Genomic DNA, 72089 nt, shown 5'->3' with positions numbered 1-72089 from the left:
CCTCTGATCTAAGATTAAGTGGTTTATACAATCAGGCCTTAGAAAAGTGGCAATTGAACGGGTGACAGACAGGTAGTGGCTTCCTATTGCTCTGCGTAGAAGACTCGTCGTTGACGTGTAGGCGTAGCTACAGAGGTGATGCGAGTCGTCTTGGCATTTCTCATCGGAGTCCTAATGGAGGAAGCGACCAACCTTGCAGTCGAAGGCTGCACCGTGTTAACTATCCGATTGTTGCAACGCTTAGCTCACTCGTAATCGTAACTCCTGCTAAACGTCGTCTCACGTAAGACTGTTCCTGAGGTAAACAAACAGAATGACAGACGGCACCAGCAGCACACGAGCAAATTGCAATTGCGCATCTGATGTAAAATTAAAAATTAGTTATCAACGTTTTGTGATCTTCTACAACTGAAGACCTATAAGAAGGGTTCAGACCGATAGTGGGTCAAAGCCATTTATTAGAAACGGAGAAAGCAAGGGTTAAAGTTACGTGAATACCATAATTTAATGAGATTGACATATCATTTAGTTTTAATGTACATACTTTATCTTACTTTAGCTGCAAAAGGGTATCTGTCGGATACAGGGGGGAGAGCCATTAATCTTTCCCATTGAAGGCTTTAAGGAACCAACCTGGACAAATACTCAATGTCCCATCCCTACCTTCCCGCGGTGCAGCTGTTAGTAAGCATAATTTTACAAGCTGAATTAAAGGGAGGGGCTACTCATCAATTAGCACTGGTCAGCTTGATGAGTTAATGACTGAATTTGGTATAATTTTCCTCTATTCAATACCTAATTCCCTCTTTACCCTTTCCTATCCAGTCCTCTGACTGAACTCCTACTTTCTTCGACCCTAATGGCATTAGAGCATTCGAGGCCTAGGGGTTCATTTCCCTTTCCTTCCTCCTCTTTCTACTTTTCTGTTCCTAGTGCTGACCTGCTATGGCACTAAAATCGTCCTCCAGTGGCTTAAGGAGGGAAAGTTGGTGATCAACAAGATCTCCCAGCTAGGTCCAATGGACCAGTCGACCAACAGCAGGTGTGGTCCTCCAGACATTCTGGGAGTTGTGTGTGAATGAAGTAGCCACCAAAACGTTAAAATATGGTGTTCACTTAAATCGGCTACAACTTGCCATTTAACCACTCCAATATGAAATGAGTACCATTAAGGTAAAATTATCCGAAGGTAAAATAGTCCCCCAGTCGGATCTCCGGGCGGGGACTACTTTAATGGTACAGAATCAATTAAACATCTTACAATGGAATGCTGGCGGTATAACAACCTCAAAATCTGTGCTTCAGTGGCTGGTCATGATAATATCTTTGAAAAATATTGGAGTGCAAGAGGTCAAATGACTTTATTGTCAAACGCCTGGCATTAGAAAACAACAACAACAACTTTATCTTACTTGCTTTATGTTTCAGTGGACAGCTCGAATGTACTTAATTTCAAATGTATGTGACTGGTAAACGGTTGAAGATAGAACCTACAGTAACGTTTATATGAAAGGAAAACTCAACAAGTTTCGATATGCACATCACCATATCTCTACGTGAGCTCCAGCTGTCACTGTGACGATATCGAGGCGATGAACGATTTCTTGCCAAGCACGTTGGAGCATGTCTTCTGGAATGCTCTCAATAGCCTCTATGATGCGCTCCCGAAGATCACGAAGGTCTCTGACTGGGATAGCATACACTTTATCTTTGACGTAGCCCCAGAGAAAGAAATCGAGTGGTGTTAAATCAAGATCAGCGCCGAGAAGGTTTAGCATCATATTGGCGAATTCCACTCGTTTGGCTTTATCATCCGGCTCCAGACGTTGCATTAACTGCACTTTGTATGCGTACAGTTTGAGATGTTTGTGTATAGTTCGTTGCAATGTTAATTTTGGCACTTGAAGTTCCCGCGAAGCTCTTCTTAATGACTTCCGCAGGCTTCGCTCGTGCGCGGCTTGAACATTTGCAACCATTTCGTCGGATGGTCTACGACCACCACCATGCTTCTTCAACACCGATCCTGTAGCTAAAATGTATCATGCCACTTCTTAATGCTTTTACCAGTTGGAGCATCATGGTTAAACACTCGCCGATATTCTCTTTGATCTCTAACAATTGATTTAAACTCCGCATATCTGAACACAGTTTGCGCTTTCATCTGCGGTGTCGCCATTTGACAATCGATACAATCTACGAAAAGAAACGGTGTCTGCGCACCATATACCGACAGGATTCGAAACTTGTTGAGTTTTCTTTTCATATAAACGTTACCGTAAAGTTCTATCTTCAACCGTTCACCAGTCACATACAATTGAAATTAGGTACATTCGAGCGGTCCACCCTGTATCATGGTATTCACTTAATTTTAACATTTGTTTTCTCCGTTTTTAATATATGGCGCTTGGCCCACTATGGCTCTGAACCCTTCATATTTCCTAAGGTGCTAAGTGCCGATTTTTCAAATGTAATTTTATTCAATCGAAGGGAGAAAAGAGTCTTAGAAAAAAAGTTTTGTCGCACATACAGGGTGATTCACGAGGATTGACCGTCACTTACGGAGCTTATTTTCGAAAACATTCTGAGCAAAAAATGTCATATAAACATGTGTTCTAATCTCAATATTTCCAGAGTTATATTAATTTGAAGTTATTAGTAAAATACCTTTTTCTTTAGTTTTAAGGGTTCTTGCAAACGATTATGAAGGCTTCGCCTTGTTAAATTTAAATGCAGGGAGTATAAAGACAGAAATGAAAAGAAATATCAAGATTTTATTTAAAATCCCAAGTATCCTTACCATCTTAACAATGTCCATAATAACAATTACGAATATCATAAACGTTTCTTTCAATTGTAGGGGTTCGATGAAAATCTTAAATTTTTTTAATGTTGCACCCCTGAACACATATATAACAGATTGGCCATGCCCATGTTAAAAACGGTAGCATATGGAAGAGAACAACCACTAGGATCGCCACTTCGATTGGTAACGATTGCTAGATGAAAGTACAGTTGCTCCATGCAATATGAGAGTTATAACGTGACTTCTTCTGCAGTCGCTAGATGGCAGCACAGTGAAATTGATAAAAGTTGTTGCCTTTAAAGCCTATAAGACTGATCAACCTGTTAATGTGCTGTGAGGTTGCACAATGTGTCTTTTCTGAGTTTATTGAACACCGTCATTAGTATTGTTGTTACAGCCAGTGCCAACGTTTTTGGCGCGTGTCCTTGAGTAAAACGCCAGCCAGTGAGCACTTGTTGCCAGAGCAGCTGAGGATGGTACCACCCAACACGTGACGTCAGTAGTCTGCCAATCACAGTTGTCAGTTTTATTGCATCAAAGACAAGACACTAGCACTTTGCGGGGTGTGTTTTTGAGTACACTGTCCAGTCAGTGACATCTGTTGCCATTTCGGCTGAGAGTGGTACCACCTCCTAAACAGATGTGACGTCAGCAATCTGTCAATCACAGTTGTCAGTTTTCTAGCCCAAAGACTGTGGCAGAGATAAGATACTCGCTCTCAATGTTCCCATTACTTATTTCACGCGCCAGAAACGGTGGCTTTGGTTATAAACAACGCATCACGAAGTTAAACGCTGAGGGTTACTTATAGCCAAACAATTAAACATTTTATTTGTGAATAGTTTTTCCAACCATTTGTTTACATCAGGAATAACCTTCAGTGAGACAACGTTTATAAGTGTTAAAGATAGGGGGCAAGGTCACTGACGGAAGATCCGGAAATGAAGAAGTTTCTCAATACCAAGTTATTGTTAAACCAGATTTCAAGGTTTCGCCTTGCTGAGATTCATCCTTTAAGTATCTGCGCATTTCTTGGAGTTCGTCTTATCTCAGCCCTTGAAAAGGAACATTTCATTTTTTATGATGGAAGTCACTCAAGGAGAAAAGTGCGTTTGTTGTGTCATTTATGAGTCAATAGTAAACTGAAATGAATACTGAGTACATTACTGACACCAAGAATCCATAAACACCTAGATACTTGTACAATAACCAAAGCTTATTTATTTATTTATTATTAATCTATGCCTTAAATTATTTTTAAAAGATTACACATCCACTTAAATGCCAGGTAACAAAACATTGGCTCCTGTTATTTGCAATGAAATTACCTAGTTGAATTTTTTCGTGACTGTTACACTTTTACTACGTGATACTACTTTTGACTAATAAAACGGTAATGAACGATGTGTTTCAACCAATTATGGCTGGTTATCTTATAATTTTTATCACCTCTCTAGCATTTATTTTTATCATCTCTCTAGCATTTGTTTTATCACCTCCCTAGCATTTGTTTCTTTGTTTGCTAACATTGTACTTTCAATAACTATACCTTTTAAATGATTCATGCTTGTTTCATCATCCTTAATAAAAGGGTTTCTATCATTTATCTTGTTTATATTATTTAGGTTATGTTATAGCTTCTGTTGTATGAGGCTATGGATAGTCACGTATATATTGTTTAATATATATTGATAATTGAAGTGGAATCCAACTGTTTTAATAAAAATGAAACTAAATCAACAAAGTCTTCTTGATTAGCAATCGTCCATTGAGTTCAATGAAGATTGTATAGTTGGCACTACTGGTAACAAGAGAATATCTCATCATAACACACTACTGCCATCTAGCGGAATATTTGTAATGATGAAATGGTGCAATAATACGTAAGACATTTAGTAAGTCAATATTTTATTGTATTAGAGTACTTTATTTCTTCTAATCTTCATATACTTTCTTTTAATCGTGAAATAGTCAATTAAATCCCACTCGAGTTTTGGTTTTCTGTAAATAAATCAAAACCTTTAGTATGATTACTGTAGATAATAATTTTCTTTAGTAGCTTAACTTAACTTCAGACTCATGTTTCTTACCACAAGAAAATTTGTTTCTCTTTAATAATAGATTACATAACGAAGCAAAGACCAGTGGAAGGATTACTTTATGAAACTGAAAGAGATCTAAATGTGACTTGATTTGTGATTGATGGTGATAATGAGGGTAGTGTTGAAGCTTCGAGATCATTTGTTTCAAAGGAGAGAGGCAACTATGAGGGAAAGAAACTAATAACAAACTGTTGAAATCATTCCAAGAATATTACTTAGTTGTTCCGTATTTTTATTGCACCACAAACACACCGTGAAGGGTATTGTACGTAACGATCAAAGATTAGATTAGCAGGAATGAAGCTGCAATTTTCTTTACTGTGTTCTTCCCCCTTCATCTTCCTTGTTTTATTTTCCTTCGTTACTTTCCGGTGATGCTCTTCAGCTTCACATACGACACAGGTCCGAAACAATGAATGCTTTCACTACCTCAATATTCTGTCTAATAACATTTCTTATATTGTTCAAAGGAATTCATTTTTATTTCTTCCAGGAATAACTCAATTTTCTTCTTGTTTTGGTTCAGCTCGAAATAAAGATCTACTACAATTTATTATCCATTTATTAAATTTCTGAACCTTTGTTAATACTGATTCATAATGTCACATCTCTCTTTTATGTTTTTATTATATTTTATTTATATTGTTAATGAGATGCATTTTCTTACTTTGTAACTGCCGCTCATATAAACCATCATCAATAATTATGAGTTAAAGTGTTCATTTACTACAGGGCCTATTTTTGTGAAGAAGGTGTTCTGATGGACATCTAGCGATTGTATTTCCCTATGTCATAATGAATGAATTAATTAATTGAATAATTTCAAGGGAAAATTTTTTTCGGGGCCAAATATCGATCCCGGGGCCTCGGTTGAACGTACAAGCGGTCCCGGGATCGATACCCGGCCCCGGAACAATTTTTCCCTTGAAATTATTCAAATCTGCTTTACAGGGAGCTTTACCTGAAAGACTAGATTTGCAGAATTAATTAATTAATCAATGATTCATCTATCGGTGAATAAATAAATAAATAAATAAATAAACAAATAAATAAATAAATAAACACGTTACAATGAACATATCAGAGCCATAACCAAACTTCACAACAATTCAACCTTTGCAGAACATATCACAAACTCCAATCACAACTACAGCAACACAGACATTGACATGAAAATACTACACATCCAGCCAAAAAAACAGAAACTTGACACTCTAGAACAATATGAAATTTACAAACACAAAAACACACCCTCAGCACATCCTGAACACTCATCTCAATTTAAAAACACACACCCTTTTCGATACAATCATGAACACACCCCAGCACAACAGAAAGCCAGGAGATAGCGCGGAACCTTCACTAGGCTTTGGACAATGAAGGATATCACTTCTAAGCTAGTTACCTAGGCAATTTACTAAAACGTTAACACAGTAAAGAAGTTGTAAAATTAATCAGTGATAAATGGATAAATAAATAAATAAATAAATAAATAAATAAATAAATAAATAAATAAATAAATAAATAAATAAATAAATAAATAAATAAATAAATAAGCAAATAAGTAAGTAAACAAACAAACAAATAAACAAATGAATAAATGAATGAATAAATAAATAAATAAATAAATAAATAAATAAATAAGCAAATAAGTAAGTAAGTACACAAACAAACAAATAAACAAATGAATAAATGAATGAATAAATAAATAAATAAATAAATAAATAAATAAATAAATAAATAAGCAAATAAGTAAGTAAACAAACAAACAAATAAACAAATGAATAAATGAATGAATAAATAAATAAATAAGTAAGCAAATAAGTAAGTAAGTACACAAACAAACAAATAAACAAATGAATAAATGAATGAATGAATGAATGAATAAATAAATACATAAATAAATAAATAAATAAATAAATAAATAAATAAATAAATAAATAAATAAGCAAATAAGTAAGTAAACAAACAAACAAATAAACAAATGAATAAATGAATGAATAAATAAATAAATAAATAAATAAGCAAATAAGTAAGTACACAAACAAACAAATAAACAAATGAATAAATGAATAAATAAATAAATAAATAAATAAATAAATAAATAAATAAATAAGCAAATAAGTAAGTAAACAAACAAACAAATAAACAAATGAATAAATGAATGAATAAATAAATAAATAAGTAAGCAAATAAGTAAGTAAGTACACAAACAAACAAATAAACAAATGAATAAATGAATGAATGAATGAATGAATAAATAAATACATAAATAAATAAATAAATAAATAATAAGTGAACAAGTAAATATGTAAATAAGTAAACGAACGAACAAACTAGCGAGCGAACGAAAAAACGGGCAAACGAACAAACAAATAAACATATAAATAAGTAATTACATGAATGAATGAATGAATGAATGAATGAATAAATATAAATATATATATATTTATATATAAATGCATAAATAAAAATACATAAAAATTATAAATTAGTATAACTGAATAAATGAATGAATGAATGAATGAATGAATAAATGAACGAATGAATAAATAAATATATATAAATAAATACATAAATAAATAAGTAAATAAATAAATAAAGAGATAAATTAATAAATAACGACTGAATTATAAATAACTGAATAAATATAAATATATATATTTATATATAAATGCATAAATAAAAATACATAAAAATTATAAATTAGTAACTGAATAAATGAATTAATGAATGAATAAATAAATGAACGAATGAATAAATAAATGAATAAATAAATATATAAATAAATACATAAATAAATAAGTAAATAAGTAAATAAATAAATAAAGAGATAAATTAATAATAACGACTCAATTATAAATAACTGAATAAATAAAATAAACAACTTGGCAAGTCTGACAAAGTTTACAATATCTATTATAGTTATTTACGTTACGTGACCGTTATGTAGAACTTAACATGCGAGCATGGAATTTAACCAAACGAGCGACATCGAGTTTGGTTGCCCATGAGAGCAGTATTGTACAGTAGTGGCAAAGAACCGGACTGACCCTTGTAGCTGATTTCAGAGCCTTGTTCAGTCCAGAGCACGATAGACTGGTAACTAAGACTTTCGTGGTTCGAATCCTGCCTGGGAAGGAAACTTTTTTTTTTTTTTGTTCCCTATTCAAATTTATTCCCAATATTTTTCGATTGCTGGTAAAATTCATGTTCTGGGAATAATAAGTTAATTAAGTAGTAAAATATCGCTGCATCGAAAAGTATTGGGAATAAATTTGAATAAGGAACGAAAAAGAGATTCTTTCCCAGGCAGGATTCGAACCACGAAAGTCTTAGTTACCAGTCTACCGTGCTCTAGATTGAACAAGGCTCTGAAATCAGCTACAAGGGTCGGTCCGGTTTTTTGTCACTACTGTACAACGTTTTATGGAATTCTGAATCGTATATCTTAAGAGAATAAATTAATTTGTATTCTGCTGTTGTTGGGACAGAAATTATTGAGAATTTGTACACAAAATAACAATTGAGAAACGTCTTAATCAATTATTATGATAGGAAAAACTTCATAATCGGTTACTATGGTAGGAAAATAAAACAAAAATCACGAGATCGATATTACGAGTATAAGTAGTCCATTAAGTGTAAGTCGTACTTTACTTACATAGATGCACCTCTGTTAAAGAATCTATACGTTTCAATATGCACAAAATAAATTTACATACACGATAATGAATTATGCAATGTCACTAACGAATATTTATAAAAGTCGCTAAAAAGCAGAGTTAAAGCTGCTCTTGGTTTTACCGATATCAATGAATATTGTATGTTTATATTGTATTCTAAATATATCATAATGCAAACTCACTAAATCATTATTTCAACAATAGTATACAGATAATATCTCTAAGAAATATCTAAGTCTCCAGACTCCTCCATACTCACCACCTTCATGGTCTAGTGGGCAGAGCGTCCGGCTACAGTTTACGAGATCCGACTTCTATTCCCGGTGAGAGCACAAGGTTTTCCCTGAAAGGAAATTATTCATCTGTTCATCCATTATCTGTAATTTACATTAAGTTTAGATTTAAGATCTCTCCTGTTGCTACATAACCATACGTAGCCATCCTATCGTATCATCGGGGTAATGTAACTCCGCCTTCCAGGCACCCTATTTTCAAAAGTGGGTTACACGTAAGCCAATGTCAGGAGAGAAGGCAAAAAAAAGTGGAAAGGCGACTCGGTGACAATAGGGGAAAAAGTTTCTTGCTCTAATTGGTCGATTACGTCAAGGCGTTCACTGGGCGTTTATACCAATGAGTTGACTGGTCCATTAGACCAATGCCGATGCGTTAATTGGTCTAGGTTTTAAATGACTATAGGAACAGTCAAATTCAACAGACTCAGAATTTTATTCAGTATGGCGCCACATTCTAGGATCTCTTTCGGTTATGTGTGTATGTTTTTAGAGTTTACAAGCATTTGTTATTTTTAATTATTTAAATTTTTATGTTTCTAATTAAAATTAGTTATTGTTATTATTATTATTATTATTATTATTATTATTATTATTATTATTATCATTATTATTATTATTACTAAATGACTTTACATATTTGTTTTTACTATATTTTGTTCTTTTATATTCTTTATATCGTTACAAATTACAATAAATAATTGCTGAGTGTTTCTGTATTTTGCCTTTATTAGGTCTCATTTTTTAAGACAAATTCATTGATACTTGACTCTTCGTAAATGTGTGCATCTACTGTGTTTCATAATGTCTGACAGGCGACGTAAACATTGCCAGCAGAAGAAGGAAGGATAATTGTTATTCAACCAATGGCAGAGGTCACATTCCACGCTTATCTTCAAGTTCGACGGAGGTAAACCACCTAACTTGAAGATAAACGTAGAACCTCTGCCATTGGTTTATTAGCAATTATGCTTCTCCCTTCCTCTGCCGGCAATGTTTATATCGCCTGTCAGGCATAATTCTTGAACACGAGCAATGCTGTAATTCAATGTGTGTATTTTTATTTGAATACTTTATTACTATTTATTATTATTATTATTATTATTATTATTATTATTATTATTATTATTATTATTATTATATTACAGTCGAACAAATAGTTACAGTGATTTTTATATAGTCAATATTATAGTCTATAGCTATTTCAATTAATATTTTTTTATTCATTCATTCATTCATTGTTTTCTGCCCAAGACCAGATCTTTCACTGCAAACCCAGCATTATCCAATCTTTCATATTTTCTGCCTTCCTCTTAGTCTCCGCATATGATCCATATATCTTAATGTCGTCTATCATCTGATATCTTCTTCTGCCCCGAAGTCTTCTCCCGTTCACCATTCCTTCCAGTGCATCCTTCAGTAGGCAGTTTCATCTCAGTCAATTCCTTTTTCTCTTCCTGATCAGTTTCAGCATCATTCTTTCTTCACCCACTCTTTCCAACACAGCTTCATTTCTTATTCTGTCTGTTCATTTCACACGCTCCATTCTTCTCCATTACCACATTTCTAATGCTTCTATACTTCGTTCCATAATGTCTTACAGGCGACGTAAGCATTGCCAGACGAGAAGAGAAGTATATTTGAAGAGTCCACTGCAAGAATGATGGATGTCATTTGGAATACATTTTGCAGGAGAAGCAATTGAAAGTTGCGCTCAAAGCTTAACTGTGATTTTCCGATCATTACTGGACAATGACTATCAGTGTTAATGCCATATATCTCTCTATGTACATTCTATATGTCTTAAGCTATGCATTGACAGTCTTGGTTCATTTTCGACAGGGAAGTGACATCCATCATTTTTGCAGTGGACTCTTCAATTGCTAGTCAACCAATGGCAGATATCACATTCCACGCTTATCTTGAAGCTGGACGGGGGTAGAACGCTTCAGACCGCCCAACTTCAAGATAAGCGTGGAATGAGATCTCTGCCATTGGTGAATAGTAATTATTCTTCTTTCTCTCTCTGCAGGCAATGTTTACATCGCCTGTCAGACATTATGGAACGAAGTACAGGCGTTTCTGTTCACTCTGTCGTAATTCCCATGTTTCTGCCTCATAGCCTATAATGTCACACTCCACACAAACCACTTCACTAGTCTTTTCCTTCGTTATTTTTCCAGAGGTCCACAGGAGATGCTCTTTTTGTATTAAAAGCTTCCTGTGCCACTGCTATCCTCCTTTTGACTTCCTGGCAGCAGCTCATGTTACTACTTAAAGTACACCCCAATCAGTATTTGAAACTGTTCACTTGTTCCACTGCCTCATTTCGAATTCGCATGTTTACCTTCTTTAGTATCATAGCATTCTATAGTGGCCATGAGCTTGTAAATAGTTAAGTGGGACGTCAAAAACAATGGGAGCTTACGTCGTTACGAATAAGAGGAGGAGAAGAAGAACAAGAAGAAGAAGAAGAAGAAGAAGTAGATGATCTGCAGTCCAAGTTACAAAAGAAAACAAAACTACAGTTTTTGACAGAGATAAGGGAGAAAAAATTATATCTGTTTCTGTATACTGAATGTCTGCTATTGCATAGAACTGATATCCATTACTCATCCAGTGCAAAGAAATAGAAAGCAGTTGTTTTGATGTTAGGCTCCACGTTTCCTTCTTGCATGTCGTATATCTCATAGCAGTGCTTTCATTGTATCGGGACTCATTTAAAACCTTCCATTATATTCACATAATTAGAGATATAGATGTTTTGTTAGTTCTTGACCGGAAAATATCACTTTTTCTTTTATTAAAATCAATAGATTTATCTAAGTCACTATACTGCCAAATGTCGTCATAGTTACTTAATTATCTCGTAATTGTGGCCAGACACTCATACAATTTATTTAATAAATACGTATTTATTTTATGCCTCACTTGTTACTATTTCAAACTTTAGACCTACACACTTAAGGGGAAGGATCTACAGGGAATCTCTTTTCTCATATTATTTTAAGTAGACCCTCTGTTTCCCTAACACAGTTTCGTATCAATGTATGAAGCCTTTTAAATGGAATATTTTCACTTTTGCCCTTCATGGTACAGTCATATACAGACTATTTAGACTATTGAAACTTATGTAGGGCCTGTACATAATAATGTAGGTTGTAATGTAAAATTAGATATTTTATTTATGTTTTATTATTATTGTGCTAAAGTCTATTGTGTATTCTTATTGTATTGTGTATTGTTTATATTTTATTGTGTATTGTTTATATTGTATATACCACTGCCACCGGGTGCATGCCCACTTGCAGTATAAATAAATACATACATACATACAAATGCAATAAATTCAGTATCATAATAATACATTATTCAACGAGCCTATAATGCTAGTAATTAAGAATCGAGTATGGATATTTATGAAACGAGCGCAAGCGAGTTTCATAATTTTCATACGAGCTTCTTAATTACCATTATAGGCGAGTTTCATACGACTTTTTATGCTCGACCATATTTCTAACTTGAAATTACCGGTATTCAGATGTATACATTTTATTTGTATCTGACAAGATCGGAAGTGACCTTGTTCTAGGTCGTGAATTGTGAGATGTGCGCAGACGCGAAAGTATTGATTTTTTCCGAGGAACAATAATGTCATTGACCTTGATGTAGTCCCGTTGAACTTGATAATATTATAATATTATAACCTTGATTATTGAATTCGACATTGAAAAACGAGATGACAAATTGAATTTATTTGAATATTATTTACAATTAACGCTAATTATTATAGTAACAGAACATAACCTTCTGCGACAGTATTGGATTTCCAGCCTCCGTGACTTTTCGCTAATTCTCTTTCGATTGCATATCCGAGAATAATCGATACTTGCGGTTTTATAACGGTACAAAGCTAACTTGTCATTGGCTGAAGACCTGTACTTTAATGAATAGGTGTACTTTAATGACATGCATTAAACGACTGCTACCGGGTGTAGGCTATAATTAGTACATTTCGGCATGGTCGAGCATAAAGAAAATTATATATCTACTATGAAGAGTATTACAGAATCACAAATCTTGTCTTAAATGAAAGCTGAAAGACTGCTAACTTAATTAATTTTGTTTGACGATTTTTAGAAATTGTAATTTTTATATTTATATTTTTATTTTGCATTTTTATGAACAGAAAGAAAAATTACACGTCTATTTTTAACTTATTCTTTAATTTGCAATTTGACAATTTCCAATTACAGAATTATTCATACATAATGTGAGAATGTGCCCCGAAAATTATATCGAAATTGCCTTTATTATTGTCTGAGATATTACACAGTAAATGTTGAAAAATGTAAAATAAACAAATTCCAGATATTCAACGGAGAAGTTTGAGCACAGAGTAAAGGGAATGGAGCGCAGTGGCTATTTAAGGGGTTAGGTACAGCTTACAGCAGTAAAATTTTTGGAAATATTCAACATTTTTTCTCCATTACTGTATCTTGTACAATAATGTAAATTGGTATGTGTAAAATACTGTCCTTCTGCTATATGACAAAAATATATATATTTTTGCAATTTAAAAAATTTTTTTTTTTTTTTTCAAAATTAAAAAAGTTGGCAGTTCACTGTCCAGTGATGAAGCGTTTCCCTCATAACTCATTAACCTGTTAACATGTTCATGTTTTCTCTCTTTTATTGTATTCCTGAAACTCATGTTTACAATATCATACACTTTCAACTGCATTCCTCAATAAATAATATTTTTTTTTTTATTTTATGTTAGAAGAAAATACTGGTATTTGACCATTTTTTAAATTAATTTATTTTTTATCAGGCAATCTGTCAAAGGTAGAGAAGTGATCTTACATCATCTTGTAGATTTTTTATTTTATTTTATTGAGTTATTTTACAACGCTGTATCAACATCTAGGTTATTTAGCGTCTGAATGAAATGAAGGTGATAATGCCGGTGAAATGAGTCCGGGGTCCAGCACCGAAAGTTACCCAGCATTTGCTCGTATTGGGTTGAGGGAAAACCCCAGAAAAAACCTCAATCAGGTAACTTGCCCCGACCGGGATTCGAACCCGGGCCACCTGGTGTCGCAGCCAGACGCGCTGGCCGTTACTCCACGGGTGTGGACTCATCTTGTAGATATGACATGCATAAGTACACACAAAAAATTTCTTCAGAGAATGTTGGATAGTTTTTGAGTTATGTGGGAAACGCTTCATCACTGCATAGTGAACTAAATTTTGAAAGAAAAAAGTGTATTTTTTTTTAATTGTAAAAATATTTTTGTCATATAGCAGAAGGGCAGTGTTTTACACATACTAATTTTCATTATTATACAAGTTACAGCAATGGAGGAAAAAATGTAGAATATGTCGAAAATTTTACTGCTGTAAGCTGTACCTAACCCCTTAAAAATTGCATAAAAGCAATTATTTTCTTCCTAACGACCTTGAAATTTCGCTCAAATGAAGTCAATACTATGAATTATTTTTAGGTTAAAAATAAAAAGAAAGTTAATTTTGACATATATTTTGTCATTCCTGGAGGTCCTTCCCTTTAAGGGCAATTGTAGAAAATGTGCTAGCTCTACAAATAAAATTCAAATGTTTGTAAAAGTGCCATTTTGAAAGAAGACACTTGTGAAGTACGTAAAATTACATTTTTAAAGATTTAACTTTCTTTATAAAGTTCAACTTTGGACACTCAGATTGTGAAACAGAACTTCACAATTTACAAACAAAATTTTTCCACTGGTGTGGAGTAATGGTTAACATGCCTGAACGTGATACGAGCGGGCGCGGGTTCAAATCTTGGTTGTAAAAGTTACTGGTTGAGTTTTTTCCGCGGTTTTCTTTCTATTCAATAAGAACAAATGCTGGGTAACTTTACGGCGTTGGACCCTGGACTCATTTCGCTGGCATTATAAACTTCATATGAGCCGTTCATCTAATCTATATAATCTTATCTGATCCAATCTATATAGGATAAATTAGGGTCTGTTGGACAGTCTGGCATGTTGGACACTTTGTACTTTAACGTGGTACCTCGCCACTTGTGGGCACCACATTCTGCTAGAAATCAATGACGGAAATAGCTACGAGTGGGGCTACTTCCGTCATTGACTTCTAGCAGAATGTGGTGCCCACAAGTGGCGAGGTAACACGTTGAAGTACAGAGTGTCCAACATGCCCGACTGTCCAACAGACCCTAGTTTACCCTAAGTCAAAATTGGGTAATGAGGTTTAAAGTAAAAATTCTGTAAAATACAGCACAAAGTAGCAATTAATATGTCCTTCGTGCTATCCACTGACTACTAATAGTTTAAATAAATTCAATATTAATTGCTACTTTGCGCCGTATTTTACAGAATGTTTACTTTAACTCTCATTACCCATTTTTGACTTAAAACACTTCTGCTCTGAACGGCTCATATCATTCAGACGTTATAATATAACCATAACAGTTGAAAAAGCGTCGTAAAGCAACCAATTAAAACAAATAGAATTTACAACTTACAAGAATTGTAAACATTGTAAAAAAGATTCCTTAGTTATAATCGACAGACAGAAAGTTACAGCACCACGAGAAAAACTTCGTCACAACACTGTCTTGAGTTTCCCTTGAGGACAGGGGCACAGGTTGGGGATTGCCCTCGCACGTAGGCCGCTTGAGTGAGCCCTAATCCCCACCGCGTTACAGATTCCCCTACGGGCCGTCTCCGAACTCCCCTAAAGCCTACAGAATCCTTTTAGCCTACCTTTCCGCGTAGCCCTCACCGCGGTCCCTCATCCCCGATTCCACGAGCTACCATGAGCCCAGAGGAGAGCTCACAGTTCATATCACTACCACCAGCAACGAATGACCACACACCACGGAGTACAAGTTCAGTGGCGGCCCGCAGCCGACTCTACCTCGGAGGAAGCTCAAGTATGGGAAAGAAACAGAGATGATGATGATGATGATGATGATGATGATGACGATGATGAAAGAGGAGAAATGTAATTATGATGGCAAGGTCCAATGCCGAAGCAAGTTTGCTTCAGTTGGTCGAGGAAAAGAATCAGGGAAAATATCAACCAGGTAACTTGTCTCAATCAAAATTTGAATCCGAACACGCTCATTTCACGGTCATATATGCTAACCGTTACTCCATAGCTGTGGAGTAACGGCTAGCATGCCTGACTGTGAAATGAGCGGGCCCTGGTTGGGACAAATTACCTGGTTGTGGTTTTTTCCGGGGTTTTCCCTCAACCCATTGAGAGGAAACGCTGGCTAACTTTCGGTGCTGGACTCTGGACTCATCTCGGTGGCATTATCACCTTCATCTCATTCAGACGCTAAATAATCATAGAAAGTGATAAAGCGTCGTAAAATAATTAAAAAAAACATTGTCTTTTTCATCACGAACTGTAATCGGACTCTCTATCCAAGATTTGAAATGGAGTCTACAGCATTAAAACGATCGCGGTTCAATTATATACGTGAGCATAAAACCGGTCACATGGAAATTTCGAAGTACAGACTGAAGGTCATATTGATTGACAGTATTAAGATGTTATTAGATTTGTCTTTACTTTCAATTCCATAGAATTATTTTCCTCTGGGTACAAGTATTGGGATTTTCCTTCCGAATTTTTATAGAATATATGCATGGGAGTTCCCCCGACGACTCTGCCTCCGCGCTGGACAGCGCTTGACCTAGAAACTCCACCCTCTGCTCTGCTATTTCAAGACCATGACATTCCTCCTTCCACGTAAGCAATCAGTGCCATGTTTCGTCGCTTGCATTCCCAGTACAATAGAATCAAATAACTATTAAGTAAGGAACAATACTAGTAAATTTGTAAATTTTATATTTAAAACAAGTCTAAGAATTCTGATGAAATGAAGTGAATCGACCGAATAATTGAATTAAATATTAACCAGACTGATTACCAGAAAGTAACAACATACTGCTGATAAAATAAATCTGAGGTACATTTGCAACTCGAACAAAAGAGCGATCGACGAAATAGGCTAATACTAGCAGTAGTACCGGTATCAGTAGTAGTAGTAGCAGTAGTAATAGTATCAGTAGCACTATAGCAATAGTATCAGTAGCAGCAGGAGTAGTAACAGTAGCATAAATTTCAGTAGTTGTAGCAGAACTGTCAATAGCAGCAGTAGTAATAGTATCAATAGCGACATTATTAGTAGTAATATAGTATCAGTAGCAGTAGCATAAGTTTCAGTAGTTGTAGCAGTAGTAGTAACAGTAGTATCAATAGCAGCAATAGTAATAGCAGTAGCAGTAGTAGCAATAGCAGCAATAGTAGTAGCAGTAGTAGCAATAGTATCAGTAGCAGCAGTAGTAGTAATAGTATCAACAGCAGCAGTAGTAGTAGCAGTAGCAATAGTATCAGTAGCAGCAATAGTAGTAGCAGTAACAGTAGTAGCAATAGTATCAGTAGCAGCAATAGTAGCAATAGTATCAACAGCAGCAGTAGTAGTACCAGTAGCAGTAGTAGCAATAGTATCAGTAGCAGCAATAGTAGCAATAGTATCAACAGCAGTACTAGTAGTACCAGTAGCAGTAGTAGCAATAGTAGCAATAGTAGTAGCAGTAGTATCAATAGCAGCAATAGTAGTAGCAGTAACAGTAGTAGCAATAGTATCAGTAGCAGCAATAGTAGCAATAGTATCAACAGCAGCAGTAGTAGTACCAGTAGCAGTAGTAGCAATAGTATCAGTAGCAGCAATAGTAGCAATAGTATCAACAGCAGTACTAGTAGTACCAGTAGCAGTAGTAGCAATAGTAGCAATAGTAGTAGCAGTAGTATCAATAGCAGCAATAGTAGTAGCAGTAACAGTAGTAGCAATAGTATCAGTAGCAGCAATAGTAGCAATAGTATCCACAGCAGCAGTAGTAGTACCAGTAGCAGTAGTAGCAATAGTCTCAGTAGCAGCAATAGTAGCAATAGTATCAACAGCAGTACTAGTAGTACCAGTAGCAGTAGTAGCAATAGTAGCAATAGTATCAACAGCAGTACTAGTAGTACCAGTAGCAGTAGTAGCAATAGTAGCAATAGTAGTAGCAGTAACAGTAGTAGCAATAGTATCAGTAGCAGCAATAGTAGCAATAGTATCAACAGCAGCAGTAGTAGTACCAGTAGCAGTAGTAGTAATAGTATCAGGAGCAGCAGTAGTAGTAGCAGTAGCAGCAGTATCAGTAGCAGTAGCATAAGGTTCAGTAGTTGTATCAATAAATTACTATCAATAGCAGCAGTAGTAATAGTATCAGTAGCAACATTATCAGTAGTAATAGTATCAATAGCAGTAGTATAAGGTTTAGTAGTTGCAGTAGTAGTAGTAGCAGTAAGTTACTATCAATAGCAAGTAATAGTAAGTAAGTAAAGTAATCCGTGGCGCTACAGTCCGTGAAGGGCCTAGACCGACCAGCCGGCTGCTGGCCTCACGCCCACATGCCGAAGCAGAGGTGGACGATCATCCAACCAGAATGGAGGTATCGTGTGGTTAGCACGATGATCCCCCCAGCCGTTATAGCTGGCTTTCGCAACCGGATTTCGCTACCTATTGTAGCTCCCCAAGTGCATCACGATGCTGGGTGGGCACCGGTCCCATACACTGGCCGAAATTTCATTAGAAAATTTCTCCACCCATGCGGACTCGAACCAGCGCGCATTCCGTAACGCGAGTCCTAGGTAGGATGCCGCCTTAGACCACGACGCCACGGCGCGGGACGCTATCAATAGCAGCAGTAGTAATAGTATCAGTAGCAACATTATTACTAGTAATAGTATCAGTAGCAGAAGCAGTAGCAGTAGTAGCAGCAGCAGTAGTAATAGTATCAGTAGCAACATTATTACTAGTAATAGTATCAGTAGCAGAAGCAGTAGCAGTAGTAGCAGCAGCAGTAGTAATAGTATCAGTAGCAACATTATTACTAGTAATAGTATCAGTAGCAGAAGCAGTAGCAGTAGTAGCAGCAGTAGCAGTAATAGTAGCAGTAGAAGCAGTAACAGTAGTAGTAGCAGTAGTACCAGTAGTTACTAAGGGATTTTAAATCTATCTTTAACGCATCGTTTTCAGCACTAGGGACTATTCAGAAATCATGAATTTGTAGACTGCGATCTCAAAACGCGTTAAGTCCATTTTTATGAAAGACTAGATTAGTTTACTATCCACTGGTCTACGGAATGAGCGAGTTTTCAAGTGACATGCACAATAACACAAACTTCTAGACAAGGATTGGCGTTGTTTTGGAAGAAAACAAGTTTAAAATATAATGTTAGAAGTATAAAAAATCATATATATATATATATATATATATGTGTGTGTATAAATCATAAAAATGGCCGAATCGACTGAGAAAGCTCTGAAATCAAACTCTTAAATTCTTTATTAAACAACCTTTTTTCAGCTCAAAGAAGTATTCAAAGAGGACGAGATGATAAACGTAATTTTTCTTATGTGGTGTCCCATTTTAACTACAGTTCAGAACATGTTAAGAGTGAGAGTAGGAGGAAGAAGAATAAAGTGCATATGATTTGCTGCTGATACAGCGTTACTAGCAAAGAGGAGATTATATCCAACTGGAGCTAAATGACAGCTGTGAGCAGTCTGAGATGAAGATAAATGAATACAAAATAATTAACACGGTTATCAGAAGAAGAATGAAGAAAGTAATCGTGCAAATTCGAAATCTAAGACAAAAGAACAAGTAGATAGTTTGAGATACTTACAATGTACTATAAGCAGTAACATGAGCTGCTGCCAGAAAGTCAAAAGGAGGATAGCAATGACAAAGGAAGCTTTTAATAGAAAAAGGAGTATCTTTCTCGGAAAAAGAACTAAGGAAGAGACTAGCAAAGTGCTTTGTGTGGAGTGTAGCATTGTATGGGGACAGAAACATGGACATTACGACGAAGTGAAGAGAAAAAACTAGAAGCATTTGAAATGTGGATATGGAGAAGGATGGAGCGTGTGAAATGGAAAGACAGAATAAAAAATGAAGCTGTGTTGGAAAGAGTGGGTGAAGAAAGAATAATGCTGAAGCTAATCAGGAAGAGGAAAAGGGATTGGCTGGGTCACTGGCTGAGAAGAAACTGCCTACTGAAGGATGCACTGGAAGGAATGGTGAACGGGAGAAAAGTTCGGGGCAGAAGAAGATATCAGATGATAGACGACATTAAGGGTGCTATTCATAGACATTTCGCAGCACGCGCTACGAGCGTACTAAGCTAGCCCCGGCTATCCACTGGTTACTTGTACAGAATTCAAATCATATCCTATCGCTAACACTGGTTTATGAATACGAAAAACGCTGATCATCCACTGGAAGCCCGCGCTAAAAATGTCTCTGAATACGGCCCTAAGATATTAAATGGATCGTACACATAGACGAAGAGAAGAAAAATGGGAAACTTGTAGAATGTTGGGTTTTTCAGTGAAGGACTTGCTATTGGGCAAAAAACTATGAGTAAATAGATTAATTTAACTATAGATCGGTAATTTGTAATTGTTTAACTTCTTTAATGTGATAATATGTCACAAATGGAGCTATTGTGAAATGAAAACGACTGCAGAAGATAATCCAGCACACAGAACAGCAACTTTGACCGTAAAAATTCTCCAAGGTCCTACCTAGGTTCGAACCACAATAAACCATGATGCGAAGAGACAGCTAAGTGAGCCACGATTAGGCCGAAGAAAGAACAAATAAGTAGAAAATTCACTTGAAGTATGAGGAGAAGGGGACATAATAAAAATGGTAGTATTTAATTGGTCTATAATTGTCGACAATTGCAACAGATACGATATGACGTGATCAGGCTGCGACCGGCATAGGAATGCTGTCAATAAAGAAGTCTAATTAAATTTCCAGTCCGCCACTGAATCGTGCACAGTACAGTATTTTCCTGGAATCCACGTATGCGAGCGAGCGCCCTGCCGGGTGGGCATCCCTCTCTACTCGTTGTTGTTTTGTTACCTTGCTTTTGCATCACTCATTAGTATTCCGGCCGACATATATAAGTCAGTGTGCAGCCTCTGTCAACTCATTGTGGCACAGGTAACCATGGCAACAACCGCGCTGTGGTTCTGCGTCTTGCCACTAGTGGCGTGTTTGGCACAGGAGTCTGACAATTCTCAATACTTAAGTAAGTTCTTATTTTGTTATTTATCGACTTCATTTTTTTCTCTTAATCATGACAAGAAGTAGCATTAAACAATACACAATCTGATTTATAATGTCTTGAAGACGAAGTATATTTTAATAGTTTCGTTTCATTTATCGTATGAATATTTATCTTTAACAAATTTAACTTAAATTCATTTTCATTAATTAAATTTATATTTATATATACTTGAAACAATTCTGCGCGTTTTATTATATCTCTAGAGATATATAACATACTTAAAAACGAAAAATATACTGTAGTTTGATTTACAAAAGTGTAAGGTTAACTTCACGATATTTGTTTTCAATTTTTTAAATTAAATTGACGCGGCAACGTTAGTTTTGAATTGCAAAAAATCCAGATTGCTAAGTTTTTCTTGTGTGGATTGTTACGTAAAAAACTCATTTCTCTAAATTATTTTTTGGCCGGTTTATTGAATTCCTTACACGGTAGAAAATAATACACAGGGTTATTCAAATTACAGGAAACTTTTGAAATCACTTAAATTTTGTGTACATAAAATTAAACACACCATTGTTTCATTAAAATATGACTGCTGTTTAACATCATTATATTTGCATTCAACTGTTTCACTGTTATGGCAACTTCAGTTCCGAAGTGTAACAAATGAAAGCTATTTAAGTTATGTTTATTTATGACACCGAGTATTTTCGCAAGTTTATTTCCTGAAAAAATTATTCTGGCTTTATTAAATTCATAGGAAAACGTCTTCTTTGATTTTATGAAACCTCCTATGAGACAATATAGAGCATAATTTTTCAGGAGGAAGAAAAAATTAATTAAACATCAATAGGTCTACACTGATCCTCGATATCATTATATTCACCAACGTTTTCTACCAAATTATCTAATATTCGTGTGTAGTTCAATTGATATTTAATTAGTTTTTTATTTCTCCTGGAAAAAATATATTCTGTACTGTCGCATAGGAGGTTTCATAAAATAAACTACAATATATAGAATTATTCAAAATTTCAGGAACATTTTAACATTTCAGAAACGTTATGAAAAATTATGTTTACATGAAATTAATCACATCACTTCATTATAAATGAATTGAGGATTAGCAATTTATTTCTATTCAATTGTTTCACTTCTATTGCTATGGCAACTTTAATTTCGAAGTTTAACAAATCAGAGCTATTTTTTTAAATTTAGTACTTTCAGTGTTATTAAATTTCTAAATCGATAGGAAAATTATACAGGGTTATTCAAATTTCAGGACACTTTTGAAATGCTGAACTTCGTGAAAAATTATGTTAACCTGCACATAAAATTAAACCACCGCCTGCTTGAACACATGCGATAACTGTTTGTACTGCTTTCTCATAAGAGGAATGTAACAATCCTTTCGCTAAAATAGTAGGTGGTAGCACCAAATATACTACGGTTTTTGTCAGTTTTTTTAACAAAATTAATAACTTGACCTTACAAGTTCCATAAAATGTCCTACTAGTAGTTAATTTGCAATTTTAACTTGGAAACTGTTTTTAATTCCGTCACATAACAGCTTTTGTAACTGAGCAACTCTTTGAATAGAAAAAAAAATTGTTGCTAGATGACAGTTCCTAACAGTCAGTGAAGTCGCTTGTGGTTAGGCCTATAGGCATAATACATAGGTCATGTTACATATCTGACCATTGAATGAGCAGGCAGTATAAGGATGCATGGATGCGTTCCAGCAGGCGGTGAATTAAACATATTTATCATTTCCGCTCATTACTCTTATCGTGTGATTCAGTTATTATTATTATTATTATTATTATTATTATTATTATTTATTTATTTATTTATTTATGTCTATAACAAGGCAAAGCCCCAATTACAATAGACAGTACAAATATTTGCTTAAAACATAAAATTGTAGATAACATGAAAAAAGAGATAAAACAGATAAAAATGCAAGATACAAGTGTAAATATTAATGAAAAGAGAAAAAAAACAGACAAATAGATACTACCTAAATAAAAGACACAGATATAGATATAAATGAAAAATACAAAATAAAAATAAATGAAAAATAGATAAGTATAGATATCATAACCAAAAGATGTAAAATGTAGCTGTAAATGGCAAATTACAGAGTAACAAATAGATAGCAATACTATTTAAAATCAACTACCTTCAGTATATTAATAAGAAACTGTTTTTATTTCACGTAAGAAATGCTGAAATCTAGATCCCATGTTTTACATATTTCATTGAAATTTGAACACATTTTTAACACTGGTGAATTTTTATGTGCTGAAGTGTTTGGTTTTTTATAATATAACAATTGACGATTTCTTAAATGTGATGAAGCCACCGGCGTGGCTCAGTCGGTTAAGGCGCTTGCCTGCCGGTCTGAAGTTGCGTTCGGGCGCGGGTTCGATCCCAGATTGGGCTGATTACCTGGTTGGGTTTTCTCCGAGGTTTTCCCCAACACATAATGTGAATGCCAGGTAATCTATGGCGAATCCTCGGCCTCATCTCGCCAAATACCATCCCGCTATCACCGATCCCATCGACGCTAAATAACCAAGTCGTTGATACAGCGTCGTTAAATAACCAACTAAAATAAAAATAAATAAATGTGATGTTGTAGCATTAATCTGGGTTTGTGATAATATTTCGCTATTATCCAGTAGACCGTTGAATATTTTATACGATAAAAGTTGCTCAGCAAGTAATCTACGACTTCCAAGAGACATTAAATTAAATTCAGCAAGTAGACTGTTGTACGAAATTTTGTTACGGAGGGTCAAATAATGATATTTTCTAAAATACAGATATCTTGAGAATCGTTTTATTATAATTATTGCACTCGTATTGTGTTGTATAGTATAGTATGTTATGTTAGAATTACAGTAGGCTATTAAATAGTACTAAAGTGTTATTAGTAGAATTGTTTAAATTAAGAAGTAGTTCATAATACATGCGAAACTATATGTTAGGCCTATATTTGTATTTGATATAGGAATGACGGATTTCAACTGGAATACATCAAATCCACCATGTCCAGACAAGATTAATGAGCAATAAATAAACAAATAAAAATGAATAGGATAAATAAATAAATAAATAAATAAATAAATAAATAAATAAATAAATAAGTAAATAAATAAATAAGTAGATAGAAATGGATGTATAAATAAATTAATAAATATGTAAATAAGAAAATAAATAAATACATATATATATATATATATATATATATATATATATATATATAATAATTCATAATAACGAACATATTGGACAATGGTGTAATATGTTTTAGTAACAAGTATTATTAGATTTTATTTTAGTTGGTTATTTTACGACGCTTTATCAACAACTTAGGTTATTTAGCGTCTGAATGAGATGGTGATAATGCCGCTGAAATGAGTATGGGGTCCAACACAGAAAGTTACCCAGCATTTGCTCATATTGGGTTGAGAAAAACCCCCGGAAAAAAACCTCAACCAGGTAACTTGTCCCCACCGGGAATCGAACCTGGGCCACCTGTTTCGCGGCCAGACGCGCTAACTGTTACTCCACAGGTGTGGGCAGTATTATTAGAAACAGTGTGTGTTCGATATAGTCTAAGTGAATTGAAAATCAAGAGCGGAGTGATAAAAGTGTCGATTTTGAATGAATTAGACGAGTGTAATAGGAAGTTAAGTAAAACGATAGAGATAATGAAAATAGGTGAGGAGTATGGTGGAGGAGGCTAGCTAGGATAGCGAAGTTTAATATGTAGAAAATTAGTGAGATATAAAAATGAAATGTACACAAGAAACAGACATAATAACGAACATATTGGACATTGGTGTAGTATGTTTAGTAACAAGATTATTAGAAACAGTGTGTGTTGATATAAGTGAACTAAAAATCAAGAACGGAGTGGTAAAAATGTCAATTTTAAATTATCTAAATTAAGTTGTTAGGTTTTAAATGTGGGAATACTAATCAATTTAAATGGGGTCGAAAGTCAAATTATAAGAGCGTCTACAAAAGGTATATCTGCAATGAATGTAATTGTGGCACCGGATACAAAATTGTGAGGTCCACATTACAGGGATGTAAACGTTGACATCAAATATATATATATATATATATATATATATATATTCTTGCATTCAAAATCGGGCATAACTTTTTACACACTCACTTCCTTCGTTAAATCTGCCGATAGTATACATGAAAGTTACAACCAACTGAAATAACAAGTATATAAAGGTTATGCAATAATAATAATAATAATAATAATAATAATAATAATAATAATAATAATACTTACTGGCTTTTAAAGAACCCACAGGTTCATTGCCGCCCTCACATAAGCCCGCCATTGGTCCCTATCCTGAGCAAGATTAATCCAGTCTCTATCATCATATCCCACCTCCCTCAAATCCATTTTAATATTATCCTCCCATCTAAGTCTCGGCCTCCCCAAAGGTCTTTTTCCCTCCGGCCTCCCAACTAACATTCTATATGCACTTCTGGATTCGCCCATACGTGCTACATGCCCTGTCCATCTCAAACGTCTAGATTTTATGTTCCTAATTATGTCAGGTGAAGAATACAATGCGTGCAGTTCTGTGTTGTGTAACTTTCTCCATTCTCCTGTAACTTCATCCCTCTTAGCCCAAAATATTTTCCTAAGCACCTTATTCTCAAATACCCTTAACCCATGTTCCTCTCTCAAAGTGAGAGTCCAAGTTTCACAACCATAAAGAACAACCGGTAATGTAACTGTTTTATAAATTCTAACTTTCAGATTTTTTGACAGCAGACTGGATGAATAATAATAATAATAATAATAATAATAATAATAATAATAATAATACATAACAATAACAATAGAAATGTGATTATGTGAACACAATGGTAAGAGTTTTGATATTGTTTAGAACCTGGCACTGAAGACAATACGTGCTGGAAAGTGTTGCAACATTATCTACATCTCGTGTGTCAGCAACCTAATATGTTATAGCGAAAGTCTGTAGACAGAATAAATAATTGAAGTTCATTAGTGGTAAAAATAAGCGATATCCCAAGAGAATTTTCGTCGTTCTGCTACTGAAATTTACGTGTGTCCCGAGTTACGAAATGTCGAAAGGATCTCTCACGCCCATCCCCGTGACTAATATCTGTGCTTGTTAGTAAATACGAAGTGACGAGCGACATTTTTATTTTCGTGTCGACAGTCAACGATGCCGCGGAGTGTCAAGTCATATAGATGTAAACTTAACGGAGTAGAAACACAACAAAGATTATGTCACTGCTACTGATCCACACGACGAAGCCTTTGCGGAGTAAGTCACCATGGAAACATGCTGACACTTGAATGTTTTGGTACGAATTTTATTGTACCAGGCAGATTTATTATTAGAAAAGACAGCAACAAAAGAAGAATGAAAAATTCTTCGCTGTATCAGGTATAGCCTAGCATATACCGAAATGAAACTAAAGAAGTGTTTTATTTATTTTTCTGTTTACAAATGGAGGGTATGGGTCTATGATGAGACAAGTAACTAATGCAGGGCATGTAATATACTTTCTCTTCGTATTAAGGGGTTAGGTACAGCTTACAGCAGTCAAATTTTTTGGAAATATTCAACGTTTTTTTCCTCTGCATCTCGCATCTCGCGACAGGGAATCAAAACTCCTGCTTAATTTGACATTAAAAACTGGTTATTAAGTGAATTTCCAACCGAATAAATAAAGAATTTTCAACATTTGCTATAGAGGTTAGTAATCTCCCAAAGATACTCTACATTTGAGGTATAACAAATTGTAGCTAGCTTCATTCGTTTTTAAATGAATTAAGAAAGAAAGAAAGAAAGAAATGTGTTAGTTCTATATAAATCGATCCGTATAACAATACTCATAAGACACACTGCCTAGTTTCAACTCCACTGTGAGCATTAATAGTATAAGTTTGTGGAAAACGTAAAAAAAAAAAAATCAATTTTATTTACGCCATAACATAACGTACATAATCCCGTAGCAACATGCATGCAAAATCCTACTAAAACGTCCACCAAAGAATTTTGTTTCACAGGGCTTGATTCGTACCTTTGCTAAAGAAGTTTCACTTCAAAGTATTAAGGCCCATTCACAATGAAAATTAAACATAACGTAAGCGTTAACTTAAGAATGTAAACGTTACGGTAAAATCACATCATTCATGATGGGGACATAAACATAACCGCAAAGATACTTGGGGTCCACACCTGTGGAGTAACGGCCAGTGCGTCTGGCCGCGAAACCTGGTGGACCGGGTTCGAATCCCGGTCGGGGCAAGTTACCTGGTTGAGGTTTTTTCCGGGGGTTTCCCTCAACCCAATACGAGCAAATGCTGGGTAACTTTCGGTGCTGAACCCTGGACTCATTTCACCGGCATTATCACCTTCATTTCATTCAGACGCTAAATAACCTAGATGTTGATACAGCGTCGTAAAATAACCCAATAAAATAAAATAAAATACTTGGTAACCATGGAAACCTAACAACGACGCCACTTCCTCATATTCTGTCGAATACTTCAGCGCTGTACGATGGTGTACTGTACTGTTTACAAATCACGTAATCATAAGCATGAAAGTTTGGAGTTCGCAAACTTTCATGTTAACGTCTAACGGCAATGTCAGTGTTTATGTGAATCATTGTGAATGATCCCATTTGGTAACCTGACCGCAAACTTCTGTGCTTATGATGAAAGAGTGATGGAACGGAGAAAAATTCTCTCCGGCGCCGGGATTTGAACCCGGGTTTTCAGCTCTACGTGCTGATGCTTTATCCACTAAGCCACGCCGGATACAACCCCGACGCCGTTTAGAATCGTCTCAGATTAAGCTCCATTTCTTGGGTTCCCTCTAGTGGCCGCCCTCTGCACTACGTCATAGATGTCTATGAACGCAGGACCGAAGTCCATACATGTGTTTAGGTGCACTCGATTGAGTGACTGGTTGGCCGGGATCCGACGGTATGGGCACCGTCTTAAATCACAAAGTGATTTATTACGCATATCATATATATTTTGATGTACCGAAGTACATATGATATTTCCATGCAGATATTCTGCGTCATCATATGATGAAAGAGTGATGGAACGGCTTAGTGGATAAAGCATCAGCACGTAGAGCTGAAAACCCGGGTTCAAATCCCGGCGCCGGAGAGAATTTTTCTCCGTTCCATCACTCTTTCATCATATGATGACGCAGAATATCTGCATGGAAATATCATATGTACTTCGGTACATCAAAATATATATAAAATATATATTCTGTGTTTATGTTACGGTTATGTGTAATTTTCATTGTGAATGAGCCTTTAAGTAGAAATCTTTTGAGTAACGTACAGGGCATTAAGTGATACTGAAAGCGTTTTAGGGAAGAACTTGGAGTGGAAAATCTTGAGATAATTTATAGAAGATAACATATAAATCACTGGACCACACACAAGAAAATGTTCAATTATGCTCTCAGTAGAAGAAGAAATGTGGGAAGATAGGAGCACAATGGAGAAACGACAGCCAAACAATGGGATCGGAACGGATACGAGAGTTCAGCATGAAGATGAAAATCACCGGCGGGGGCAACTAGTGCCGGAGCCAAAGAAAGAGCATGACGAAAACGTTACTTGCAGCTTATCAAGGACTTGAGAGATCCTGACTCATGCACAAACAAACAGCGTGAATACATTTTAAAGACAAGAAGAATCACTAATTTAACAAAGGCAGATTGCAGATTCGTGAATGCAAAACTGCACAACTGAAAGCAATTTGCAAGTCACTGCTTCTTCCTAATTACACATTAATCGCATTGGCATTGAGAGGGTATTGATGAGCACACGATCTGCTCATGGCCTTCCTATCACACTGAACGACTTATTCAAATTGTGAGATTCCCTTGAAATTTAATAATAAACTCTCGGCAGAGGTCAATCTTGACTAACCGTGACCTAATTTCAGGAACAACATCAAATTAAAAGCAAAGGGCCTATAGTAAATACGCATACTCACACACGTACATATATACACACATTTTTAATTTTATTTTTATACAAAATCAACATGTCCCATTACATAAATTGCAACATTACATGTTTTGTTATTTCTGGATTATTACATTTCCATACTTACAAATTTACCAATTGCATAATCAATAAAAATATTTATGTGATAATATGTACAAGGAGAACAAAATCATAGTTAGGGGAGAGTCGGGTAGTATCGGACATCGGGTAGTATCGGACAGTGCGTTTCTTTCATCTACCACCATATGGTAGTACCTGAATGACATGGTTACGTTTCGCTATGCGACATCACAGAAACGTAACCATGTCAATCAGGTACTATCATCGTGTGGTAGATGAAAGAAACTCACTGTCCGATATTACCCGATGTCCGATACTACCCAACTCTCCCCTAATTACCATTCCAAATTATGAAACCTTACACCTTCCTACTTACAAATTTACCAGTTATATAAGCAATAATAATTGAAAATTATCAAACCCTATGCTTTCGTAGTTGCCAAAATTTTCAATTACATTAGCAATAATAATTCAAAATTATCAAATTCTACGTTTTCCTAGTTATAAAAATTTTCAATTACATTAGCAATAATAGTTCAAAATTATCAAATTCTACGTTTTCCTAGTTACAAAAATTTTCAATTACATTACCAATAATAATTCAAAATTATCAAATTCTACGTTTTCCTAGTTACCAAAATTTTCAATTACATAAGCAATAATAATTCAGAATTATCAAATTATACGTTTCCCTAGTTACCAAAATGTTCAACTACATAAGCAATAATAATTCAAAATTATCAAATTCTACGTTTTCCTAGTTACCAAAATTTTCAATTACATAAGCAATAATAATTCAAAATTATCAAATTATACGTTTTCCTAGTTACAAAAATTTTCAATTACATTAGCAATAATAATTCAAAATTATCAAATTCTACGTTTTCCTAGTTACAAAAATTTTCAATTACATTACCAATAATAATTCAAAATTATCAAATTCTACGTTTTCCTAGTTACCAAAATTTTCAATTACATAAGCAATAATAATTCAGAATTATCAAATTATACGTTTCCCTAGTTACCAAAATGTTCAACTACATAAGCAATAATAATTCAAAATTATCAAATTCTACGTTTTCCTAGTTACCAAAATTTTCAATTACATAAGCAATAATAATTCAGAATTATCAAATTATACGTTTCCCTAGTTACCAAAATGTTCAACTACATAAGCAATAATAATTCAAAATTATCAAATTCTACGTTTTCCTAGTTACCAAAATTTTCAACTACATAAGCAATAATAATTCAAAATTATCAAACCCAACGTTTTCCTAATTACCAAAATTTTCAATTACATTAGCAATAATAGTTCAAAATTATCACATTCTACGTTTTCCTAGTTACCAAAATTTTCAATTACATAAGCAATAATAATTCAAAATTATCACAACCTACGTTTTCCTAGTTACAATTTTCCAATTAGGCCCCCATTAACAATAAAGATAAACAAATGATAATATAGCAGTATACAGATAGATCAAAGTAACAATAAAGAAATTTCAACATCATCACGCCCTACATTTTCATAGTGACAAATTTACCAATTATATAAGCACTAATTCAAAATTATCAAACCCAACGTGTTCCTATTTGCATATTTTTAAATTATATTAACAATAATAATTCAAAATTATCAAATCCAACGTTTTCCTAGTTGCATATTTCAAAATTAAATTAACAATAATAATTCAAAATTATCAAATCCAACGTTTTCCTAGTTGCATATTTTTAAATTAAATTAACAATAATAATTCAAAATTATCAAACCCAACGTTTTCCTAATTGCATATTTTTAAATTATATTAACAATAATAATTCAAAATTATCAAACCCAACGTGTTCCTAGTTGCATATTTTAAAATTATATTAACAATAATAATTCAAAATTATCAAATCCAACGTTTTCCTAGTTGCATATTTTAAAATTAAATTAACAATAATAATTCAAAATTATGAAACCCAACGTGTTCCTAGTTGCATATTTTAAAATTATATTAACAATAATAATTCAAAATTATCAAACCCAACGTTTTCCTAGTTGCATATTTTAAAATTATATTAACAATAATAATTCAAAATTATCAAACCCAACGTTTTCCTAGTTGCATATTTTAAAATTATATTAACAACAATAATTCAAAATTAACAAACCCAACGTTTTTCTAGTTGCAAATTTTTACATTACATTCACAATCATAATTAAAAATTATCAAACCCAACGATTTCCTAGTTGCATATTTTTAAATTATATTAACAATAATAATTCAAAATTATCAAACCCAACGTTTTCCTAGTTGAATATTTTAAAATTATATTAACAATAATAATTCAAAATTATCAAACCCAACGTTTTCCTAGTTGCATATTTTTAAATTATATTAACAATAATAATTCAAAATTATCAAACCCAACGTTTTCCTAGTTGCATATTTAAAATTATATTAACAATAATAATTCAAAATTATCAAACCCAACGTTTTCCTAGTTGCAAATTTCAATACATACATACATACATACATACATACATACATACATATATATACATACACACGTACTATCTGACATCACAAATAGCGTTGACCGATAAAGCCTTGTAGATGTTCTTTTATTTTCATTGCTCTTCATAAATTGACTGCATATCAGAAACTTCTCTTGAAACCAATGCCATGTAACAGATCTAAATACCAGATTACTTGGATTTGAACGCTACCGATGTATTATGCATTTTTAAGCGGGGAATTATTTAGAGACGAATGCTTTATTGTTTACACATAGGCTTATTTAATGTCGGAATTACTAGAGTACAATGTGCTACTTATGTGTTCACACATATTTCAACACGAAATTACCTTCAGCCAATGTTATCGATGAGGAAGCAATTCGATTGGTTATTTGAGAAAACCGCACAAGTACATTTTTAGCCAAAACGGGTTTATTGTATTTTTGACATGTCCACCTTGTTTTAAGTGATGATGTCGTGATAGTATTTCCTTGAAGAGGATGAATTTAAAAGATTTTATTTTTCTGGTGTAGTCATAACAAAAATGTGGAGTTGTAATCTTGGACTTCAATAAGGTATCACTTTTTTCACTTTAATACATTTTAGAATGTTTATTTTAATTTTGTAATATGAAGGACAACATACATTAAGTGATCCCCCTCTCTCTCTCTCTCTCTTGGACGGAGGAGGGACTCGAAGACTTACACTGCAGCCTGGGGCTTATTGTGCTTACCACTCCTATTCTGTGAATGATTGGGTAGCCGAACGACCACGCTCTTGTACAAGTACAGGACGCCGCACCGTGAACTTAACCTGAGCTATTGTATGGATGATGATGATGATGGTGATGATGATGATATGTGAATTAATGATGGCGAAATGAGTCCAAGGTCCAACGCCGAACGTTAGCCAGCATTTGTGCTTCAGTTGCTTAAGAGAAAATTCCGGAAAAACCTCAACCAGGTAACTTGTCCCAACCAGGATTTAAACCCGGGCCCTCTCGTTTCATGACCAGACGTGCTAACCACTACTCCTCAGCGGTGGACATTATGACGTGTCCCTGCTAAATTTATACTTAAATAGCTTTCATTAACTACAAAATACATACAAATTGTTATTTTTTTTTTACTTACTTACTTAATGGCTTTTAAGGAATCCGGAGGTTCATTGCCGCCCTCACATAAGCCCGCTATTGGTCCCTATCCTGAGCAAGATTAATCCAATCTCTACCATCATATCCCACTTCCCTCAAATCCATTTTAATATTATCTTCCCATCTACGTCTCGGCCTCCCTAAAAGTCTTTTTCCCTCCGGCCTCCCAACTAACACTCTATATGCATTTCTGGATTCGCCCATACGTGCTACATGCCCTGCCCATCTCAAACGTCTGGATTTAATGTTCCTAATTATGTCAGGTGAAGAATACAATGCGTGCAGTTCTGTGTTGTGTAACTTTCTCCATTCTCCTGTAACTTCATCCCTCTTAGCCCCAAATATTTTCCTAAGAACCTTATTCTCATACTCTCTTAACCTATGTTCCTCTCTCAAAGTGAGAGTCCAAGTTTCACAACCATAAAGAACAACCGATAATATAACTGTTTTACAAATTCTAACTTTCAGATTTTTTGACAGCAGACTGGATGATAAAAGCTTCTCAACCGAATAATAACAGGCATTTCCCATATTTATTCTGTGTTTTAATTTCCTCCCGAGTATCATTTATATTTGTCACTGTTGCTCCAAGATATTTTAACTTCTCCACCTCTTCAAAAAATAAATTTCCAATTTTTATATTTCCATTTCGTACAATATTCTCATCACGAGACATAATCATATACTTTGTCTTTTCGGGATTTACTTCCAAACCTCTCTCTTTACTTGCTTCCAGTAAAATTCCCGTATTTTCCCTAATCGTTTGTGGATTTTCTCCTAACATATTCACGTCATCCGCATAGACAAGTAGCTGATGTAACCCGTTCAATTCCAAACCCTCTCTGTTATCCTGGACTTTCTTATAATTCTTTTACAGAAATAATTTCGGGTAGGCCTACTACTTAAGAAACAACACATACCCAGGAACTTTAGGAAACCGTTGCGTTCTCAAATCTAATTAAAAGTTTCTTTAAAATACTTGTATTTAGAAATATTGCCATTTATATAAAAAGTTCACCCTTAAAGAGATAACGTACATCCAATATTTGTAAGTTGCGGACAGTTTTCTGCAGTCTTCTCAAAACTCATAGCTAAGGACGTGTGTGGTTTTTCAAATCACTGTTTACTATTTGCAGGGTAAACTCTGAACTCAGTTTGTGGTGTAATTTTCAGTTCCTGGTACGGACTACGCGCCGCAACCAGTGCTAGACTCCGAGCCCTACGCGGAAGAATTGCCCCCGCCTGAGTCTCAAACCCGGTCCGAACTTTACGCCGACGACAACGATGCCGTGCCGTCTCCGGAGTACACGAGTCCTCCAGCACGACAGCTGGCCCCTGTGATCCTAGTGTCCAAGCTGGACGACCTGGAGTTCTTCCTGGCGAAGTCCGCCAAGCTGGGCAAGCTGGGCAAGGTGGAGGTGGGCGTCATCGGCAAGGAGAGCCGCTTCCGCCGCAGTCCCGGCAAGGCAGGTTCAGGTTCAGGCTCGCACTCGTCCAGCCAGGCCAGCAGCTCCTCCGGGAGCGGTGGCGACGCCATCTTGTTCGGAGGCGGCGGAGGCGGCAGCCACTCCGGCTCTAGCAGCCAGAGCGGCTCTTCCAGCGGCGGAGGTGGAGGTAAAAGCGGAAGCAACAGCCACAGCCAGAGCAGCAGCGGCTCCTCAGGCGGCGGTAGCGGCAGCAGCAGCTACAGTCAGAGTAGCTCCTCATCCAGCAGCGGCTCGTTCGGAGGCGGCTTTGGAGACGGCGGATTTGGAGGCGGCCTTGGAGGTGGCGGTCTTGGAGGCGGAGGCCGGGGACATGGAGGAGGCGGTAGCGGTGGATTTGGAGGCGGTGGTTCTGGAGGAGGTGGATTTGGAGGCGGTGGATCTGGAGGAGGTGGATTTGGAGGAGGTGGATTTGGAGGAGGCGGACTCGGAGGAGGTGCAGGAGGTGGACACGGAGGAGGTGGCGGCCGCGGACATGGAGGCGGTACTGGTGGTGGATTTGGAAGCGGAGGTGCCGGAGGAGGTGCCGGTGGTGGTGGATATGGAGGAGGCGGCCAAGGAGGAGGAGGCAGTGGAGGGTTTGGAGGCGGAAATGCTGGAGGAGGCGGATTTGGAGGCGGAAATGCCGGAGGAGGTGGATTCGGCGGCGGTGGACACGGAGCAGGAGGAGGTGGCAGTGGTGGATTTGGAGGCGGAAGTGCTGGAGGTGGACTCGGCGGTGGTGGACACGAAGGAGGAGCAGGTGGTAGTGGTGGATTTGGAGGCGGAAATGCTGGAGGAGGCGGATTCGGCGGCGGTGGACACGGAGCAGGAGGAGGTGGCAGTGGTGGATTTGGAGGCGGAAGTGCTGGAGGTGGACTCGGCGGTGGTGGACACGGAGGAGGAGCAGGTGGTAGTGGTGGATTTGGAGGTGGAAATGCTGGAGGAGGTGGACTCGGCGGTGGTGGACACGGAGGAGGAGCAGGTGGTAGTGGTGGATTTGGAGGCGGAAATGCTGGAGGAGGCGGATTCGGCGGCGGTGGACTCGGAGGAGGTGGTAGTGGTGGATATGGCGGCGGAGGTGCAGGCGGCGGCGCTCATGGCGGAGGTGGTGCACTTGGAGGCGGTGGCTCTGGAGGCGGTGGCTTTGGAGGCGGACAAGGAGGTGGACAAGGCGGTGGCTTTGGAGGCGGTCAAGGAGGTGGACAAGGCGGCGGACATGGCGGAGGTGGATTTGGAGGCGGTGGACAAGGCGGAGGTGGATTTGGAGGTGGTGGACAAGGCGGAGGTGGTTTTGGAGGCGGTGGACAAGGCGGCGGCGGATACGGAGGCGGTGGGAGCGGCGGAGGTGGAGGTGGACGTGGAGGCGGTGGTGCAGGAGGAAGTGGAAGTCACTCAACCTCTGGAAGCTCTAGTGGCAGCAGTGCTCATGGAGGAGGCGGCGGTCGTGGAGGAAGTGGAAGTGGCAGTTCGTCCCAGAGCTCAGCGTCCAGTCAGAGCGGCGCCGGTGCCGGTGGTGGTGGTCACGGTCACGGACACGGCGGTCATGGAGGTGGCGGGTAAGTCTACATAATATCCAGACAAATTTGCGCGGTAGCACTTTCAGGTGGTTTGAGATTACATCAATTTCTAGTGTCAGTTTTACTGGCCACTAATACGAAGGCGACGGAAGGAGGTGCAGTGCACTTTCTTGACCTCGAGATTAAGAAAGAAGTCAGTAGGACGATTCATTTGTCCGGGAAAGACACGATGAAAGTGTAGGGGTGCTTTTTGAGAGGGACATGGGACATCTCTGACTATTTGAGCCCAAACAGAGTTTTTGTGCACCTGTGATGGATAGGGTTGTCAACCGTACGGAATCTTTCCGGATTGTCAGGAAATTAGTTCCCTATGCAGGAAAGAATTTTTTCAGGACGCTTAATGTCTGGAAATATGTTGATTGTAATTTTATATTCTGGAATTTCATGTTGATTCCGAGACTGAAAGACGTACCAACACCACAAGAACGCTGGGACATTGTTTTGAAGACATGTAATGTGCCTAACTTAAAGAAAAAAAGCTGTACGCACACATAGAGGCACTCTTCCAATAATTGGAGGGTTCAGAACCATAGTGGGCCAAGAGTCATTTACTAAAACCGTAGGAAATAAGGGTTAAAATGAAGTTATCACCATAATTCAATGGAAACATATAGCAAGTATTATAAAGTATACACATTCAAATTAAATTATATGTCAATCTTCATTAAACTATGGTATTCACTTAACTTTAACCCTTGCTTTCTCCGTTTTTAATAAATGGCGCTTGGCCCACTATGGCTCTGAACCCTTCAATTAGCAATGTTCGTTTGGAACGAATTTTATTTCAAAATTATATATCTCTGCACTGACGAGAGGAACCCGTTGAAGCAACAACTTGTGAAATCAGAACTCTTAGTAAAGACGAATTTGAATACATCCTATAGTCCACTCCTGTAGAGTAACGGTCAGCGCGTCTGGCCGAGAAACCAGGTGGCCCGGGTTCGAATCCCGGTCGGGGCAAGTTACCCGGCATTATCACCTTCATATCATTCAGACGTTAAATTACCTAGATGTTGATACAGCGTCGTAAAATAACCCAATAAATAAAATAATAATAATAATAATAATAATAATAATAATAATAATAATAATAGATATATCCTGTAAGGGACTTCTTCATTCATTATCCACAAACAAAGAACTATTAAGTAAAAGAAAAGGAAGCACTAAATATTCTTTACACTACAATGTTAATGTAGCGAGTCTAGTGACATGTAGGCCTATATCAATTCTTTACTTCTTAATTGTGTAAGACTATTATATCACCTATTCCAGCGTTCAACAAAATATAAATATAAATATAAATATAAAAATATAAATATAAATATAAATATAAAGTTAGTAAGCCCGATTCTAATTGTTTATAATTGAGCTTCAAAATGAAAGTGTAATTGCATTGAAATGTCATTTAAGTTTTTATTTCTACTTTACTCTGAATTTCCGTCCCCTAGCGTTGGCAACCCTAGTGTTGGAATGAATTACGTGCCAGTTGTGGTGTACGCCTAAATCGGTTTCATCATACAGCATACTACGTATTCCTCTCCAGCCATCAACATTCACTACAAAATTTACATATTAGGCTTACTTCTGAAATTTTGATACAAGCAAGCCCTCTCTCCTCGTAGTTTGTCAGGAACTACTGAGTGAAATTTATTCTTAAACAATGGGGGCTCACAGGCCTATTTCGTAACGTAATAAGGAATTCAAATTTTAAGAGATGCGCAGAAGATACAACTAAAAAAAAAGACGCCATCTAACTAAGTGTGATTTCCTTTTTTTTTAAGTTGGTTATTTAATGACGCTGTATCAACTATTCGGTTATTTAGCTCGATAGATTTGGTGATAGCGAGATGAGGCCGAGGATTCGCCATAGGTCGCCTGATATTCGCTCTACGGTTGGGGAAAACCAAGCGGGAATCGAACCCGTCCCAGAGTGCAACCTCGGATCGGCAGACAAGCGCCTCAGCCGACTGGCTGACTTGTTATCGAATTGTTGAGTTATTCCCTTTTCGTAACAGAAAAAATAAAAACTTTTTGTTACAAAACGTAAAAAAAAAAGTGTGAGGACGAGTTCGTAATCGCCTAATTTAATCACATTAGACTCATCTTGAGGAGCGTAATCTTGTTTGACCTTGGTCCACACGAATCGCGAAAGAGTAAATTGCATAATGACCGTCTTCAGCTCTTTATTCATTACGTCAAGCTTTTGTTATGAATACCGAATCAAGGAAGAGGATGCCAACCGGTCATTACAGGTATTGGATGAGAAGATGCTTCAGCCAGACGTTAACGTTTGGTCTCTAAGTCCTTTTTTATTACTATCAGGGTTTTTCCTGAGCTTGTATCTTACAAGTACCTTCAGTGCATCCCGGATTAAATTACCATGTGGCAAAAGTTCCGCCCCCCTAACACACACACGCTGTTCAGTCAGCTTCGTAAGCCCTCAAATGAGCCTCCGAGCCCTGGGGCTTATTAGGTACTGGCCTGAGAGTGGGACCTAGCTCTCTCAGGGCTGAGGCAGGATGGCTTACCTGTCGGCGTCGGATTTACGAATGCCACTCAGTCAAATTGTCGGACTCGGACAATCATATGTAATATGCACAATGGGCCAAAGCAAGTCTAAGTGTAAGCATCCGTCCCGGGTTCGACCATCGGAAAGTCTAACCAAGTCGAAGTCCTTTGTGAGGACGAAGTAACAACATGTAGCTATTAAATTACATTCCATATCAACGTATGCACAACTACTCACTTATTCACTTGGATAGGCCTATAGGATAAGATTCAATAATTCATTCAATTGTTCATTTATTTATTCATTCATTTTTTCATTTAGACTTCTATTCTCTCAATCTTTCGTATATTCATTTCTTTATACGTTCATTTATTCATTATTCATCCATTCATTCATTCAATCAATCATTCAATCTTTAACTGATCGTACATTCGTTCCCTTCTTATTTAATCATTCAATAAATTATTAATCAGTTCACTCCTTCGTTCATTCATTTAATCGTTAGCTCATTCTTTCACTCTTTCGCCTATTATTTCACTCCTCAGCTCATTCTTTCACTCTTTCGCCTATTATTTCACTCCTCAGCTCATTCTTTCACTCTTTCGCCTATTATTTCACTCCTCAGCTCATTCTTTCACTCTTTCGCTCATGCTAGCACTCTTTAGGTCAGTCTATCACTATTTCGCTCATTATTTCGTACATTCTTTCACCCGTTCTGTCGCTCTTTAGCTCATTCTTTCGTCCATCCTTTCACCCTTTCACCTATTATTTCACTTTTAGCTCATTTTTTCACACTTTCCTTCATCCTTTTACTCTTTCATTAATTTTTTCACTCTTTCGCCTATTATTTTACTCTAGCTCATTTTTTCACTCTTTTGTCTATTCTTCCACTTCTTCATTTATTCTTTATTGCTTTCGTTTATTAATTAACTCTATCACTTACTGATTTATACATAAACAAATAAAACATAAATTTGTTCCAGATTTCATTTAATTCCTCTTATCGTGTTATGAAGGGAATAAAATATCAATTTGTTACCTAAAACTACCTGTATATAAAAGTAACTAAATATCTCTGCCGGCATAGCAAAGGACAAAGGACTGTAGCCTAAGGACCCGTTCACACGGTACGAGAGTTTCTCGAGATGGGCATTTATTCGAATCAATTTTATGCGGACAGCAGTGTAGACAGGGTTCGATTTTTTTTCGTATATAACATAAAAATTTAATTATGTACGGGAAAAAATCGAACCATGTGTACACTGCTGTTCGCAAGAAATCGATTATAGTGTGTCACCCTATATATCATCAAAATATGACTCAGTATCGAAAAAAATGTTTTCGTATTTGTTTTTCCAACTTCAAAAATAATTTTTTACGAAGTTGAAAACGTCCCCTAATCGTAGAATCACTCTTGTACACGGGCTACAGATTTCCACTGCAAGGGAACGTGTCTCCAGGAATCAGAAGCACCAGACGTCTCGCGCAGAAGAATGTAGTTCCGTGTTGACCGTCTTTTGTTTATTGCTAATCATAATCTCGTTCCGCGCTAACAAGTTGCTGTCCTTGGCACCTAAAGAAGACTCTGACACACCGCAATTCACCAGTCATTGCTAATTATTAACAAAGTCCTAATGAGGCGCCCTATGACATCACGGAGTCCACTTCGTTTTTATCTTGTTTCCCTGCACAATAAACAATTTAATTGTGGCAGACACGTTTGCTTCCTCGGTCAAGGCTATCACAATGCAGACCAGTCAAACCTGAACACGTATGTGTAATGTGGGACTGAGGAATTACATGATGATTAGGCGTACCAGTATTATGATCATACATGGGCACAATTTTCGGTTACGTGAGGCACTCGATTTGAAATAGTTTGTTTACTAGGAGAGGAGACTGCAGAGTAGGATGGGAAATATAAACTGCTGTGACCTGCGTCACCTTATCGTAATCGCTAAGGCGGTCAGTGGCGAATTATTAGGAAAGCGCTTGGTTAACGTGGGACTCTCGAAAACTTTTATTCAATTTCCAAAATTAATTCGGCAGCTTTAATCATAAACCTCTTTACTATTTCTCCATCACTGAATTGATTCAAATCACAGGTGAGAAATTTTGTAACTAGCCAATAATATTCCATCACGTTGTCTACGTTTATTTTCTTGAATATTCTAGCGTTTATCAAGATTCCTTAATAGATTTGCACGTTCTCGACCTAAAATAATTTCAGAAAATCATATTTCGTTTTCTACGCACATTTGATATATTTTTTTTATAAATTTCTTTTGGAAATAATACGTACACACAACATTTAATTCCTCGTACCTTTTAATGCAGCGTGTTTAAGGTATAATGTCGTATTTAGTATACTATGCAAATGTTAAGATCATAAATTTTCTTCGGAATAGCACGAAAAATAACATTTAATTTGTCTTACCTTCTAATTCAGCATGTTCTTTATGACATAAGGAATAATGTCGTTGTATACTAAATTTATTAATGCCTAATAGGATTTTCGAGCATAACATACATAGTCTGTTCTCCCCTTCTAAACAGCAAAAAAAACTCTTCCTCCAATTTCTTATGAAATAATCGTTTTCTAACGAGTACACACTGCTTTGATAATGCCAATATGCCACCACTGGTATTGCTTATGAAACTGATATAGAACCTGCCCACGCCTAGGATCTGCGTGAGGGAGGGACGGGGACTGTGAAGGTGATGTCACTCAGAGCGATAAGCTCTGTGAAGGTCAGTGAGGCATTATTTCTCAAGTGAGGCGCGTTGCCCATCCATGATTATGATCATAATGTTAAATATGATACTTAAAATGTTGCTTAATCCTGTGAAAGGCAGACTATATCCTCAGTTCGAAACTACCATTGGTACAGAATATAATTATGATGTTTGTTTATTAATACAATGTTCAAGTTCACTAATGCAATCGTTAGTTAATAAATTCAACGGTTACTTAATTAATACATTCATCATTAGGTCTTTAGTTTAGTTATTAGTTCATTAATTCAAACTTTGATTCATTAATTCAATCGTTAGTTCAGTAATTCAATATTAATTAAATCAATCGTTCGATAATTAATTCAATTTTCAAATCAAAATTTATTAAATTCACCCTTTATTTAGTTCATTGATTCTATCGTTTCCTTATTAATTCAATTGTTAGGTCATTAATTTAGCAGCTATTTCATTAATTCAACAATTAGTTCATCAATTAATTCAATCGCTAATTCAATTGTTACATCATTAATTCAACTTTTAGATCGTTCTATCATTAATTCAATCGTTATATAATTAATTAAACCGTTAGTTCATTAATGGAATCGTCATTTCACTAATTCAATCATTAGTTCATCAATTCAATTGTTAATTCATTAATCCAATCGTTCATCGTTAATCCAATTGTTCGATCATCAACTGAATAGTTAATTCTTCAATTTTTTTAAATTTTATTTCATTTATTGTATTCCATAGATCTTACAGCAATGAAGCTTGCAGATGTGGAACAAGTCACAATTTTAGAAGATTACAATTACAATTTTTACAATTTTTTTTACAATTTCAATTTCTATTTTTGCAATTTTTTGGCGAGATGTAGTGAGATGAGATGAGGCCGAGGATTCGCTAACAGATTATCTGGAATTTACCTTATGGCTGGGGAAAACCTCGGAAAAAACCCAATCAGGTAATCAGACCAAACGTGGGTCAAGTGAAGTGAGGCAGAGGACTCGCCATAGACCACACGGCATCAGTCCCACGGGTGGGGAAAACCTGGAGAAAAATCCAGACCAAACCAGTCACTACTTCAGTAAGATTAATTCAATCGTTCGTCCATTAATTACATAGTCCGAAAAGCATTAGGAGGAGAGTGAACCGTTTCCTTGGGGGACAAAGCAAAACCATAGAATCCCCATATAACGGAATTATGGGGGACATCATTTACCTCCTCCCCCCGTTATAGCTTGAACGTGGTATCATCAGTGCTAACAGAAACTTTTTATATGAAGCTTACCTTCCTGAAGATATATGAAATGTAAACTCTAATTATTTTATTTAATCTCGTCTTTAAGTTTACACATTATACCAGGATCACTTTTCTTTTTTCTGCATTGTTGTGCAGTATGTTATTCATATTTCTCCAAGTGCCGGCCTGAACACCTGCAGACTTCTAACACATGAGTACAGGCTGTTACAAAAGAAACATTACAGTGCTTCCATTCCTCAAATGAGGTATAGAAATTCTTATACATTCAGAAATTTAAAATAAATATTATAGTCCAGACATATGAACTGAAGACATTAATTCGTCAATTTAAGCACAGAAACTTAATCATAAACAAAAGCAAGAAAAAATTGTTAATTCAATACTTCCTAACATTGACAGAAAAAAAAAAAAGTTCAGACAAGTATGGGGGGGCACTGCCCCTCCATGCTCCTCCCCATATCTCCGCCTATGCGTCCGAGCTTCAATTCAATCGTTCGAACACCAATTTGACATTTAGTTCAACATTTCAACTGTTAGATCTTTAGTTCAATGATAATGTTTCATATAAAACAAATTTTATCTCGGAAAGGAAGCAAAATTGTATTAAATTTTTTGTTTGAAATATCTCAAAGAATAACACCCTGAAATTAATGGCATTACTTCCGGTTCATTCTGTATTATTTATTTTTCACTTTACAAATTATCACAAACTAAAGTTTAATTTACAAATTTTTCAAATATTATCTTTGTTAATAGTAAATAAATTATAATTACAACATTTTTATGAAAATTAAGATACCGGTACGTTATTACTGGGATTGCAAGGTACAGTACTTTGTTATATTCTTCATAAAGAAATAACAAATCAAATTTTTGTTTTAAAATTCAATAGAACACCTAGCGGTCCGCGGACCACAGTTTAAGAGTCGACACCTGTGGAGTAACGGTCAGCGCGTCTGGCCGCGAAACCAGGTGGCCCGGGTTCGAATCCCGGTCGGGGCAAGTTAAACTACCTGGTTGAGGTTTTTTCCGGGGTTTTCCCTCAACCCAATACGAGCAAATGCTGGGTAACTTTCGGTGCTGGACCCCGGATTCATTTCACTGGCATTATCACCTTCATTTATTCAGACGCTAAATAACCTCAGATGTTGATACAACGTCGTAAAATAACCCGGTAATTTCATAGAAAACGGGCACTTGGTTGAATATAGTAAGTATTACCAACTTCTTTATTTCAGAATTAAATGTTAGTGATCTTTTAGTGACTTTTACATGTTAGTTCTAGGTTTTTGTACTAGGTGTCGCCGTGATTTTCTTTTAATTTTATTGGTTATAGTTGTCATTTGTTCTAGAATTTTCGTTAATTTTGAATGGATAATGACGTTATCAGTTGTTCTTGGTTGTTTGACGTGAGTGGTGTTATGTTGTGTCTGATGGCTAAAGCTATTGAAAGTTTCTCATTTTCTGATTTTTGTGATTTTCTTTCGATTTGATTGGTTATAGTTATCATTTATTCTAGAATTTTCATTAATTTTTCATGGATAATGACGTTGTCCTGTTGTTCTCTGTTGTTTGAGGTGAGTGGTGTTACATTGTAGATTTGTCTGCATTTGTCGAATGGGCATCATCATGCTTACGAAAAGCCACTTTTCAGTGCCAATAATTTATTTTATGTGCACAAGGTTGGAATTTTGAAGTAAGAGGGAAAGGAAGGAAGCCGTGTTATGAAATTTATCTATTAAATTTTGTGTCGATTTTGGTTTAGTTCTTTCGCTGGTGAAGAAGGATTGTGTTGAATGTTGAGAAGAAAACTGTTTTTCTGTGGTTTAAAGGAATTATTTACTGAATTTTCTGTAGAAGTTAAGATGTAATAAGTGTTCGAAGAGAATTTCATTTAGTGTAAACACGTGGTATATTTATGCAAAGTTGACTGTACGACAAAGTGTTGGTTTAGTTCTTTGTTGCCTGCATGGTTTAAGTTTAGAATGCCTTAAAGCCGGTGTCATTTATACTGGAAGTGAAGAGGTTGTCGTTGAAGACGTCGATGAGAATTGAATTTTATTTGATAAGATGATAAATTATTATGTTTTGTTTTATGTTTTAGTGATTTGTGGGGGTAAAGTGCGGACGAAAACTGCCAGAAAAGTACTACCAACTATGAAGTTCGAATCCCACCAAACACCATAAAAATCAAAGATGAAAAATTAAACATATTTTAATTTTTTGAAGGGCTTGTTCTTCTTTAAAAATATGAATATATGTTTGATTTTCCATCTTTGATTTTGTGATGTCTGGTGACATTTGAACTTCATAGTTGGCAGAACGTTTTGGTAGTTTTCGTCAGCCATGTTGGATTTTGCCCGTCTTCTAGGAAATTACCAATAACCCAATAAAATAAAATAAAGTTTAATAATTACTGCTGTAAACTATTTGATGCGTGTTTTAACACTTTATTTTCTTATGTCTCCTACAGATACGGAGAAAACATCCTCTTGTCGAGGATTGGCTCGTCTGACGACGGCTCTACTGGTGTGGGTGGCAGCGGCACTTCCACTGGCAAGGGCGTCCAGTCTTCGTCTAGTGCCGCTGTCGACAGCAGCGGTAAAGTTTCCTACAGCGCACATGCCTCCAAGGTGCCTTGAAGCGCTCGTCTTTTCAGAAAGTCTTCAATACTGAAATACATGCTGTAAAAATTTTTAATTGAACACTTGACATTGAAAAGTGAAATCTTCGTAAAAATTCAACGAAATTATTTGTGATAATGGAAGTAGTGTACTAGTAGACAAAACTTCTTGCAAAGGATGTTATATTTTTTTTTTCTTGTTTTGATGTGACAGAAGGAAATTTTGTAATAAATAATTGTTTTAAAAATTTTATTTTACTATTTTATGCTTCCTCTCCTATGACATTGGTCTCATGAATATAGCATATTCATAGTTCTCTGTCCACAGATCCTTTTTTCAGTTTTTACCACTCTCCGATTCCATTGTCATTCTCATAATTAAAGACTGCCTTTCTGGTTTCCAGTAACTGTATTTTTTAAATTCTACACATAATCGTTTCAACATTATTCCGAAAAAAAGAAAGACTTCTTTCTTGCCATAGGCTTACATGTCGTCTAATCTGTTGCTCGAATCTTGTGCACATTTAGACCTAATAGACATTTTCAACCGGTATCATTAGAAGGGTCTATAGCAGCGTTTCTCAAACTTTTTTGAAGTGGGGACCACTTTTTTAAGTCAGAACAGTTCCGCGGACCACCTTACCCTTGTTCCCTTCGAAAGCAAATTTATAATTTTCGTAGCATATTTTAATATCAATATACTTACATTTTAATGTAGAAATGATTAATTAATAGTACATTACGCAACGAGCCTATAATGGTAGTGATTAAGACGAGCGCAAGCGAGTTTCATAATTTTCATACGAGCGTCTTAATTACCATTATAGTCAAGTTTCATACGACATTTTATGCTCAACCATATTTCTAACTTGAAATTATTCATAAGTATTCGATATTCATGTTATTCTTATCTGACTGAGGAGCGGAACTGACCTTGTAAATACCTCGTAAATTGTGAGATGTGCGCAGACGCGAAAGTATTGATTTTTTCCGAGAAACAAATGTCGACATTGACCTTGATATAATCTAGAGAGTAAAATAAACATTAATCTTGATATAACCTTGAAATTGAATTAGACATTGAAAAACGAGATGACAAATTGAATTTATTTGAATATTATTTACAATTAACGCTACTTATTATAGTAAGAGAACTAGTTGTCTTTCGATTGCATATCCGAGAATACTCGATACTTGCGCTTTCATATTGCTACAATGGTATTTTCTGATTGGTGGAACACCTGAACTTTAATGAATAGGTGTACTTTAATGAGGTCCATTAAAGGGCTGCTACCAGGTGTATAATTACTACATTTCGGCATGGTCGAGCATAAAATTAATTTAATTCAATCAATTTTATATTAGTATTAACTAATTAAGTTAATGTTAATAGAAGGAAATTTTCCATATCGTCATCTGCAAAAAGAGAAATAAAAAAATTAATGCGGAAACATGCCCGATTTTCAACAAGTAAAGATGCAATTCTGCATGTTCTATTATTGGTGTACGACGTATAGTATGTGACCATTTCAATGTGCAAACTATTAAGAAAGTCATAAAAGGTTCGGTACTTTGGTACTTTGGTCCTCTGTTATGAATTCGGTTAGTCCCTAGCTGGGTTACAGACGCCAGATGTGGACGTTCATAGTGCTTTAAATTCCTCTTTTATTCCTGGGAGTAGAGTGGGAAGTCTATAGATGGGTAGGGTAAATAAATTTCATAAAATGTCAGTACTGGGAGAAAAATTGAAAGACGATTGCCATGTGTCATTTACAAACTTTGAGATTTTCAGCTATAGTGTGATACGCAATTCGTTTGAATTTTATTTTTTCTTCTGTCTTTTTTGAAGGACCACAAGGGTAGACCTCGAGGATCACAGGTGGTCCGCGGACCATAGTTTGAGAAACGCTGGTCTGTAGATTACAACTGGGGAGTAAGGGAAAAGTAAAAAAGACATCTGAAATAGTATATTACTATGGGCAGTGTTTGAAATATATGTATTCGAAATACATTTGTATTTTGTATTTTGTAATTTCTAAGGATTTTCGAAAGTATTTTGTATTTAAATACATAAAATTGATGTATTTTGTATTTCAAATATTCAAAATACTTTCTTTTTCTTCTTCTTCTTCTTCTTCTTCTTCTTGTCCTTCAAGTTTCGGATTTGGATTTGAAGAATGAACTTTTGTCTTATTTGCCTACCCATTTCAGATGTGCTAGCCACACACTTAGTTTTCTTGCCACAACCGATTTCCTCAATGCCATAAAGAAATCTCCAACAACATCAATGATCCATCTCCCAACACTTGCTAAATGTTCAGTATTATGCAATGCGTCTAGGAGACCCAAATCCTTAGAATTTATATCAGATGTCTTGAAATATTCATTAAAGTTTCCTTGCCCAACTCGATGGAATTCTATTTATGACTCAATCTCTCAAATATTGTAATTCAAACATGATATAAACAGTATTTGCTGTTACGTATTTGGCTATTTTAGCCAAGCCGATAACGAGTGGTCCTCCAGTTTGGGGGTTGGGCGAAGGGCTCACAGCCCATCTTACTTACTTACGGCTTTTAAGAAACCCGGAGGTTCATTGCCACCCTCACATAAGCCCGCCATCGGTCCCTATCCTGAGCAAGATTAATCCAGTCCCTACCATCATATCCCACCTCCTTCAAATCCATTTTAATATTTTCCTCCCATCTACGTCTCGGCCTCCCCAAAGGTCTTATTCCCTCCAGTCTCCCAACTAACACTCTATATGCATTTCTGGATTCGCCCATACGTGCTACATGCCCTGTCCATCTCAAACGTCTGGATTTAATGTTCCTAATAATGTCACGTGAAGAATACAATGCGTGCAGTTCTGCGTTGTGTAACTTTCTCCATTCTCCTGTAACTTCAACCCTCTTAGCCTCAAATATTTTCCTAAGAACTTTATTCTCAAACACCCTTCATCTCTGTTCCTCTCTCAAAGTGAGAGTCCAAGTTTCACAACCATAAAGAACAACCGGTAATATAACTGTTTTATAAATTCTAACTTTCAGATTTTTTTACAGCAGACTAGAAGACAAAAGCTTCTCAACCGAATAATAACAGGCATTTCCCATATTTATTCTGCGTTTAATTTCCTCCCTCCCTCAAAGTTCCAAATGAAAATGACCGCCGAGTGTCGGATAGTATAACCTTGTATGCGGAAAAACTGCGTCCTACATCGGCTGAAATCAAGAGCGCATATGTAAAATATTTCACTTCATCAATTTCATTTCTACATCAAGTTCATAACAATCGCATTTGTCATCTGATAAAAGTTTTGCAATTTTGCATTTTTGCATAATGAATTGAAACCACGATTTTTTTGTAATACTGTGTGATGTATATAATGAATGTATTTGCTTGATTTTATAACACGCAATAATCGTATACAAAACACGGAACGTGCTTGCTTAGGCGTGTGTCAAATTCGCTTCCGCTGCCTGTACTTGGAACACGTCGATTACATTCTGTCCGGCGTCGTATGTTCTCCTTCAAACTAATACAAATATGCCGATGTCACGGTCCTACTCATAAGTAATACAAAGAAGGCACCACTTATGAGGCAACTAGGCCAGGAGATGGTAGGGTGGCCAGTTCCTTTCCCTCTCCATTGCATACATCGCCGACTAGCCACATATTACACTAATCAGACTTCAGATGCATACAAACAATTCTTCTTCCTCTGACACATATCGTCAAGTGACATTTATTACCTGAGAATAGATGTACATATCAGCGAGAACCTCAATCAGAGGATTATAATGAATTAACAACTGTTAAATACCCAATCCCGTACGATCGATGTTTTTACTATCCATAATATTCCTTGATTTTCATGCCGTACCTAAACATGATGCTTGCTGATTGCAGGCGACTTACTCCGCATGTTATATCTAAGTAGGTAAACTTTGGCTTTCTCCTAAATCTACGGAGCAATGTAGCATATTAGTCCGAAATGAATACTTTTCTCAGACAAAAAATAATATTACGGTAAGTACTACCGGTACGATTATGATTTTTACTTGCATCTGTTGTTTATTGGGTTATTTTACGACGCTGTATCAACATCTAGGTTATTTAGCGTCTGAATGAAATGAAGGTGATAATGCCGGTGAAATGAGTCCGGAGTCCAGCACCGAAAGTTACCCATCATTTGCTCGTAATGGGTTGAGGTAAAACACCGGAAAAAACCTCAACCAGGTAAATTGCCCCGACCAGGATTCGAACCCGGGCCACCTGGTTTCGCGGCCAGACGCACTGACCGTTACTCCACAGGTGTGGACTTTTAATTGTATCATTAGAGAAGCCAACAAGGAATGATTTATCTCTTTACAGCGTTTCAATAAAATTAACGGTTTTCTTACAAATTAAATAACAAATTAACACGTATCTCTATTTCCTGAAATTAGGAAGTCTGACAAATCCCCCCCCCCCAAAAAAAAAAATACTACGAAGGTCTATGCCCAAGAGCTCTTTCCAATTTGACGTAATAATTCGTTTCAGACACGAAGAACATTATGGAATTGAGGACGATTCCTGGAATAAGTGAACCGTAACGCTGACGTAGGCCTACTTACAAATCAGCTTCGCTTTGGGTCAAGAATTAATTTTCACGAGCTACTCATTAAAAGCACGAGAAATAGTCTATGTAAATAGCAATTCCTTGGAACATAGCCCACCGGTTACTCGTTGGCTATTACGTGAGTCTGAATCTACTGCACGACGAAACGTTTGAAGGGCACGATCTTAATACAGTATACAGCAGGCATGTCAGAAATCAGACACTGAAAGTGCAGTGTATGTGCGCGGAACGCCGGTCTGTGCAGATTGCGTCATTCACGTGTTGCTCTTACCAGTTCTTAGCCGGAGGGATGTACAAGAATCTATTCTGCGCTTCTAGTGTTCAATTAAATTGACATTTGGACATTATAAACATGCTTAGCAGAAGGAAAAAACACAATTATTGTCAGTGTCTATATTTGACAATTGTAACACAAGAAACAATAGACTTACTCAGTTACAATTCACAAAGCAGTCGTATGTAAAGAATCATTTATTTACATGATTTGTATACAGTATTTGAAGAACATATAAATATTGCAGTAGGCTAATTTCGAAACAACAAAAAACGAACACAGTATTTCATTTTACGTAATAGGTACTGATTATTTCAAAGTAATACTCTTTCATTGTTCCTCAAGCATTATTAGGACCATTGGTGCACAAATGTTAAAGAAAATATTTTACTCCCAATTACACACAATAGGACATTGTGAGGCTTTTACACTGGAATCATTTCCTTGCCGTATATTAACATAAATTCACATTATTATTAATAAATTGAATAAATTAACCTTGAATTTAAATTTATATATAGTTTATTTGGAAAACGTTGAGAGCAAGTATCAGCAAGTTGGGAGCGTTACTGAATTGAGTTAAAAGAGTAGTTCAAAAGCTGTGAAGCGAGGACATTTTCTTTATGTCATGTTTAAAGATTTATTAACGTAAGTATATTAAGATAATAGGCCTATTGTAACGTGAGATGGAAAATTCGCCATTATGTATTATTTTTCCAGAAAATTTTTCCGTCTTACAAATAGTTGCTTTCTTGCTTCCCTTACAACCTCAAGAGCCTCACATGTATTCTTCACTCAATATTCTCATCACTTATCAGCTTATCAAATAAAAGTTGTAAGTCGTCTAACCATTGATGGCTGTGTTAGTACAGACTCCAAAACAACATCATTGTCATGTTTGTCTTGCCGTGAGAGTAGCCTACTAATTAAGAAATAAGAGCTGGCGAATATCATATTTTGAGAACTTTACTAATCTGATTTAAATTCTCACGTCACTATTAGGTCCACATGATATGATGAAAGCCTTTCATTTTAAAATAATTACTGTTGGCTGAGGAAAACATCATAACGGTTACGTTATATGGTTCGTGATTTCTCTTCTTCGTTATATCTGTGGACTCCTCACTTTATTTTTCATAACGCATTCACAATCACAGCTCAATGAGCACACCCGTACTCATCTGTGTTACTGAAACAAAAGCTGTTCTGCTACTGCAGGTAATGTACAGTCCTGTCGCGTTCCCCTCCAAGCCGATTCACTCCCTCCAGGTAGGGGAATAGGAACTGCACATCGCACAGAGACAAATGCACAATGTGCGCAGGGTTTTGACATGTCTGGTATACAGAGTGTTAAAAATAACGTTTACAACGTTTCAGGGATAACAGAGGGGTTAAAAACAAACATCTTTAAGTGGCAAAACTTTGGCAGATGCCCCGTTTATTGTGTACGTAATTGTTAGTATAATCTATAAGGAACGAGACCAATTGTCGTTTTAGAGGTGGTGTTCAAACTGCCGTCTATTGAAGGTATTGCACAACTGATACCTTCGTACTATGGAGTGTCTGCAACGATCAAAAAGGCCAACATTGTCTTGAATAACATGTGCAGCTTCAACAACGCGAGCAACTAAGTCTTCTGCCGTATCGATTGGTGTCTCTTACACAAGTTGTTTCATGTCTCCCCAGAAATCCAGTGGGGTTAGGTCCGGTGATCGAGGTGGTCACGGTACCGGCCCACCCCTTCCAATCCAACGATCGGGGAATGTAGCATTTAGGTGGTTCCTGACGCGACGATCAAAGTGTAGAGGGGCACCGTCATGCTGAAACCATATTCGTTCTCTGATGTTCAATGGGATATTTTCTAAAAGTTCTGGTATGACGTCCCGTAGAAAAACAAAATAATTACCACCACGGAGACTGTTAGGCAACAGATAAGTCCCTACAAGATGGTCGTGAACAAACAGAACTAACCAGTGTGTGTTGTGACGGAAGTCAAGTCATCTATCCTTCAGGCCATCTAGCAGCAAAACGGCGCATCTGCTAAAGTTTTGACACTTAAAACAGACGTTTGTTTTTACCTCCTCTATCATCCCTGAAACGTTGTAAACGTTATTTTTAACACCCTGTATTCATACACTGCTCCGTCAATATAGGAGAAAACCAATGTTTACCTACTTAGACATAACACGCGGACCAAGTCCCCTGCAATCGGCAAGCATAATGTATGTATGGTAGAACATACCATATTGTACTCCACGATTGCATATCATAGAAGATTTTTAATATCTCATCCTTGTGTATTCTTTTCTAAATATTGTTATATATACAGGGTGATTCACGAGGATTTACCATCCGTTACGGAGCTTATTTCCAAAGACATTCATATAAACATTTGTCCTATTCTCAATATTTTCAGAATTACACTAATTTGAAGTTGTTTGTAAAATACCATTATTCTTGAGTTTGAAGGGTAATAGTAATATACGTTACAAGAGCGGTATGTTGACGTTTTCATGGTCGAGGAAAAGATTGAAAAAGCGAAACGTAGTTGAGCTTTTTTAATTTCCGAGAACATGAAAACAAACATACCGCTCGTGTATCGTACATTATTTTGTGCGCAGATCGTTTATTACATACCTGAAAGACGAATTTCTAATTAGTTGCAATGAAATCTCCATCTTGGTTTCTGTTTAATGACGGCAACTTCGGAAAACCAAAATATCTTTCTTCAACATTGTTGCTATAAAATGTTTTCTGTGTTTACTATACTCCAGCAGGCCGTGATATACGTCTGTCTTTTTTTTTCCCCAGTCTATAAATGCGAACTTAAAACAAACGGTAAGGTTATGTAATGATTTATTTTTCATTTTAATATTTTAACAATTTTATTTATATAACATATTGCAGTAATAACATCGGCATCTGGAATCTTGTTGATTTTTTCACGGCTTCCTTAATGTTACTTGTATCAGGAATGCAATAAGTTTCGTGGAGTAGTAGACTTTACTTAATTTTTGCAAATATTTAAAAACAAAAATTAACAGTGAAATTTAGGTGAAATTGCAATGGTAAGTTTCCAATTTATAATTATTACTATGTTAAACGTCTCTAAAAATAATATGTTAAAAGCCTAAAGAAGTAAAATGAATGTCGCGCTTAAGCGGTAAGAAGAGGGAAATTGTTATGTGTGTCACGTTGGGAATACTGAATGTGGAATTTCACACTTACCGCGTATTGGTTCTGTGCGGAAAACAAGCGCACGATCTCGCACAAAAGTTTCTGGTACAGTGAAAATTTTAGTTTTTTCCAAATATTTGATGGTAAATAACACATTTTCAGCCAAATTATTAATAAAGGATTGTATCACACCACAATCAAGTAGTACCAACTCCTACACCATAAAATTTGATCATGGTTCCTGAGAAAATGGAAACTATAAAAGAGAATAATTTTAACAAACTGTTACAGAAACTTTTGTTACACTCTGTATTTATTTATTGCTTATTGATTTTGAGTGTAGCAAAGTTATATGTGTGAGCACTAGGTTTGAACTGTTTACAATGTTGAAAACACGCACCCGTGAAAGTTTTATTGTCATCAATTAAGGGGAGGAGAGACGCAAATTAAAAATGTTTATATTGTTAACGATTCACAATTTTCATTTACTTTATATGTAAAAATATGATTGCTGTGACAACTTTGTTTAGATTTCAAAAAAGAATTGGGGCCCAAACTTTGAAATAAAAAAGCAGGGTACAGAAATTTATTAAAATGTATATATCTCAGTCATTTTTAAAGACAAATTAAAATTCTATGTAACATTTTACTCATATAAGAACATATTATAAAATGCTTCAAAGTATATGGAACACAATTTTAACATTGGCTTTCAATTTTTCAGCTAAACAATTTACACTTGAAGAATTAATTTAAAGGTGCCTTCATAGAAATATGGAGGTATATTTTTCAAAACCAGGAAATATAATGCAAGTAACATTAATAGTTTCGAAAATACATAACTTTCTGCATGGAATAAAGCGAAAAATTAAAGTTAGGGAAAACTGAAATCAAAGTTTAGTGTCACTACTGCTTGAGCAAATGGTCAGACTGTGTTCCGATTCTGTGGGTAAGTACGACAGCGAATAGGGATTACAAAGACTGGACACTGAACGAATTTTCCTGTGTTTTGTTTCTCTGTGCGCCAGCGGTTAGTTCCACTTTCAAGCGCTAGAGGTACTGTAATCGAGCATACGCTAAGAAAATAATTGAGTATAGAGTTGAGACACAGGATCCACACATCGCCTACCTTATTGCATAATCCAGTAACGCTTTGCTTCAAATAAATTCAAGTTAACAGCTTTTCCTTATTTCTCAGTGACAAAATAGTTGTAATAATAATATTTTATATTTCAGATATCATAAATTATATTATAAAAATAAGTATCGAATTCGTTTAATATTTGTATATCTATACTAATAATAAATCTGTAGCCGAAATTTTTCTGGTAACTTTAGATTTTCCAAAAATAATTGGTCCTAACATATATAATTAACCACCCTGAAACCGAAAATCGCTTTTTTGAAATTTTTGTTTGTATATCTGTCTGTATGTTTGTTACCTTTTCACGCGATAATGGCTGAACCGATTTCGATGAAAATTAGAATATAAATTAAGTTCGTTGTAACTTAGATTATAGGCTATATGGCATTCAAAATATGTTATTTAAAAGGGGTGTTATAAGGTGGCCTGAATTAAATAAATCGAAATATCTCGCTTATTATTGATTTTTGTGAAAAATGTTACATAACAAAAGTTTCTTTAAAATGATTTCTGATAAGTTGTATTCTTTGAAAAATTTTGATAGGACTGATATTTAATGAGATAAATGAGTTTTAAAATTAAAATAACTGCCATCTAAGGCCGTGAACGAAATAAAAAAAACAAATGACTTCGTCTATAAGGGGCCTTGGACAACAACAATCGAAAGCTATGAAACATATCCTACAGACAATGTTTCTGTGCTTGTATGAAGTAATATCAGAAGCTAAATTAACCGATTTGTATAATTAATTATTATTTCATCATTGGAAAGTGTAGTTTCTCTGGATGGACATAAGGCTATAATGTTATTACAGTAACTTGTGAGTGAATTGAGGACAGGTAAGATTAAAATAGCTTCTTATGCACAGAAAACTTGATAGGTTATTCTGTATATTCATTTCCTGTATTTCTTATAATAATGTTTATGAACATAATCACTTTTATCTCAGAGAATTAACGAACGAGAGTGTATTGATTTAGTATGCAGTAATAGTACGTTAGCTTAGCAATCCATTATTTTATAATCCAAATTTTAACTATGCTCAATTGAATCGTGTTAAAATACATATATATGTATATATGCAATAAATGCAATGCAAAAAAACTGGGTAATGAGCCAAGCAGATTATGTTGCGCTGTTGTAAAAGTTGTTCCTCCTGAGATTCAAGAGCTCCCACAACAAATAAAAAACTTTCTAATTCGAGTACATCCGTTATCAACACACTTTTTCATAATATAATGTAATATAAACATAATAACAAATCTGTAGCCAAAATTTTTCTGTTAACTTTCGCTTTTCCAAAAATAATTAGTAATAACAATTAAGAAACATGTTAAAGGAATTGTCATTGCGCTAAATGAGTGGTCTCTGGATCAAAATGATCGCATTTTAATATCTTAAATACAATTTAAATTAAGTAACATATTAAACGATTTATCCTTCTATCAAACACGAATGTTCCCTGGATCAAATGTCCTATTTTAATTATGTAATTACTTTATATTTATTTCTAACGGGTGCAGCGGAGCGCACGGGTACGGCTAGTAATATAATATAGGTATATGGTTTTACTTCTCGTAAGAGTTTTGTTTTTCCATTTTCAGAGCTATCAAATCATTACATATTTTAATTCTTGTTGAAGTCAACGTCTGAACTCTCATTATAAAGGAACTCTAGAGTCTAGACATTACAGTTAATGAAGGATTTATTATTTTATGGATCCAATTTATTTTATTTGAGTACATAATGTACCTAGATGTATTAATTACATGTGTTATATTTCCGCTGTGTCGACTGCTAGCTGGTGTGATGTCAGCGCAAACTCTAGGGAGAAAGCAGAATCTCACGCTCTAGCTGGCTTGAAGGCCATTGAAATCGGTCCGGCTACATCAAAGGTACCGACGCGAAGTGTCCATTCTTTATGATCCCTATTCGCCGAGTACGATATGCATCTGACACAAAGTATGCAGTTCTGTGAGTGACAGACGTTACTCCTAGACAGTGGCGTATTCTGGAATATGCAGAGCTGCCAAGTTTAAATGAAGGGCTCAGAAAAAGGTGGTACGAGTGACAAAATTTAAAAAATTGATTTTATACGATATAAGTACTCTATGTCATGTGAAAAGCTCAGGGAAAAAGTGGTACTTTTGAATCTTCGATTGGTGGTGCGATCCGTTTACCTAAAGCAGACGTCTCAATAGGGCCTTCTCAGAGCACTTCCTCCTCTTTCTCTTTTTCAATGTAAGAGTGGAACAAGATGCAGGACCAGTTCGTGTATCTCCGGATGACGTCATTGACCGCGACGTTTGAGTAGACATCTGCAACCGCTACGATGTAACAGTCAGTCATTGTGTCCATCTCAGAGGAAAGAATGTTCTTATTACCGCAAATGTATGAAGAAATAAAAACTTTCATAGGGAAAGCGAAATTGTGGGAGACGCAAGTTTCAGTGGGTAAATTTTACCACTTTATTAATCTAAAATTGTTACCTGATTTGATTCCAGACCAGTGTAACAAATATAAAGATGTACTGAAGGACTTGAGAAAAGAATTTCAGAACAGATTTAAGATTTGAATAGTTCTAATTTAAAATAATTGCTTGTGAATTTCTAAGATGTTTAGGTTATTTTTAATTATTGAAAACATTACGAAATATATTATTTAACTATTATTGTAATTAATATATTAATAATAGCGTAACGTAAGAATAATTACTTTAATAACCAACAAGTTTAATTGTAATTTTATTATTATTATCTAATTGAATTTTATTTTATTAAATAGTCCACATCTATGGAGTAACGGTCAGCGCGTCTGGGCGCGAAACCAGGTGGCCCGGGTTCGAATCCCGGTTGGGGCAAGTTACCTTGTTGACGTTTTTTCCGGGGTTTTCCCTCAACCCAATACGAGTAAATGCTGGGTAACTTTCGGCGCTGGACCCCGGACTCATTTCACCGGCATTATCACCTTCATATCATTCAGACGCTAAATAACTTAGATGTTGATACAGCGTCGTAAAATAACCCAATTAAAAATATTTTATTAAATATAGTATAAACTTAAAAAAAGAGCGATACCAAAAACTTTTACTAGAAATGAAATATTGTTATTGTTTGGTCAACTGTCCGAAGACAGGTCTGAACCTCACAAGTGATACCAACAAGGCACCACTTATGAGTCAACTAGGCCAGGAGATAATGGGGTAAAGTGGCAGGTTCCTTGTGCTTAAATAATTACGTAACATGTATGGTTCTTCATGCTTCAGATGTCTTCTTTTTACTCATTGATAGTATATAATTAGAAAATAAATGTATTATTATTATTATTATTATTATTATTATTATTATTATTATTATTATTATTGTTATTATTATTGTTACTGCAAACTACTTAAGAAATTCCTTCCGAAAACAACCGTCTATTGTGACAGTACAACTCAAAAGTGCAGCTTTGTGGCTTTTCTCCCGCGACAGTTACAACTTAGCTCGTTCATGCATGTAACAGGAATCAACGATCGGCTATCTTCGGGTACTGCGCTTATCTCTTCAGCTGACTACGTTATCTAGACTTGCTCTCTGTAACAACTTTTATGCGTTGGCCTTGAGACGCCTGACCTAAAGTTTGGACTCTTTGGAAAAACATTTCAATACTCAGAAAAAATATGTTACAAGTGCATTGTCTTCTGCAGACGTTTATATGTCTTGTGTAAGATAGCTAAAAAAACAAGAAGAAAGTGATTTATGCGACGGATTATCAATGATTATGAAATGTAAGATGTCTTTATTCATTATTACTTACTTAACTGTGTAATAATGTAATGCAGGGATGTCGAACAGCGCTCTCGAGCTGCGAACTGCAGAGCCTTCACTCCTCCCTTACCGTGCAACGGTTGAACACAGGTAGCAGGCAGACCGGCCGAATGATCGTAAACAAAAGCGAAACTGCGGCGGCTGGTACTTTGATAACTTCTATACATCTTATCAATTGATTAGGAACTCAGTTTAGATTTGCACTTGATGAACTGATAAACAAAGAATGTAGCCTACATGAGGATGAATTATGATGATGATAATAATAATAATAATAATAATAATAATAATAATAATAATAATAATAATAATAATAATAATATCTACTGGGTCATTCCATGAATGTTGTTCGTTAGTGACGGAAATAGGTAAATCATAACAATAATGTTGTTAATATCATGTTTAAAATATCAACTTTGTGTGTATGCGTTGTAGCAGAAGCAACTTCAAGTTCAGAAACGTAAACTGCTTTGATGTATAAAATTAATTACTTTTAGCGTGACTTGAAATTTGTTCATAGTTTTTGTTACAGATTCAAAAATATCTCCACCTCTAGTTCGATCCTTTTGTGAAATGACATCTACAAGATCCCAATGAACGTTGAAATCTGAATCGACACTCATGAATATAATGTAGCTAGCTGTGCCGTATCTTTCCGGTCGGCACTTTCATCAAGAGCTATAGTGAGTAATAAGTGAAAGTTTTCATTCTTGCTATCAGTTCTTCCTCCAAGTTATCTCCCATTTATGATACGCACTCTGCAACAATATTACGAGACAAACATATAGATTTAAAATCATTAACGTATTCCGGACATATCCCTTTTGCAACAGCTATGAAGCCGTTGCAATAATTTCACAAATTTTGTAGCTAGCACGAACCAAACTTATTCTACTAACACCCGATGATGATAGAAGGTTTTCTGAATTCGATCTTGATTTTAATTCTTCACCAGCCTTTTAAAGAGTGAAACCGGGTAACTTTTCTGGTGTATAAGCTTCAGCATGACGTGTAGAATTAAAATGTCTTTTAATATTATGATGGCTAATGTAAACAAGTTATTTTCTACATATTAAGCATGGGCCTTTCCGTCCTTTAAGATAAATAAATATTTATCTGTCCACTCACTATTGAACCGTCGTTCCATATCCATACCAGCCGCCAGAGTTGATAAACACACTGCGTACAGAACACTGCTACAGAGAGCTGACTGGCTGTCGTTTCAGCTCAGCTACGGTAGGAAACAGTATTAATCGTTTCACAGTTTGAGAGCGCTGTTCGACATCCCTGATGTAATGTTTATCTCATAATAAATGGCCACTACTAACATGCCATTGTGATGAATCGAAACAAAACCTCATTTCGAGATTCAATCCCTTCTTTTGACATAAATGAATGAATGAATGAATGAATGAATGAATGAATGAATGAATGAATGAATGAATGAATGAATGAATGAATGAATGAATGAATGAATGAATGAATGAATGAATGAAAGAATGAAAGAATAATAGTTATTCATGGTACTTGTGAGGTAAGTGGATCTTTATTGCGCGAGTGCAAAGATCACGCTCACAAGTACCATAGGTAATTTTATCCATGACCATAACGAAAAAGTATGTTTTATAAAACAAAATATGTTGAAAATAAGTCCTCATATAATCACATATTATTGCATGGATTTTAGAATCGTTATGTGTACTAGATAGGTCATGATGTAGGAGGCCATGATTAGTGAAGAATGGTATCTAAGGCGTTGGATAAATAAATTATAATTAATTATATAATTTTATATGTTTCATTTTAAACGTGTATTTTCGTCATTTTGAAGTTTCAGGGATTATTTAGAAGCGTTTACGGGACTAATGTGATTAAAATACTTTCACATTTTACTTCTGTAAACTTAAGAGGAATATTAAAAAGTAGTTAATCATCGTGTCTGTTTAGCTCAGTTGACTAACGCGTGTTGTTATAAAATCCTTACTTACTTACTTACTTACTGGCTTTTAAGGAACACGAAGGTTCATTGCCGCCCTCACATAAGCCCGCCATCGGTCCCTATCCTGTGCAAGATTAATCCAGTCTCTATTATCATATCCCACCTCCCTCAAATCCATTTTTATATTATCCTCCCATCTACGTCTCGGCCTCCCTAAAGGTCTTTTTCCCTCCGGTCTCCCAACTGACACTCTATATGCATTTCTGGATTCACCCATACGCGCTACATGCCCTGCCCATCTCAAACGTCTGGATTTAATGTTCCTAATTATGTCAGGTGAAGAATACAATGCGTGCAGTTCTGTGTTGTGTAACTTTCTCCATTCTCCTGTAACTTCATCCCACTTAGCCCCAAATATTTTCCTAAGAACCTTATTCTCAAACACCCTTAACCTATGTTCCTCTCTCAGAGTGAGAGTCCAAGTTTCACAACCATACAGAACAACCGGTAATATAACTGTTTTATAAATTCTAACTTTCAGATTTTTTGACAGCAGACTAGATGAGAAAAGCTTCTCAACCGAATAATAACACGCATTTCCCATATTTATTCTGCGTTTAATTTCCTCCCGAGTGTCATTTATATTTGTTACTGTTGCTCCAAGATATTTGAATTTTTCCACCTCTCCAATTTTTATATTTCCATTTCGTACAATATTCTGGTCACGAGACATAATCATATACTTTGTCTTTTCGGGATTTACTTCCAAACCGATCGCTTTACTTGCTTCCAGTAAAATTCCCGTGTTTTCCCTAATCGTTTGTGGAATTTCTCCTAACATATTCACGTCATCCGCATAGACAAGAAGCTGATGTAACTCGTTCAATTCCAAACCCTGCCTGTTATCCTGAACTTTCCTAATGGCATATTCTAAAGCGAAGTTAAAAAGTAAAGGTGATAGTGCATCTCCCTGTTTTAGCCTGCAGTGAATTGGAAAAGCATCAGATAGAAACTGACCTATACGGACTCTGCTGTTGTTATAAAATCCTATAAACCCAAAACCCAAAAACCCAACTTCGCAGGTTCAAGTCTCCTCGCCTCCCAAAAGGTAAATTATTGCAAATTAAAAAAATACATATTAGATATGGATGCAATGCACAAATTACGACGTAGTAGATAGAGAAAAGAGAAGGAGATTGAGTGTATGTATATTTGAGAAATGGTAATAAAGAAATAGAGGTAGTGACATCTAGTAACTAATATATTAACTTCTTGAATAATAGTTGAATGGAAAAGTATACGTGTGTACCCGGGTACTAGGAAAATAGTAATGATCTGTGAGATAAAGTTCAAACTGTGAGGTAAAGTCTTTATCTCACTAGTGGAATAAAGTAATGTTGAATAAAAGCCTACTTTACAAACGCAATAGTAATATGCGTTACAAGAACGGTATGTTGACGTTTTCATGTTCGAGGAAAAGATTGAAAAAGCGAAACGTAGTTGAATTTTTTTAATTTCCGAGAACATGAAAACAAACATACCGCTCGTGTATCGTACATTATTTTGTGCGAAGATCGTTTATTACATACCTGAAAGAGGAATTTCTAATTAGTTGCAATGAAATCTCCATCTTGGTTTCTGTTCAATGACGGCAACTTTGGAAAAAAGAAATGTATCTATCTTCAACATTGTTCCTATAAAATGTTTTCTGTGTTTACTATACTGCAGCAGGCCGTGATATACGTCTGTCTTTTTTTTCCCCCAGACTATGTTGAGTCTGGAATCTTGTTGATTTTTTCACGGTTTCCTTAATGTTACTTGCATTACAAATGCAGTAACTTTTGTGATGTTGTAGAGTTTACTTAATTTTTGCAAATATTTGAAAACAATAATTAACAGTGCAATTTAGGTGAAATTGCAGTGGTAAGTTTCCAATTTATAATTATTACTATACTGAACGTCTTTAAAAATAATATGTTAAAAGCCTAAAGCAGTAAAATGAATATGACGCTTAAGCGGTAAGAATAGGGAAATTGTTATGTATGTTACGTTGGGAATACTGAATGTGGTATTTCACACTTACCGCGTATTGGTTGTGTGCGGAAAGCAAGCAAATACGCACGATCTTGCACAAAAGTATTTAGTAAAGGCATGCTTTTCGTTATTGTCATGGATAAATAAATAAATAAATAAATAAATAAATAAATAAATAAATAAATAAATAAATAAATAAATAAATAAATAAATAAATAAATAAATAAGTAAGCAATGAAGTAAGTAAATAAATAAGTAAACAAATAAGTAAGTAAATAATTGAATGAATGAATGAATGAATGAATGAATGAATGAATGAATGAATGAATGAATGAATGAATGAATGAATGAATGAATGAATGAATGTTGGCATTTGGGGGTTGGAAAATTGAGATGTTGGCGAAAACATGCAATAAGAATGATCGGGTTTCGATTTTCTCCGGGTAACAAACGGAGTACATGTTGATGTGTAACCATGACAACTTTCGAGGTTGAGGTAATTATCATTTTCTGAAAACTGCGTCAATATGCCTATCGTACTTTTTAATAATAATGTTTATAATCAGAAAAAAATTGATCACCCTCTATTTTGTAAGAACTTTGTCTTTGCATTTAAAAACATGAACTGACCATACAAACAATTCATACGCCATCTGAGATGGAAAGAATACCTCTATATGTATTGAAAATATGGGAATCCTATAGTGAATCAAATTGTTTTTCATATTAGCATTGACGAACGTCCTGTAGCAATGGGAAAAGCTGGCAAATAGGTAATGCGCATTGACAAACTCGCAAGCTTTGGAAATCACAGAAGTCAATGCTGAAAGCTGATATTTGGCAACTTTCAATATGCCACTTGAACTTGTGGAAGGTGTAGAGTTTTCTTGTCAATATATATCAACTGCAGTAACATATTAATCATTTAAGAATTAATTGTAAAAGAACATTCTGTCTGTGAATTATGTTTATAGAAGGAAATGAAACACACACTTATGAATAAAGATAATACTAAGTAAGCACATATAAAATAGAAGACAAAGAGAATTAGCTTTAGTTTTAAGTGGCTAATATGGCAGTTCTCGTAGTAGTAGGATTAGTAGCTTTTTTCACAAAACCATTTTCTTACATGTGGGTCAACCAAAACCGAGGTTAATATAATTTAATAGCCATGCCACTTTAAAAAAATGTAGAATTTCATGAATATAAATATGAGCCTAATGAATTATTGCATTGTAGAATTGAATTGATAACGAAATGAGTGTAGTGCTTAAAGGTACTTGTGCATAATAATAATAATTGATAGCCGTCCCAACCAGGGTTTAATAATCGGCCTCCTAATCAATTCTAAATGAATATTTATATTTAATTTAATTTTTTCTTTAATAGAAACCCTAGTTAGGTAGGCTATCATTGAAAAATTTATTGCAAATGCAACAAACAATTTAGGCTACAAGACAAATTACATTTTATAAAGAATATAAATGATGATTAATTATGCTGATCGACGACTTCAATGCAGTGGAGGATATCATGTCCAACGTGCTGTCAGGAACTTTTAATTTTTGGAAGACTTCTAAGGACTCCCGTGGGATTGTGCTATAGCCCCAATCATAATTCCTATAACGTCCCATGTCTTGATGTTATACTGGGTGTTCAGTTCAAAGTGTGCCATGGCTCGCTGTATGTCGTCATGTGGCTAGCCGATGAGCCTAGAGAATTCAATCTTCCTACATCTCCGCAAAGGCGTATTACCTATATGCAAGAGAAGTTGCCTACCAAGTACGGCGTTCATTCTGAAGAGTACTTACCGATACGTACGGTAACGCCTGCAGTGGCAGGAATGTGAACTGTTTGGAAACACGTACTGAGGTGAGTTTTTTCCTTACTGTCGGAATATGGGGAGAGGGTTAAGACAATTACTTACGTACAGTATTTGTTGACATTAACTTCGACGGTCAACATGGACACGGAGCATTTGATTTGTATTGTGGAATGTTGCCGTACGCAATCGATGATAACAAATACCCTGGGTACGACTTGCCCGCGCAAAACACAGTTCGAAAGAGGTTATAGTAGCACACAGACCGTACAGATCGCCATCTGTTGCTACGACGTTCAAATTATACCGTAAACGTTCTTAAGTTCAGATTGAACGCCTTGATTAATAGGCAACTTCTCTGACATAAAAGCTGAAACTCGCTTCAAATTGCTGACTCACCAATAGTGACGTCATGACACACTTTGAAATGAACACCCAGTATATTTGGTCCCCAAATCGCTGCAGCATGGCAGATAAATTGCCCGTTTTTCTTTGCAGATTTCTCTAGGTTGTTCCTCGCTGTTCTCAAAACGGACTGTGGGATCGAGAATGAGTCCATAATTTTTTTTCTGTCTATAACAACGATATCTGCTCTTCGAGTTGATCCGTCAGCAGAAAGGCACCCAATTTCCTCGTACACCTCATGCTTATCAGCCCGGCGATTATGACGAGTCAATTCTCAGTAATTCTCCCTTCCGGCAAAAACCCAGTACATACTCGTGGTTTTAAGTTCGAACTTAGGGTTAAGATATAAATTAGATTTACTGTAAGTAGCCTAATCTATATATATATATATATATATATATAATTTGAACTGGTAATGGAAGTTACGGGAAAACGGCTGAACGGATTTTAATAAATGGCCCCTCATTTTGAAGCTTGGAACCCAAAGTTTTTCAGAAAAGTAGTAGTTTTCAGTGAAATGTCAATTTTCCTACATAATTTTCCTATTTTCCAAAATCCATCTGTTGTCAGTTTTGAGAACTAATTTTATAGAATCACGGCCGACTTGATTGAATTTCAGAACAAAACACACACTATAATAAACAATAGGCTATTACACGAAGGCATGACCTGCAGGATTGCCGACATATTTAGAGCTCAATTCAATTTGTTATTAAAAACTGATTCTGTAGTGTATAATTTTCTGAGTACAGCTGTGTATTGGATATTCAAATCTACGAAACTTGAGGTGGTTTGATGACATTATTACCATTAGAAATTAAATATTATTATAGTTAATATCATAATGCATCTATTTTTCATTAATTGTACATAATATTGATGCTATATTGATGATATGAAAGTGAAACGTTTTGTGGGTATGTAAGTAAATGTAGTGAATATCTTAATTTAGATCTTCATTTCTATAATTTACTGAGTGACTGCTATATATAACTACAAAACTTAAGTAAGATAATAATATTGTTATTAAAAATAAAATATTTTTATACTTATTAACCCAGTGGGGTTGGGTCTTTTTCATATACTTAATGGCGGTGTAGTGTAGATATTGATATGTATCATTGTCTTCAGTATTGGCTCGAGAGAGCGCAAAAATTACAGTTCCTAAGGAAAATAAAAAGGTATTACTTACTAATAAAATAAGAGGCCTAGAAAATTTTGTAGTCTCCAGATCATTTCAGCAAGATGTCTTAGTAGGATAAAATGATTTTACGCTCTACATTTCAAGTTCTACATGCAGCAGCTATACGAAAATGCTATTGTTCGAAAGCTTAGCAAACCTGACATTTTTTTAACTTTTGCCTACAATCCACAATGACCTGAAATAGCTACTGCTATCGTCCTGACATTGATACTTGCGTTTTCGCGTTGAAACTCAAAAACTGAAGTTGGATAGGTTCAAGAAAAAATATTTGGCCTAAAAAATCCATTCAGAGGGAGTATGTTTCATTATTATGGAAGCAAATAACTGTCAAAAAGACAAGTATTTTTCATTCAAAATATATCTGAAAAATTTTTATTTGAACGTCTAACGAACTTAGTTTGCAGCAGCATTTGCTGCACAAGCCACTAGTTATATTATATTGCTACTATTATTGTATTATTATTATTATTATTATTATTATTATTATTAAATGTAATTTATTTTTAATTGTATTTATTGAATGTAATTAGTTATCACTGCCACCGGGTATTTACTCATTTGCAGTGAGAATAAATAAATAAATAAATAAATAAATAAATAAATAAATAAATAAATAAATAAATAAATAAATAAATACATACATACATACAGACATACATACATACATACATACATACATACATACATACATACATACATACACACATACATACATATCAATATATTATGTAAACTTGTAAAAATATATTTGAATGTATCTGCTTCAAGAATATAGTGTATAAAGAAGTCAAGTATCGTAGCTCTGTACATTACTTATGTATTTCTCAATTGCTTCCTTTCAATACTTTATTTCTCCTTATCTCTCTACTTACTAACACTTCTAAATATAGTCTAGTCCTTACTATTACTTTCATGTTCCACCACATTTCAAACGTCACGTGTTGCTTGAAACAATCCACACATTCGTGTTAACCATAGTGCCACCATGAGGTCTGTGTGGTGAATATTTCCACGACAAAGTTAGAAGTTAGTACTTACTCAAATAAATTGATGAGCAGATGAATATGAAAGGTAAACCAACAAAATGTGAGTTGTCTTTTATCTTTGCAGTGCAGTAATCATGTTCATGTTGAAGGTAAACAGAAGCAATCTGACGTCTCTATTTACAATAAGTATGTTTGTACTTATGTTGAAGAAAAACAAAAGAACTCTAAGATACAAGCTTTACCGTGAACTAATGCTTTTCAGTTCTGTTAATTATCTTATAAAAACATGATAAAAGAATACTTAAGACAAAAGTTATTTATTTTTATGTGTAAAACGAGAATTTGATGACAGAATTTGAGTTAACATTTAATAAAAATCTATCTGACGTTAAATGGCCTTGATAACCTAAAACTAAACGAACATAAACTAATGCCATTTTTCCCGCCCAAACGAAGAAATGTTTAATCAAAATTGAAATACTGAAAAGGTATTGTTTTTAGGGGATTTTGGAAAAATAAATGGAAAGTTAAAAAACACTCTTCATGGTCCTACTATGAAACTTCTTGAAGTTAAAATGTTTTGGAATTTTGTTTGTTGAACACATATGCACAAAATTCAGTGATAAGTAATAACTGATAAAAGAGAAGTATTGTTTTCAGTATCTGATGATTAAAAATACTGATAATAATATAATTATAATAATGACAATAAACAACATTCATATTATTATAAATAATAATAATGTTTCTCGTTGTTATTGATTCATTACTTCGTGATTATTGTGTACATTAGGCCTGAATAATACCAGCTAAGTACAAAAGATTATTAATATATCATTTAGGACTCGTCGAACCCCAGTCTGTGGAACACATTTTGAGGAACTCTGAAATTAGGAAATTCAACAGAACTCATTTCTGTTAGCGGCTGCACGAAAGCTAGGGTCACAATACGGCGAAGACTATTATATTAAAGGAGAAAATCCATGAACACACCGGGAATCAAACCCACGACCTTCCGGCGTACAGCGTAACGTCTTAAACGCGTCACTGCCGCGCACCACACCTCCGAAAATAGTTTGCAAATGTAATTTCAACCTAGGCCTATATACCAACAAGTTACTACGCATCTAGTGGTGTCTTATAATAAAGAGATATGTAGTTCAAATTAGAAACTCTTTAAGTCGGAGCAGAGCTAATTGTGTAAAAAAGGGTGAAGGATAAATTGTAAATTAGTTATGAAATATACTTCCATTTACGTCAGTGTTCTATACCACTGGCCAATATAGTGAAACAAACAACTGTGGGTTGTAATGACAATAAAATGGCATTGTCGATATTCTTTAGTCTACATAAATATCTAATGTCTGCGACAAACGACGAGACGGTTCCCGTGTTTGTGCTTCGTAATTGGCGCCTTTTCATAACATCCGCGTTTTGCAACTTTTTTTCCATTCGACTTAAAGCTCCGCAGGTCTCCAGGCGCAATTCTTCTGCCAGATATTAAATTCACCAAAAATCACGCATTTAAAGTTTGCTACCTGTGTTTTGTTTGTGCATACGAACTGTGTTGTGTATAGAGTAGATCTGTGTGTTAGGCCTAATTGTTATATTGTAATTCACTGATCAAATGGCAATCATTCCGCTACATTGGTGCCCAACATACATACTGGTAAGTCAGACTACATCAGGTTAAAGTTACCTAAATCCCTGCCCTATGACTGCGTGTTCTAATCATTAGACGTTTCACACAGACAGTCCGGGTTCGAGTCCGCGTCAGTGGCACTTGAGGCGGACAACGTCGTAGTTGCGATTTTTCTAGGTTCTGCCGTTTCCCATGCTTGGAGTCAACAACATTCCGCACGATCCTATTGTATTATTAGCACAGTCTACTATATACAGTCGCGAAGCTTGAGGTGATTTTCTGCAAATCTCGTGATAAAGCGCTCCAAGTGGTTAGCAACTAGAAACAATAGACTGTCCACGGTCGACTTTGGACTGTGTCGTATTTCCATCGAGTGCTAGCTCGTTGCGTATTTCACATTGATACTTGTGAAATGTTCGTTATTGGTTGTAATGAAAATGTTAATGGCTAAAATACAATAATTCGAATAATAATATTTTACTAGAGACGTAGAAAAATTAAGTTTGTTGTAATGAAATTTATTGATCACGTTTTATTTTCAATTCTAGTGGGATTATTTTGCTTAGGCCTACTTTTTTTTTCAAAGGATATGTTTTTAATTATAGCTGTTAATTTTGTTGTTATTTTTATTTGTTACTTTACTAGAGACGTAGAAAAAGTCTGTTACAATAAAATTTATTGATCACGTTTTATTTCCAATTCTGGTGTGATTATTATTGCTTAACCTCATCCCACTTTGTTAACTACGTAAGCCTACATTACAAGTACCGGTACACGTAAGTTACCCCATTAATTCATATTTCCATTATTATTGTTGTAAAGGGAAATGAAAATTAATATTTATCGGTTTCATAGTTAATTATCGCTATGATCTTGAATGAGTGAAGCGATTATAGTAAATTTCATTTCGTTTTGCACAAACAAAAATAATATTAACCTATTTCTTGCAGGTATCTTCGAGTTTATGGTGGAATTTAATATACTTCATTAAAATAATAAATTAACTTTATGTATTTAATATTTCAATAATGGAAGGAAGGTGTTAATTTTTCCAAAAGAACATAACGAAAGTGTAACATATTTTGTCGTCTACTAGGAGAGAGATCTGCGATGATGAGGCGATAGTAGCGATACTAGTGGTGGGCAACTACCCATGTTTGCATTTTTACTACATATTGAGCTTCGCGACTGTATATAGTAGACTGTGTTATTACCATCCTATAGCATTCCACGATCTTCAGGTCGCGACGCACAAAAAGAGGGATCCTCTAGGGCAGCGGTTCCCAAAGTGTGCTCCGCGGAGCTCTTGGGGCTCCGCAAGTAAGTCTCAGGGGCTCCGACCGCGAATAATAAAAATTTCTGTTTCCATCTAGTCTCTAGTGCGAAAAACGTAAACTACTTCCATCAAGCGAAACGTACTTTCTCAGAAAATAGTTTGATTTCTTCTTGCTAGATAGAAGCAGCAATAATAGATCTACTATAGTCATTAGTCATCAACCAATGCTCAGTCAAAAGGGGATAACAACAGCTGTAACCTTACTTTCGAAGAAGATAGTGCGAATTCTTTGGGATTGAGTTCAGAATATACTACACATGATCCTGCTTCAGAGTTTACGATGCCTAGTGTAGAGGTAACAAAAGGAAGTAAAAAACGAAAATATTGTGATTCATATTTGGATATGGGATTCACTGACTTTGCTGATGGATGTCCACAGTGTGTGATATGCAACAAAGTTTTGCCCAATAGTTCTATGCTCCCTGGCAAGCTTAGACAGCATTTCGAAACTCATCCTGACTTCACAAATAAAACTGCAGACTACTTCAAAAGAAAATGTGACGAACTCCATGTAGTTCAGACAAAAATTGTATCTCATGTAAACACAAATAGCTATAAAGCACTGGAAACGTCGTACTTGGTTAGTCATGATCTGGGTCTTACTGGTAAACCTCACACTCTTGCCGGAATTCTTATAAAACCACTATTAGTGAAGGTAGTGAAGTGCATGATGGACGAAAGAACTGAAAACTTGATCTCCAGTGTGCCATTATCAAATAACACTGTGCGTAATGGGATCCAGGATCCATCAAATGATGTTAAAAATACCATAATTTCCCGTACCAATGAAACGAAATTTTTGCTACAACTTGACGAATCCACGAACGTTGCCGGATTAGCTGTTTGTGCAGTACGAATTTTCAGATTCTTTTCATGAAGATTTTGTTCTGCAAGCCATTGCCATTCTCTACAAGCGGTTCTGAATTCTTTTCCCCTGATAGATGTCTTCATTGAAAACTCGATACCGGTACTATGGTATTATTATGATGTACCGAAGTACGTACATCATAATAATATTATGATATGCGTAAATAATCACTTAATGATTCAAGACGGCGCTCATCCCGTCGGATCCCGGCCACTTAGTCACTCGTAATGAGTGCACCTCTTTACATAGTGCGTTGGACATTGTGCCACTGTCACATATTCTGTGACACAGTACATGAGGGTAGGCCACCAAAGGGAAAACTGAGAGGTAGAGCTTAAACTGAGGGAATTCGATCTTGCATCGGAACTGGAATTCGGTGTGGCTTAGTGGATAAAGTGTCAGCACGTAGAGCTGAAAACCCGGGTTCGAATCCTGGTGCCGAAGAGAATTTTTCTCTTTTCTATCCCTCCTTCAACGATACCGTGGAACAATTGCATTAATGTATGCACAGATGGCGCAATGCCCATGGTAGGTCCTGTTGCTGGCGGTGTTATAAGGATCAAGAAAGTTAAAAAAATTGCACAAGTAGTCATTGTGTACTATACCGACACGCATTTGCAACGAAAAAAAATACCATCGTTATTAAGGCATGTACTAGACAACGTCGTCTAAATTATCAACTTTGTTAAGACACGATCTTTGCAATGTAGGCTACTCAAAATTCCGTATGAAGATATGGAAAGTATATACAAGTCATCGTTATTAATTATTTATTAAACATGGTTGTTGCTTGATACGCGTTGTCTTCAGTTTTGAATGACCAAAAGAGTTTGCTAGCAGATTATTTGAATCATCAGAAATCGTTGTGCAAATTATGTTACTTAGCACACATTTTGTAAAAAATAATGAATTCAGCACATCCATACAAGGGAAATAGAAGACTATTTTCAATGTTAATGACAAAATTGCCGCACTGAAGAAAAAGATAACGTTCTACATGGAAAGAGTCTAGAATAAGAATCTGGCATGTTTCTCTTTGACTTCAAACTTTACAGAAGAAAATAACATAACAATGAATAACTCATTCATATCAGTAATAGCCTACAAGAGCACCATGATAATTTGCTTCAAAATATGAATTCATACTTTCCAAGGGAAACTCAGGAATCGATTCGAAACAAAAATGAGTGGATTGTAGATCCATTTTCAATGAAGTCAAAACCATCAGCCCTAACTGCGATAGAATATGAGGTCCTTACGGACATGGTTTCGGGCAGACACTGTCAAGCATAATTTAAAAGCAAACCACTTTCCGAATTTTGGGTTGTTAGGGGAGGATCTTTCGATATTAAGATCAAAAGCTAAATTTTGCTCTTACTGTCTTTTGTACGTACGAAACGGCCTTTTCGAAGTACACGGCTACAAAAACAAAATATCGAGCTCGTTGGATGCAGAAGACGATATGCATCTTCAACTCACTTCTAAGACACCGGACATTGACAAACTCTGTCGCAAGAAACATGCACATTCTTCACATTAATCCGGGTGTAAATGTAACATTGTAACATTTTTTAAGTATCTTATCTACGGTACTAGTTATAATTATCATTTTGTACATTTAAATAATATTGTCTCCAGTTCTTTTTACTATTGTTTCATTTATTTATATATATATATATATATATATATATATATATATATATATATATATACACAGATGCCTCAAACTAGCAAGCTGTCTCGTTCGCGCAGGCGCATAGAGCTCTTCTCCCCTACCACTGTCCGCCTACTGCTGTGCACTGTGGACTGCTCAGTTCTAATAACAGTTGAGA

General features: G+C 35.6%; 1 protein-coding gene across 18 annotated transcripts; it reads left to right on the top strand.

Annotated features, from left to right (window-relative positions):
* The first annotated feature begins 20893 nt into the window (after nt 1-20893).
* LOC138716314 (uncharacterized) lies at nt 20894-45243 on the top strand. 18 transcript variants are annotated; one of them, XM_069849408.1, is made up of 5 exons: nt 20894-21052; nt 33991-34905; nt 35155-35169; nt 35230-35839; nt 44846-45243. In XM_069849408.1, exons 1-5 carry the CDS (start codon nt 20971-20973, stop codon nt 45012-45014), a joined length of 1791 nt encoding a protein of 596 aa, XP_069705509.1. In that variant the 5' UTR covers nt 20894-20970; the 3' UTR covers nt 45015-45243. The 18 variants fall into 18 exon arrangements, with proteins under 18 accessions (XP_069705509.1, XP_069705456.1, XP_069705410.1 ...); XM_069849355.1 differs by adding an exon at nt 34936-35007 and having other exon boundaries at nt 35080-35839; XM_069849309.1 differs by having other exon boundaries at nt 33991-34662; nt 34708-35839.
* The last annotated feature ends 26846 nt before the right edge of the window (nt 45244-72089 follow it).

This window comes from Periplaneta americana, chromosome 2, assembly GCF_040183065.1.
Source record: "Periplaneta americana isolate PAMFEO1 chromosome 2, P.americana_PAMFEO1_priV1, whole genome shotgun sequence".
NCBI classification, from domain to species: domain Eukaryota; kingdom Metazoa; phylum Arthropoda; class Insecta; order Blattodea; family Blattidae; genus Periplaneta; species Periplaneta americana.
Note: the sequence above shows the minus strand (reverse complement) of the source record. Positions and strands in the feature narration are given on the sequence as shown.

Excerpts from the sequence above, each read along its gene's own strand:
- LOC138716314 (XM_069849270.1), top strand. The coding sequence starts at position 20,971 with ATGGCAACAACCGCGCTGTGGTTCTGCGTCTTGCCACTAGTGGCGTGT. Across the intron at positions 21,053-33,990 it reads TGACAATTCTCAATACTTAA|TTCCTGGTACGGACTACGCG; the intron begins GTAAGTTCTTAT and ends TGTAATTTTCAG. Across the intron at positions 35,840-44,845 it reads GGCGGTCATGGAGGTGGCGG|ATACGGAGAAAACATCCTCT; the intron begins GTAAGTCTACAT and ends TGTCTCCTACAG.